Source organism: Zootoca vivipara, chromosome 11 (assembly GCF_963506605.1).
Source record: "Zootoca vivipara chromosome 11, rZooViv1.1, whole genome shotgun sequence".
Lineage (NCBI taxonomy): Eukaryota > Metazoa > Chordata > Lepidosauria > Squamata > Lacertidae > Zootoca > Zootoca vivipara.
In genome coordinates, this window is record NC_083286.1 from 34,807,921 (window position 1) to 34,868,868 (window position 60,948).

At 43.3% G+C, this 60,948-nt stretch overlaps 3 protein-coding genes across 3 annotated transcripts; 2 read left to right on the plus strand and 1 right to left on the minus strand.

Moving 5' to 3' along the window:
* Positions 1–14,166: 14,166 nt before the first annotated feature.
* Positions 14,167–34,992, plus strand: HEXB (hexosaminidase subunit beta). Its single transcript, XM_035099823.2, has 14 exons — positions 14,167–14,499; positions 17,096–17,244; positions 21,805–21,870; positions 22,740–22,786; positions 24,495–24,605; positions 26,603–26,704; positions 27,645–27,774; positions 28,090–28,270; positions 30,493–30,579; positions 31,624–31,696; positions 32,759–32,933; positions 33,497–33,587; positions 34,334–34,438; positions 34,565–34,992. The coding sequence occupies exons 1-14, from the start codon at positions 14,261–14,263 to the stop codon at positions 34,626–34,628; spliced, it is 1,620 nt and encodes a 539-aa protein (XP_034955714.2). The 5' UTR covers positions 14,167–14,260; the 3' UTR covers positions 34,629–34,992.
* A 246-nt stretch (positions 34,993–35,238) lies between these two features.
* On the minus strand, positions 35,239–54,405 carry GFM2 (GTP dependent ribosome recycling factor mitochondrial 2). The gene is made up of 20 exons (XM_035099821.2): positions 54,035–54,405; positions 52,945–53,032; positions 52,378–52,423; positions 51,739–51,836; positions 50,771–50,896; positions 48,796–48,884; positions 47,818–47,906; positions 46,314–46,374; positions 45,971–46,162; positions 45,270–45,350; positions 43,316–43,464; positions 42,460–42,600; positions 42,270–42,369; positions 41,600–41,789; positions 40,603–40,679; positions 39,375–39,513; positions 39,090–39,275; positions 38,066–38,181; positions 36,309–36,491; positions 35,239–35,845 (listed from the first exon to the last, which is right to left on the minus strand). Exons 1-20 carry the CDS (start codon positions 54,095–54,097, stop codon positions 35,720–35,722), a joined length of 2,340 nt encoding a protein of 779 aa, XP_034955712.2. The 5' UTR covers positions 54,098–54,405; the 3' UTR covers positions 35,239–35,719.
* Positions 54,406–54,651: 246 nt separating this feature from the next.
* Positions 54,652–60,634, plus strand: NSA2 (NSA2 ribosome biogenesis factor). Its single transcript, XM_035100189.2, has 6 exons — positions 54,652–54,783; positions 55,916–56,103; positions 56,492–56,642; positions 58,156–58,335; positions 59,084–59,276; positions 60,383–60,634. Exons 1-6 carry the CDS (start codon positions 54,781–54,783, stop codon positions 60,448–60,450), a joined length of 783 nt encoding a protein of 260 aa, XP_034956080.1. The 5' UTR covers positions 54,652–54,780; the 3' UTR covers positions 60,451–60,634.
* Positions 60,635–60,948: the final 314 nt, after the last annotated feature.

A 60,948-nucleotide genomic window follows, 5' to 3' on the forward strand; every position in this document is an offset into this window, starting at 1 on the left:
AACTGTTGTCTGATGGGGACCCTCATTTAATTCACTTGTAATTTTATTGCATGAAAAGTTGCTTTTAGCCTGCTCTACTGGCAACATTTCCAGATGGCCTTGCAAGCAAAATGTATAACTTAAACAGTGGCACACTTCCCTGCAATATCATCATTGCATCGTATGGTCCTGCACAGCATTATATGTTGTGGTGCAGTGCTATATACCACACTGTAGCAGTCACCCTCAAAAATCCTGTGTGCCAACCGAAATTAAGACCGTCACCTAGCATCTTGATATTTAGGTGATTACTAAAGATGTTAGTGTGACCCAGCCATTGTAGAGCTTTTAGCTTTTTGGCTCCTTTACCTGATTTTATTTTGCTGTGCACCGCTTTGGTACTGTTTGTTAACCAGGTTATAGATAAATAAACAGAAGTAAAATAAATGTAGGAGAGCCAGTCAATTGCCAACCCTATTCTAATCACAGCAAATGTAGGAATGTGTCCACAAGTGAGTGGTGGCTGGTGTCCATTGGTGGCTGGTGTAGGGTGGAAGGTAGGGAGACCAACAACAGGTACGTAAGCCTGAGCCAATGGCAGGTGGAGCAGGTGAATCACATGGAAAGAAGATTAAACAGTAAGTGTAACTGAGCTCTGGTGATTCTTTTGCTTCTTAATAATAATAATAATTTTTTTATACCCTGCCCATCTGGCTGGGTTTCCCCACCCACTCTGGGCGGCTCCCAACAGAATATTAAAAACACGATAAAAGTTCCCTAAACAGGGCTGTCTTCATATGTCTTCTAGAAGTCAGATAGTTGCTTATTTCCTTGACATCTGATGGGAGGGCATTCCACAGGGTGGGTGCCACTACCGAGAAGGCCCTCTGCCTGGTTCTCTTCTTCCCTCTCTGGCCAGCACCTCCCCCAGTGCTATTGCCATCACCAAGAAAGCAACCACCGCCATGGGCGTACCCAAGGGGGGGCAGGGGGCAGCTGCCTCCCCCCCCATCAAGTAAAACAATAGAAATCTTTAACTAACTGACCAGTCACAATGGTCCTGCTCCCTTTAACAAAGTCCTGCCCCCCCTAACAAAAATCCTGACCACCACCCCTTCCATTTCCTGCATGGGCAGGAAAACCTGTTGCAAGGTCCAGCCACATCCCTGCTGTCAAAGCATCCTGTTCTCACTGTGATGCCTTTTGAAAGTTCTACCTGGCCTCCACTGCTCCACAGGTATGGTTCAGGATTGAAGAGGTTGAGTTACAAGAGACACCACAAGACACATGAAATCCATTCGCTGATCACATCCTGCCCACCCTGTCTTAGAGGTGGAGTAGAACAAGACATTCCTACAGTGGCACCACATCTGGAATTGTGATGGAAAGTGGACAGGACCACAAATGATATTCAATGGGGGAGCATGCTGGGCAAGGGCCTGGGCCTATATTTAGAGCAGCTTTGCAGCAGGGCTCCCAATCCAGCCAGCATGCTTCCCCGCTGCAAACTACAGCATGCAGAGTGGGTCCCAAGCTCCTAACTTTCTAACCCAGGGGTTCCCAACAAAATTTTCTCGAGGACCCCTCATCGAGCCACTATTGTGACAAGGACCCCCATTAATTCCTAATCCTAAAATTAAAAAGTGAGAGCCAAATTAAGAGTCTTTTTATTTTTATATTTTTATATTTATACGTTTTTTACAGTTACAACAGAGTACTCCATCAGTATACAGTTAGTTTTAATTTTCAGTTCTTAATGAGATGAACCACTTTTTAACCAACGGTCCATTTTTAACTACGCGAACTGTAGCTTCCGCGAAAAACAACACTTTGTTTACAAACACTACTGTTTTGCAAAGAGGCAGCGCGCGCCAGGGAGGAGGGAGGGGAATGGAGAAGACAGGGTACCTGCACAGTAGCGCACAAATGAAGCCGACGCGCGCAAAGCATCTTGGGGAGGTGAGCGTTAGTAGAATGTGCGCGCTGCCTCTTTGCAAAACAGTAGTGTTTGTAAAGCGCCACCTAACAGCATACAGCAGAACTACTGCCTCTATCTAATTCTAGTTTTGCGCTGGACTCTGCTCATGCAGGAAGCGACCAAAACAAAAAATCTGTTATCATACGAAATATATTTAATATATTTTTTATTCTAATAGCATCTTGGGGACCCCTCTGGCATAGCTCGCGGACCCCTGGGGGTCCCCGGACCACCTGTTGGGAACCACTGTTCTAACCTATGCCATCAGGGCAGCCTGCTAGAAGAGGGAGTTACTCACCTGTCATCTCCAGTGCCTCAAGAACATCATTACAGAGAGCGAACGCTATATATGGCAGCCTTCCTCAACTAAGTTTTTGGACTACAACACCCATCAGCCCCAGCCAGTGTGGCCAATGGGCAGGGATAATGGGACTTGTAGTCCAAAAACTCTGGGAGTGTATCGGACAAAAAGGCCTCTAGGATTGCACTTGATCCTTTTAAAGCTGCTAACCTTGGTGTGACCATTAAAACAATTCATCATTCAGGTACAGAACAAGCTCTGAAGAGTGCTAAGCTCTATGTATTTACTCAACTGTTTCCTGGCTTATCTCTAAACCCCCAGCCTTGACAGGGACTCCACAGTATTTGATCTGAGTCATCACTTAAGTCCCTTATAGATTTTTACATGTTTCCTTGTGGGAGGTCAGGGCATTTGGTAGGAAGAAAGGAAGCCACCACAATTGTTGCTGGTTAAGCTGCTCCTTATATAACTTTTTACACATTGAATCCATAGTAACACAACCAACAGCCGATCGGACCCAATCCAGAATTTGCAAGCAAAAGCTCATTTTCTACTTGTGCTGTGAAATAGAATTGTTGTTTTCCTTCCCACCATCCTAGATCCCTGCTATTTGGGGTGGGTGCCCTTTGCAGATCCCTCTTTATTAGATATTTTGCAGCAAATTAAAACAAATAAACAAAAACCCTACACATTTCCCTGTTTGTTTCCATAAAGTCAAGCTTGTTTCCATGGGCGTAGCCATGGGGGGGGGGGCAGAGAGGAGCAGCTGCCCCCATCAATAAAAATGCATAGCAAAATCAGGTTCTGCCCCCCTAACAAAAATCCTGGCTATGCCCATGCTTGTTTCCAACACTGTGACTTCCCAATCCCTGTTAGAAATGCATGTCTCCAGCTTGTGCATCCTCAAATGGCATGACTCTGGAAATTAAATTATATCAGGAGAACTGGTGGGTTTTTCTTGCAGATAGATGGAGGCAATCTGTCACCATTTTCAGCTGCTGTAGGATATTGCACAGATTGAGCCATACACTATGGCTACTTTGTTATGTTCTTGAAATTCAATGCAGATGCAAACCTGTTCCGACTGTGTCGCCAAAGCAGATTTTATGGCTGTTTTGCATTACCACAGCATGGCAAAGCAGATCGCTGGCTGCAACCACATAGTTGGGCATGGCCTGTTCATAGGGAGCATGTGCTTTACATTGCTCCAGGAGATCTCTCTGCATAAGGCAGCAAGAAGTCCCACTTGCAAGGAAAAGAAAGCTTTGCCGTCGTGTTTGTGCACCTGTTCCTTATTTCAAGGAACGGTTCCTTATTTATGAACCTTATTTACTTGTGAGATGGGCCATAACTGCAAAAAGCCATTTTAATTCAGTACATTAACAGGCCAGTATATTTTAATAATGTTCTGACTTGCACAATACATCAATTTCTTACATTCTCACCATGTGCTCCTTATCTTACTTCTTTCTGGGATTGCTCAGTCAGCAAAGCATGAGACTCTCTTAATCTTTGCCCCCACGTTGGACAAAAAGACTCCAGTTTTGCAGGGGTTGGACTAGATGACCCTCATCGTCCCTTCCCACTCTACAATTCTATTCTTCTACTTTTTATTGATTTATTTAAAAAAAATCCGAACCACAATTCAAGGCAACTCCACTAGAAGAAGACAGCTGGTCTATGCCACTGTTCATTTTGGTGGCTATCCATGAAAGTTACGTCCTTCCTCCACTGTCAAAGGCAGTGCTGAATACTGTTTGCTAGGATTCACAGGTGAGGAGACTGTTGTTGCACTCAGCTCCTGCTTGCAGGCTTCTTATATAAGTATTTTATTGGCCATTGCAAAAAACAGAATGCTAGACTAGATGACTTTTGGTCTGATCCTGCTGGGCTATTTGTATGTCATGTGTGCTCATTGTCTTGCACTGTCCTGTACAAAACAAAGCTTCTTGGAGTCAATGTGGTAAGTCCTAGGATGAACTGCTTGGTCCCAAAGTATCTACTCAGAGGAGAAGGTGGCTAACTCTCCCACAGATTGCCAGGCTGTGAGAACCCGGAGCTGTGAAACAAGCCAGGAACTGAAGAACATATCAGAGGTCAGAACCAAAGACCAAGCAATGACACAGCATAGATCAAAACTTTGCTGCTCAGGCAAGGCTCAGTATGAACCAGGAAGACCTTTAGGCCTACTGTCCAGGAGCAGGTCTGGCACAAGGCAGTTGGGCACCTAAGGAAATCCACAAAACGGCACACACACACACACACCGCTAGCCTAGAGAAGAAGGGGTGAGTAAAGATCTATACTGTATCAGGATGAAGGGGGAATAACGATCTGCCTGAGGCAGTCTCCTGACTTTGCCTCATAGGTGGGCCGGCCCTGTCCTGGAGGATCCAATGGCAAACCTGGGTGGGCATGGGCATAGCCAGGTTTTTTGTTAAGGCGAGCAGACCTTTTGTTTCGGGGGGGGGGGCTTTTGTTGGGGGGGCAGAACCTCAGTTAGCTATGTATTTATATCGACACTTATTGTTTTAGGGGGGCAACTGCCCCTCCCTGCACCCGCTTGGCTACACCCATGTGGGCGGATGACTTCACTCCAGGGCCTGAGGGTACTTCACTATGAAACTGTTACCTGTAGTTCAGTTGTTCACCACATGGGGCAGCTATTCCCAGCTTCTGTCTGTATCCTGATAGTTATTAAATTGCTCTGCCATGAGCACTATTTATTTTCATGTAATACAAATATCAGGAAGTAAACATGGTGGGAGATTTGAGTGAGGGTGAGTGTGTGTTAACTCCACCCTTCTCCATTGACATTCTTCTCACAGCTTGTGTGAAGCACTCATGGAAACTCCCAGCACGTTTTGGAACCCTTCCTGGTACCGTATTTGTAATGACTAGAGAGGTCTCTGGCCTCCTTCCAATCAGTTCCCATTGAACTTCCAGTGGAAGGATCTCTACACCTGGCATGACTAGACCTTTCCATCACTCATGCAGCAGCATTACCAGTTGTGTCAGAGGAGGCACGCCTAGAATGTATTTCAAAGGTAGCATGATGCTGTGTGTCTCATTCTAATGCTGAAACACGGGGGTTTCTCAAGAATTATCCATCTCATTTCCTTTATCATGAAACTGAGGCAGCAAATTCAAATAGACAACTAATTGGCTGTCATGCCCTTGGCTTTCTGTTGTCAGTTTGCTCAATTAGATGTGTAATACTGTAGTTTCATGTAATAGTGGCCTTAAAGAGTCTGGTATTCTCAGTTTGAATGGGGCTTCTCCTGGTGGTTCTGACAGGTGACAAGGTTAACTTGTAGCCCAAGGAGCCAGATGGTCCTTAAAATTTGGGATCTTTCCTTCAATCCGGTGAATATAAACATGATCAGAGTTTGGGAATGAAGGGGAGGGAGACACCATTTGTAAAGTGACAGGGACCTAGTTCTCAGGGCAAATGTGGTGTAGTGGTTAGAGTTTCAGGCTAGGACCTTGGAGATCAGGCTTCAAATCCCCACTTGGCCATGGTGGTCATTGGGTAACTTTGGGCTAGTCATCAACTCTCAGCCTAACTCTCCTCACAGGTTTGTTGTGCGGGCCATATGAGATGGGGAGAGCCACGTACACCGCCTTGTGTCTGGGCAGGATCATGTCAGATTGCAGGTGGGGGTCTACTTGACTGAATGCTCCTCCTAGGGCAGGAATGGGGAACATGTGTGACCTCCCGGACGTTAGGCTACAACTCTCGTCATCCCTGACTATTTTGCCATGACAGCCAGAAAGGACTCACCAGGTGACATTGAGCTGCTATGCTAGCTTTCTAGAAGGTACCATAAATGTCTCTTGCTTACCAAATGCGTGAGGGCTGATATGACAGGGAGGTCAGCATGGGGACATATCAGCATGAGCAGTGGATTGGCTCCACCAGTCTGTTTCCACCATGCTGCTCTCCCCAGCGCTCCCCTCCTGCCCAGTAGCAGCAGCTCCACTGTACCCAGCAAGCCACTTCTGAAGCCAACAACATCTGGAGGCACAATGGTTCCTTACCTCTTGGCAAATACAAAAGAGAACAGAGTCCTGGGTTTTTAATACTTATGTTGAAGAGGGCATTTCCGCAAGTGAGGGAATTTCACCAACTGAAATTCTTTATTTGTCACAACTTTTAAAGGTGTGGGGGGGCCTGCCTTTTCTTTCTTTTTTTTGCAACCCTACTTTACAAAAGGCTGCTGGTGTATGTGTACAACAATGCAAAATTCTAGGAACATGTTTCCAAAATAGCCGTAAGGCTGAGGGTGGAGAATGAGAGGCGGCTGAGGACTGATTAATAAATTTTTGTGCACCTAACCAAACCCTGATTGTTTCAGGGTTTGGCAACCCCTCAAAAAGCTCATTCCACAGTTTATCCTACAGTTGTACCTTGGTTCTCAAACTTAATCCGTTCCAGTAGTCTGTTCCAAAACCAAAGCGTTCCAAAACCAAGGCACGCTTTCCCATAGAAAGCAATACAAAATGGATTAATCTGTTCCAGACTTTTAAAAACAACCCCTAAAACAGCAATTTAACATGAATTTTACTATCTAACGAGGCCATTGATCTATAAAACGAAAGCAATTATCAATGTACTGTACTACCAGTATAAAATAAATAAGGCAGTATTGTAGATGATAAAAAAAAATTAACAAATTGTTTTCTTACCTGCACATAGTCAGTTTGGATGGGGGGCTTTTATCCATTTCTGCAGTCACGCAATCTATCAATCAGTAGCTGAACTGGGTTCCACACAGTCACAAAAACAAATTAACCGAAAAAGCCTCAAAAACAAAAAGGCAAAATAAATAGCAAAAACAAAAGCGCCAAACTTAATCCATTCCAGAAGTCGGTTTGACTTCCGAAATGTTCAAAAACCAAGCTGCAGCTTCTGATTGGTGCAGGCACCCCGGAAACAATAGCTGACAGGAGGTTCAGCTTCTGAAAAACATTCAAAAACCGGAACACTTACTTCCGGGTTTTTGGCGTTTGAGAACCAAGGTACGTACCACTGTACCTGAAATGAACTGAAAGCAACGTACAAAACTTATGGGTGTCTATTGCCACCTACTGGTTGAGATTTTACACTGATGACTCTTTGTCTTCTCATTCGGAACCTTCAAAATGATTCACAAAATCATTTTATGTTGGTGTAGTCGTGTGAGCTACAATCAGGCTTCCGTGTTTGACAAGCTTCTCACATGCCATTTATAATGAAGTAGGTGCATTTCTCCAAATAGCACTGAAATGCTATGATGTGTACAGTCTCCAAACCGATCAGAATTCAGGAACTGATCTGTGGTCAAGCTGACAGAACTCTCTCTCTCTCTCTCTCTGTGTGTGTGTGTCCCTGATTGTCAGGATAATTGAGGCATTTATTTATTTTTATGAGTGGGATAGGCATCTGGCCCAGCCTGGATGAAGCCCATAAGCAGAACCTAAGTGCAACAGCACTCTCTGCACTTGTGATTCTCAGCAACTGGTATTCAGAGGCATACTACCGGTACCTCCCGCAATGAAGGTAGAACACAGCTATTGTAATGAGGAGGAGGAGCTTTATTCCAAGCCCACATTCCCAGTATGTTTACACTCCTGTCTCCGCAATGTCTACGCTGGCTTGGTTATGTCTACAGAATGGAAGATGGCAGGATCCCCAAGGATGTGCTCTATGGGGAGCTGGTTTCAGGGCAGGCACCAGGTCTGTTGGCAGACCAACTCTGCATTGCAAAGATGTCTGAAAACGTGACATGAAGGCTGGCAACATCAACCCCACCATGTGGAAATCCCTTGCAAATGACCACAGTGCCTGGAGACAGACAGTCAGATTGTGCATCCATAGCAGTGACTAGAGGGGAAGTGATTGCTGGGAGGAACGCAGAGAGAAGAAATGCCATGGTGCGTCTGTGGCAGCACAACCGGACGCCTTCATCTGCCCCAGCTGCAATGAAACATGTCTCTCACATATCAGTCTCTACAGCACTGGTCGGCAAACTAAGGCCCATGGGCTGGATCAGGCCCAATTGCCTTCTGGATCCGACCCGTGGACGGTATGGGAATTGCCGTGTGGATCGCCAGCGCGCGCGTTCTTTCCCTCTCCCTCACACAGCGGTGGTGGCACCTCCCTCCCTCCTCCTGGCTTCTCCCCACCCTGCCTAGAGGAGGAAGGGGGCTGGGCTTTGTTGGTGCCAGCAGCAGCAGTGCTCGAGCGGCCCCCATTTTAAGCAGCCCCTCTCCGGAGCCCTTTTGTGCACCGCTCATTATCCCTCTGCCGCCGCCAGCCCCTGCTGCTCGCAAGACGCAGGTAAGCAGCCACTGGGGCTCGTCCAGTGTTGTGGAGAAGGGAGGGGAGAGTCGTGGGGGGGTGGCTTATACTCTGGCCCCCCACAATGTCTGATGGACATTGCTGAAAAAGTTTGCTGACCCCTGCTCTACAGGCACAGCTGGCGCTGTAACCTTCCAACAGTTTGGCTTCTCCCACAAAGGCACACTCCACTCCACCATTGTCTCCTGAGACAGACGGATGCCAACAAACAACAATTATCAGTTTTATTTATTTATTTACTACCCGGCCTTCACCCTAAGGCCCCAGGGTGGGTTACAACATTAAAAACAAGTAGTAGCCATTGATAGCTTTATCCACCATGAATTTATCTAATCCTCGTGAAAAGCCAACTAAGCTGGTGGCCATTACTACTTCTTGTGGAAGTGAATCCCACTGTTTATGCATTGGGGACAGGAAAGCTACTCAGGGCATCTTTCCCAAAATAAGATTTAGAAACAATACTCCTCCCATTCCTGTCAACACATTTTAGCTCCAAAAGCACGGGACACAATCTTGGATCAGTAGCTGAATCTAACTCAGGGCTACAGAAGCCAACCTGGAGTGGAGACCAGGAACAGGGAACATGACAGGACATTCATAAACAGCTGTCATTCTCTCTCACTGCTCCCTTCACCTTTGTCCAGTATGACACCATTTGTGTTCTTTTTATGGGTCTTATCCTAGAGCAGGAACCCTCTGGATGTTGCTGGACTTCAACTCCCATCAGCCCCAGAAAGCATGGTCAATGGCAAGGGATGATGGAAGTTGTAGTTCAGCAGCATCTTCTGGCCCAAACGTTCCCCAGTCTTGTCCTGGATGTTCTGCTTGCCAAAAAAGGAATAAAAATTATTGATCAGTTGGCTAATTGCCCCAAATGACCAGCATTTGTGTTACTGTGAGTTCAGTCCATACAATAGTTAGGATGTTAGTTTTTTAAAAAGTTTTTTTATGAAACCATGATCTGAAAGACCTAACTGCCTTTTGTCGGCCCCCTTTTGTAAGAGCACACGGAAACCTTATCTATGTGTTCAGCCCTTATCTATGTGTTCAGATCCCAGGGATGTTTCAGCAACGAAGATCTTACGAAGTGAAGGCTTAGGTGGAACTGGGGTGTGTGGTTACATGTGTGGGTGACAATTGTGACTTACATAATTGCATAGTTAGGGTTGCCTACTGCAAAGATTATAATTAGTTCAATCAGTATTTATTGAAGTCAGATTCATCTGATGTCTTCTAAAGAACTATGTGTTTACCCATCTGATTCATGCCATGTTTGACTCCCTGTGTAGGCATGGAATTTTGTTGTATTAATTTGAGTATTCATGGCCTGTATCATTATTCTTGACCTACCTGGTGCATACCTTCTGCCTGAGATGTAGTAGCCATTCAAGGGATTAAGCTTCCATTTCTCATGCTTCTTTGTATTCAACATCATAGCAAAAGCAGCCCACCTTTGCAATGTTTAGCTTCGTTTCATGCGAATCCTCACCAGATAGTTTTGTATCCAAGTTGCTACCTTCTTTCTCATCAACCCGCTTTTGGATACAGGGTTGGATACAGATTTAGCTATAGATCGGTTGCCTCTTGAGGTGTAAGAACTCAGGGCTATCATCTCATTTAAGGGAAAATGTTTGAGGTAATAGCAAATGGGGAAACTAGAAGAGCTGTTTTAGTGGATATGGGAACTCTGTTTCTTCAGACAGTTTTGGTAGGTGAATGGTGGGTTTGTTTTAAGTTATTTACTGGGTGGCAAGGTTTGGCCCACCTATGAGGCAAGGTAACATGACCGATTCAGGCAGCAGGATCCACAGGTGCAGCAGATCCTGATACAGATCTTTATATCCATCTCTGGTGCACGTGCTTGTCCCTTCTTCCCTGGAAGGCATAGGGATGCTATTTTGTGGTTCGCCTCAGGTGACAAAATGTCTTGGGCCAGCCCTGCTGGGTGGGCATTGTGCTCTGCACTTCAGTCTCTGCTATATCGGATGATATGGTTCCAGGCTGTGCAATGCCTGTGCTACCAAACATTGAAATCTGGTAATTATCATGCCAGGCAAACGTCTGCTCTCTTGGAGGGTTAGAAATCTGGACAAAGCTTTTAATCCCATGAAAATAACCAGGGAGAGCTGCCTTGTGGCCAAAATTAATAGGATAATCTAGCTTTAGATCAAGTCCCAAGATTCTTATTTCAAGTTGCAGAGGTAAACTTGAAACCTGACTGCAGTGTTGAGCTCCCAAATCCAGAAATGAGCAAAAACAAGCCATGCACTTACTGTCTTAATAATGATATTATTCTTAAGCAAACGTTTCTAAATTTGGGGTATGTGTGCCACAATGGGCAATCTAGGAACAAACACAACACCTTTTGCCATTAGGCCTTCAAATTTGTCTGTGCAACCATAATTGATAGAAATGACTACAATAATTCCCCAGTCCAATTGTCTTGGACATGTCTGTTGGCAGTTTTTACTTTCCCTCTTCAAGTCCTCAAAAATGAAGGAGTTCTCTGGATTGAACATGACAACGAAACAATCTCAGTCAAACAAACAACACACCCTCCTTCTTACATTTATTTATTTGTAAATACAGTACTGAAAACATATTACAAACATGGTGTGGCCCATAAACCTAGAATGAGTCACAGAAGGAATGGGGCCTGGGAGTTTTTCTTCCTAAAACAGGAAGAGCCTCTGGGCAAATACTAACTAGGGTGCTTTCTCAAAACAATGTGCTAATAAATTAATTCCAACCTCACAACACAATGGTGAGGGATGCTGACAGAACATCTCTTCCCTGACAGCTTCCAGAGTCTTGAATTTGACATGGAACCACAGGAGAGGGGGGGAGTTTTCCACCTTATTTCTTGATTGCGGCATTAGAATCATAGAATCATAGAGTTGGAAGAGACCACAAGGGCCATCCAGTCCAACCCCCTGCCAAGCAGGAAACACCATCAAAGCATTCTTGACATATGCCTCTCAAGCCTCTGCTTAAGGACCTCCAAAGAAGGAGACTCCACCACACTCCTTGGTAGCAAATTCCACTGCCGAACAGCTCTTACTGTCAGGAAGTTCTTCCTAATGTTTAGGTGGAATCTTCTTTCTTGTAGTTTGAATCCATTGCTCCGTGTCCGCTTCTCTGGAGCAGCAGAAAACAATCTTTCTCCCTCCACAGCTCCAACCTTTCTCCCTCCACATTATCCCTTCACAGCTACATGACAGGCAGTTGTAGCTTTTGCTAGTATGGAAACACAATGTTAGGAAGGCTGCTGATCATAATGGCTAGAAAGGGGGCAAAGGTGAAAAATCTAATATTTACTGAGACCATGATTTTTACTGCTCCAGCAGAATTGTGACTCAGTGCTCACAAATACATTTCCTTGCTTTCGTTTGATCTCCTCACTTTTCATGTAACCTTCCATATTACTTATGTTCAGTGCCATAAATGTTCACAGTCAATTCAACCCATTTCAGATGATCTGAAAGAGCAGAGAAGCCACATGCAGAAGCAGGGCCTGATTTAGGTTTGATGAGGCCCTAAGCAACTGAAGGTAATGGGGTCCTTTATGTGTCCAGCTGTCCTTTGTCAACAACGAATTGTCAGTGTTTTTTGTGCTGAATATAAGCTATATGGTAATTTATGGACCTAATAGGTATCTAAAGCCATTTGCACATAACAAATAGGAGCCTACACAGTACAAAACACTGTTGCTGTATGTAGGTTTTATTTTATTTGTTTTTTATCTTATATTTTGGAAATGTACATCCAGGGGTTTTTCCCTTTAAATTTTTTTTGGGGCCCCCAAGAGAGTGGCGCCCTAAACTATAGCTTGTTTAGCTTATACATAAATCTGGCACTGTGCAGAAGGAACCCTCTTCCATGTGTTGGATCATTCTTCTGTGCATTTTCCAAAGAAATGTGTAGTAGATTTATTTGTACACAAAGGCCACAATCAGCTGACCGAGATCAGCCACAGCAGTTGTCCACAGTTCTTACCTCCTTCGGAGTTGACAACACAATTTCAGGTTTATCAGAGAAGTGTTTAGGAAACCTACCTTACATGTAACGGGCATGGCTATGCATTGCAAACTTTTACAATGTCTGTTATGACTAGCAGTGTGCCAAAGTTTGAGAAGTTTAAATGGCTTGTTTGGAGTCATTAGACAGACACATTTTAATGTACGGTATGATCCACCTGTTAAAAGGAACAGAGTGTACTTTGTGAAATCAACAATAAAGGAAGAATGGCAGCCCTACTAGAGAAAAAGTCACTATTATATATAACACATCTTGTTGTAATATTGTTGGGTGACATTGTTGCAATATCCTTAAGATCTGACAGCACATTAAATATAGAGAGGTATTTATCCTTGAAAGTTACCTAACAAACCCTGAGACAGAAACCACTCCAATGCTTTGCTTTAGTAACTAATATTTATAGTAAAATAAAAAAATTCCTTCAGTAGCACCTTAAAGACCAACTAAGTTTTTATTTTGGTATGAGCTTTCGTGTGCATGCACACTTCTTCAGATACACTGGAAACGGAAGTGTCAGACCCTTATATATATACAGAGGGTGGTGGGGGTGGGTGGGTAGGAATGGGTGATGGGCTGATGGGAGTGGTAAACCTGTGGATGGCTGTTAATGTCTGATGGCTGCAATTAGTCCGGGGGGGGGGAAACAAGGGCTGAGGCGCTAAAGAAAGCTTGATCATGCATAATGAGATAAGAATCCGATGTCTCTATTCATCACAGGTGGCTCCATGGTTTTAAGCTTGGTAATTAGTTCCAATTCAGCAACTTCTCTTTCCAGTCTGTTCCTGAAATTTCTCTGTAATAAAACAGCTGCTTTGAGATCTTGTATAGAATGTCCTGGGAGATTGAAGTGTTCTCCTACTTTATAGTGAACATGGACAATAATCACAACATACATTCCAATGGAATGAAAGAAAATGTGGGCGCTTCTGTTACTATTCTTGGAAACTAGTTTGTTTGTTTGTTTTTTAAAAAAAGTTAACGGCGTACGATAAATGGATTTAATCGTCTTTTTTTTAAAAAAAAACAAAAACCCTGAAGGTGTTTTTAGGCGCTTCCTCTGCCGTTCAAGACAAGGACTGGCCCTTAATCCATTTTAGTGCTGTAACCAGCCCTGGAGGACCTTAGGGTGAAGAGCGGCTAAATAATAATAGTAATAATGATATTATCTGGAGGGGGGTTTGCCTCCGGGTTCAAAGCGCCTTTGGGTTATCTCCAAAAGCCTCGTCCCCACGCCTCAGTGCTGCTAAGGCCAACGGGGGAGCGGCGCGGGTGGGAGAGAACAGAGCTGCCATTGTTTTGTAATCCGCCCTTCTCGAGCGTTCGCCTTTACTTAGCCTGGGAACTAGGCTGGCTGGGAGGCGGCCCGGGGGGGGGAAGCCCCTTTCCCTGACCCCAGGAGGAGTCGCCCGGGCTCTGAGTTCTAACTCTGCCTGCTTCTTCCTCTCGAGCAGCAACTTTTGGGGGCGGGGCGGGGCGGGGGACTTCCTCCTCGGAGCGCGTAAGTAGGATGAGTAAGGCTTCGGCGCTGGGCGTTGCCGGGGAGAGCCAGGCCCCCTGTCCGTCAGGTGACTGCGGCGGCTGGGAGACCTCGCCGCACCTCGGCTGCCGGCAGCCACAGGAGCCATGGAGCTGCTGGCGGTGCTGCTGTGGGTCTCCGCGGCGCTGGCTGCCTCCTCGTCCGCGCACAAGCCGCAGGGGCCGCCGAGCGCGGCTTCCTCCTCGGTCTCCCTGTGGCCGCTGCCCCGCTCGCTCCGCGTCTCCGCAGCCCGGCTGCAGCTGGCGCCCAAGCGGTTCCAGATCGTCCACGGCCCGGGCTCCTCGGCGGGGCCGAGCTGCTCCTTGCTGCAAGATGCGTTCCGGAGGTGAGCTGCGAGAGCTTTCGGTTCCAACTCGGGCAAGGCTGCCTCTTCGTACCCCCAGCAGCCCAAGCCGCCCTGCTATACCGCAGCTCTTGCAAAGTGCCCGCTCGAGTTGTTGTTCTCTTGCCTTTCTCCCGGGAAGGGCTGTTGTTGTTGTTCTCCCGCGGCATGTAAAATCTGAGAGCATATACATCTTCCCTCCTCCTACCACAAAAAGAAAAACCATGGGAATTGTAGCTTGCATAGAGCTGCAGATCTGAGCACTCTCTAACCAACCCCTTGTGTCTCTTTTATGAGGTGTGTGGTGTGCTTTAAATGTGTAGCTTTTAAATTATTGTTATTGAATTTATATACAGTACCACCCTATACCTGGAGGTCTCGGGGCGGTTCACAGAACAGAATCAAAATGTAAAACCACAAAATATATAATCAAAATAAAAACAACAACCCAATAACCCCTGCCCCCCCAAACCCTAACATTTTAAAAGTGCATAAGATATCAATCAAATCAACCAAAGCTTAAAAAGGAACGTTTTCGCCTGGCGACTGAAGGTGTATAATGAAGGCACCTGGCGAATTTCCCCGGGGGAGAGCATTCCACAGACAGGGAGCCACTGCAGAGGAGGCCTGTTCTCCTGTTACCACCCTCTGGACCTCTCGAGGAGGAGGCACACAAAGGAGGGCCTCAGAAGTTGATCTCAGGCAGGGTCAGGGTAGGTTCATGTGGAAAGAGGCGGACCAGGATCGGTGTAATATGCTCAAACCCTCTTGCTCCAGTGAGCAACGGGGCCACTGAATTCTGCACTAGCTGAAGTTTCAGGACCGTCTTCAAAGGCAGCCCTGCGTATAATACATTGCAGCAATGTAACCTTGAGGTTACCAGAGCACAGACAACAGTAGTTAGGCTATCCCTGTCCAGATAGGGGTGTAGCTGGGCCACCAACCGAAGCTGATGTAAGGCTCTCTGGGTCTTACCTTCCGTGGTGAGATGTGTCCGTACATCTCTTTTATTACTAACATTCAGAAGCAATTTGAAAATGCTGCTGTTCACCAAGGCAATTTTAAAATTATTAGATGTAAGGAAATGTGACGCTTTCAAATTATTTTTAAATGTTTTACTGCTGTTATTTATATATAAATTTATTCAAATTGTGTTGTTATGCTGCTTGGATGTTTGCAGTCCTAAGATCTTTTGGGAGGAAGGCCAGGATAGAAATCTAATAGATAATAAAAGAATGACACAAAAAACCCTGACATAAGAAAAAAAATCGGCTACCATTAAGTTGAGAACCGCCCTTTAAATGAAAACAGATGCAAGAGGGAGTGGAGCTCCTGTACCTTTGAGTGTTGTGTATGTAGGCAAGGGAAATCTGACTGAAACAGATCTCTCTCACCTGTAATACTTTGCCATGACAATTTGCACCTGCTCCAAATTCCCTTGCCTGGAGAATTTATAAAGGGGCAGGATTCATGCCTGTCTTCCATCTATTCACTGAGTCCTAAGCTCTTTGGGGAGGAAGGGCAGGATAGAAATCAAATAGATAATAAAAGAATGACACAAAAAACCTTGACATAAGGGGGGGAATCAGCTATCCTTAAGTTGAGAGAGAACCACCCTTTAAATGAAAACAGATGCAAGAGGGAGTGGAGCTATTCCTATCTGATATGAATAGTTGGAGGATCTTTTCTCAACAGTAGAGTTGCACAGAATATTTTTTTACTTTCTAGCATCAAAAATGAAAAAAGAGCTTATACAGATTTGGTGTCAGGGGTATCCATTGTTCTTCAGTGAGCCACCAGGTTCTCTTTTGTTAACCTTACTTGCTCTCTTCCCTTTTGAATCTTTTCACCCAGCTTCATGCTGGGTCCAGCCTTGCGTATGGGGTGACAGCACTGAGCCCAGGCAGAAGAATGATTTGACTCTGTTTAAGAAGGCTACTTCTAATGTTCCAATAACCTTGGTGAAACTCCCGATAAAATTTCAGGATTGTCCAGAAGGCAGCTTGAAAATCTACTTGTCTAAACCATCCTGGAGAGGGGTTATTCTTTCAAAATATGTGAGACCACCTTGCATATTTTCATCTGCTACATACTGCTATACTGACTGACACATGAGTTTGCAAAACATGCCCACCCCTCAAATCACACACTCTTATCAACTTGAAGTCAAGATGGGGTTTAAAAACTGCACTCATCCTACTTGTGCTTTCTGCAAGCCTGTGTAAAGAAGCATTTCTACCGGTGTGAACCAGGGATTGCTAATCTTGTACCTTCCAGATGTTGCTGGACTCCCAAACCCCATCAGCGCCAGGCAACATGGCCAGTGATCAGGGATGATGGGAGTTGCTATCCAGCAACATTTGGAGGATGACAGGTTAGCCAACCCTGATAGGAGCTCAGTCTGTAAGAAATGTAGTCAGACTGGAATACATGGGTGTATCCAAGGGGGGACAGGGAGGGACAACTGCCCCCCATCAATAAAAATACATAGCAAACTTAAGTCCCCCCCCCAAACAAAAGACCTGCCTCTTCTAACAAAAATCTTGTTGGAATATATAGATTTATGCTGTGCATAACATCTTTCTGGGTTCACTTCCAGGTACTATGAATACATATTTGGGTATTCCAAATGGCAGAATGATGAGACGAACCCTCTTTTGGAAAAGGAGCTATCTTCGCTTCAGGTCATTATTACTTCAGAAGATTCTGAATGTGATAAATTTCCCAGCATCACATCTGATGAATATTGTAAGTATCTGATGGTGTGAATGTGTGTAGCGCCTTCTTCCGTTCTAGCTGTGGATTAATTACAGCCTTCTATCGATCAGGGTGGGGAAACTGGGGCCTTCCAGATATTACTGGGCCCCCTGCTCCAATTCCCATTACCCTTCTTGACCATGCTAACTGGGACTGATGGGGTTGAAGTCCAATAACATCTGAGAGACTATAGGTTTCCCACACTAGATCATCTTATTTCTTATACTGGTTTGGCTTATAGACACTGGTTTTTTCCCCTAGCACACACAGCTGGCTATAATAATGAACTTTTATCCTGTGAGTAATTGAAGAAAATAGATTGACTCAGTTAAAAATAAGTCTTGAATATGTCTCACTGGTATTAATATCTGTACTGTATTCATAATTTTCATGCATTTTTCCCCAGCAACCAAGATTGGTTGGGTTCTAAATTATGGGTGTGGATACTTGCATTCTGGAAAATCAGGGACAAATGCCTGACACTTGCTGCTGCTTTATGGAGTAATTCAATATATACCCAGCCACATCGCTGCTTCTTCCTCATCAATTGAAACTGAGTACACCTGTGTAACTGGAAGTTTAGAACAGGGGTCCCCAAACTACGGCCCCCGGGCCGGATGCGGCCCAATCGGCCTTCCAATCCGGCCCGTGACGACCCCCGCCGCCCGCTGCCGCCGCCCGCTCTCACGGCGCGCGGCGCAGCGACGATCTAAAAAATCGGCAAAAAATCGCCGAAAATCCTTTGTGCGCATGCGTATGGGCCTCTCCCGACCCGGAAGAGGTCATTTCTGGTGCACTTCCGGGTCGGGGGAGGCCCATACGCATGCGCATAAGCGATTTTCGGCGATTTTTCCCCCGCCCGTGTGCGTGTGCGCATGCACACGGGCGCGCACTCCCCTGCCCTCCGGCCCGTTGCGCGCGCACTCCCCTGCCCTCCGGCCCGCCGCACGGTAAGTCTGGGGACCCCTGGTTTAGAAGAACACAAGTGGAGCCTCCAGATAATATTTTAGCATGGAACACTCCTAATCAGTATTCCAGCCCTGAGCCATTCCTTCTTTTTAAAATCTTTCTTTTGCCCTGAACAATTTGCATTCCATAGTCAATGAACACACTCCATCCTCATTAGGCTGGATCCCTGCTGAGGGTTTGAGCTAAACATCTTTTGTAATTCTGCAAACCTTCGGGTTCATCCAGACCTGATGAGGCTTCCTTCTCTTGAATGGTTTGTGTTGTTTTGATTGCATAAGAATACACAATTGAGTAAGTTTTGGAGATAGAGGCAATTATATGCATTGGGCTGTCTTGGGGTGGGTTTGTTTGTTTGTTTTGTAAAAAGCATATCATTTGTTTTTATGTTCATTGCTTTATGGAAACTGTTGCATGTTTTATTTCATAAGCTCCCTGGAGAACATGATCCAAATAGTGGGCTAATTTTTTTTAAAAAAATTGCTTTGTGTTATAGTGATGGTTGCTATGAGATAATGAGACAGTCTTGATTTCCAGATTTTGGATAAATAGTGACGATTCTACTGATTTAAATATAGGAGGAGTGTCTTGCAAGTTCTGAAGGTGCTTGTTTACATTTTCCTAGTTTTCCTGTGTTCACAGAAATGGGGCATATTTTGAGGACGACTGTACTGGGCAGATGGGAACAGGGAGAAACTGTTTGTAAATATTACAGAATATTTGTAGGTATGCTGTGCCTACTGGATATATATGATGATGACCCTGATCCAAAGAAAGTTTGTCACAGAAATGCCATTGAAATCAACAGGGTGTCAGAATTACTGGCTTTCTGTTGCCTGGAGCTGCTGAGAGCAGAAATACATGAAGCCAGGGGCAGCTTTCTTAGAAGGCTCTACTTCTCATTTCAGTTCTCCTTTTCCTTGGCTTAGTCATCTAATGTTGTTTGTGGTTACTATCAGTCTCGGGGGAGGGCATTGGAAGGGGAACCTCATGTCCTCACCCAGGGTTTTGAAGCAGACAGAGGTAGCGCAAGAAAGTTGTGCTGCTTTTCCCTGCTCCAGAGCCTAGTAGGATACAAGACATTCCCCCTCCCCAGTCATTTTTTGGAGACTTGGGCTGCTTCTCCCTGCCCCGTGTGTGCATTCAGCTTTACGCCCATGGCAGTTTAAAAAATATAGAAAAATAATAATAATAATAATTAATTATTTGTACCCCGCCCATCTGGCTGAGTCTCCCCAGCCACTCTGGGCGGCTCCCAGTCGAATATTAAAACAAGACAGCATTAAATATTAAAAACTTCCCTAAACAGGGCTGCCTTCAGATGTCTTTTAAAAATAGGATAGCTGCTTATTTCCTTGACATCTGATGGAAGGGCGTTCCACAGGGCGGGTGCCACTACCGAGAAGGCCCTCTGTCTGATTTCCTGTAACCTCACTTCTCGCAATGAGGGAACTGCCAGAAGGCCCTCGGCGCTGGATCTCAGTGTCCAGGCTGAATGATGGGGGGTGGAGACGCTCCTTCAGGTATACAGGACCATTTTCCACCTGGGGGAAAGACTTTGGCAATCCCACCCACCATTGCACCCAGTGTGTTTGGACTATATGCAATTTGGCTTTAGGCACGATCCCCAATACATCGCTCCCATGTAAATTGAGGGATTACAGGGTGGCATGAAGGACCGGGGCAGCAGCAGCAGGGATTGTCTTCTCCTGATGTGCTGAGCTTTGGAGCAGGAAGGGTGGAATTGAACCAAACAGTTGTGCGTGCAAGGATTAGCACGAGTGCAATAGGACTTTCTTGCCTCCTCTCCCCAAATCTGCTCCAGAACAGATTAAGGGGGGACGTTGGTGGAGGAGAGGTGGAAAACGTTCCGTTGCGCAAAGAGAAATCCTTGCACCGATGGAACCAGTTACTTAGCTCTCAGTTACACTGAGAGCCAGTGTGGTGTAGTGGTTAAGAGCGGTAGACTTGTAATCTGGTGAACCGGGTTCGATTCCCTGCTCCTCCACATGCAGCTGCTGGGTGACCTTGGGCTAGTCACACATCTCTGAAGTCTTTCAGCCCCACTCACCTCACAGAGTGTTTGTTGTGGGGGAGGAAGGGAAAGGAGATTGTTAGCTACTTTGAGACTCCTTCAAATCCAAACTCTTCTTCTTAGGAGCCAGTGTCGTGTCATGGTTAGGGGGTCAGACTAGGACCTGGGAGACAAGGGTTCAAATCCCCACGCAGGCATGAAGTTCACTGAGTGGATTTGGGCCAGTCATTGTTGTGTTTTTATATTCTGTCCGAAGCCACCCAGAGTGGCTGGGGCAACCTAGTCAGATGGGCAGGGTAACAACAACCATTTCTGCACCTACTTTTGCCTCTGGCCCTACCCACCTCTGGCATGCTGCCCCCAGAAGAGAATGTAGCCCTCAAGCTGAATAAGGTTCCCAACTTGTTTTAAAAGATCGCTGGCTGTGCAGATGAAATGGTGTTTGGCTTATTTTAATTGAGAAGCATGCTTTGTCAAGACACTTAGGCAGCCAAGAGTGATGGTGCATGCTTCTCTCTGACACGGGAAAGAAGTGACTTCTAAAATAACGGCACACTTCCTCTTGCATTTTTGTTCAGCAGTGTGGCTGTTTTTAAGGAACTGCTCAGAGTAGGCCTGCACAACTTCATAGCCCTTTTTGTAGCCCTATCAGGGCTTTTGCTGCTGTTACTGCAGAAACAGAGGAGTTGTTAGTGGCATTCAGGTGGCTGAAGTATGTGGCTCGGGATGCTGTGTTGGGGCCACAAGTGACGCAGACCTGACTTGGAGAAATCCTTATTCCTACAAGTCTTTTTATAGTTACATGAAGACCAGAGGTGAACTGGAATTTATTTTCACCTTTCCTTAATTGCCAATGGTCAGCTTTACTTTAAAAAACGCACCTGGGACTTAAAACGACTAGCTTATTATCAGTGTTGCAATCCACCCCCATAGGTTTGGATCCTAAGATGAGCTAACCTAGGGAGTTCCTGCCACACTGGCCACCCAAAAGCTTCTCTAGAAGACTTGGGGGCCCTCTTGAACGATGGGTGGGTAGAGGAAAGTTGCCTGAGATTGGGTTTAGATCAGGCATCCCCAAACTTCAGCCCTCCAAATGTTTTGGACTACAATTCCCATCATCCCTGGCCACTGGTCCTGTTAGCTAGGGATCATGGGAGTTGTAGGCCAAAACATCTGGAGGGCCGCAGTTTGGGGATGCCTGGCTTAGATCCTGGTGCAAATTCACTTGCAGAAGTTAATGAAAGAAAAATTTCCCATGCCCTCTTTTCCCTGCAACTTCCCACATGCCATCCCACATTCTCTGGAGGGGAGGGGCCCCTCTTGAATAACAAGATGGTTGCTGAAGAGGAAGCAGAGGATGGCAGACTTTCCTTACGTGAATGTATTTTTAGTTCCAAGCCAGAGACTGCTTAAGTCCCCCTGACTTCATTTGTATACAAGCAGCCTTTGTGCAGGACTGCTCCCAAATTCTTATAATTGGTTGTCTTTATAAGTAAACCAATATTTTCATTACTAAAACTCATAATTAATTGTCATTTTCTCTCTTAAAGATCAGCTCCAGGTATCAGGACCTACAGCTGTGCTGAAGGCAGACAAAGTTTGGGGAGCATTGAGAGGTGAGTAATGAAAGGTCTTCTCCTTCCATCAGGCCCTCTCAACAGAGGGGGCTCCCTTCATGTTTCCATCACCTTCAGAGGTGATGGTGTTGGCCCAGGAAAGGGCATTCTCCTTGGCGCCCCCCTAAGCTGAAGAATTCTCCTTGGCACCCCCCTAAGCTGAAGCGGGAATGACATGACCTGTTTTGCAGTGGTGTCTGTTGTAATCTGGGGGAACACAATCTCTGTCTTGGTTGGAATAGGAGCCCCAAATTTTCTTGTGTAAATCAACCACAAGTGGTTTGTGTGTTAGAGATATTTAATCAGTGGTGGCCATCATCTCATCTTTATGACTCAAAACAAAACAAAAAAAGGGTGGAGCTTCTCCAAGCGTTTAAAAAGTGGTGAAAAAGGAAGCAAGTTGGGAGACTTAAACTTTTGGACTTTGTCCTGTGTAGAGACAAGTGCATATTCCTTGCAGGGAGGTAAGAGCCATGCTGGATCAGACCAAAGGCCTTTCTACTTCAGCATTCTGTTCACACAGTGTACAACCAGAAACCTCTGGGAAGGCCACAGGCAGGACCTGAATGCCTGAACAACACTCTTCCCCACTCTTGATTCCCAGCAACTGCTGTTCATACTATTCCTGATACAGGAGGCAATGGAGATAAACATTCTGTCCCAGAATAAGAAAAGCAAACAGAATGTTTATCTTCTCCCACTGGCCAACCCTTGGAAGGCCCAGCCTAGAAGCTAAGTTAGAAAAAAGTGCTAGTCATTTGTGCTCTCTGCTTCTTGGCACTTCCTTGGAACATCCAAAGTAGCTGTTGGATGACATCCGTTTTACTTTGCCAATTATGGATTACAGTTCAATCTCTTTTGACTTCCAGGTTTAGAAACATTCAGTCAGTTAGTAAATGAAGACGACTATGGAAGTGTGAGTATTTCTCTTCATGGTACAGTGGGCTAATTTGGAGTTTTCCCCAAGTTTGGACTTCAGCAACTGCTTATTAAATTTTTCACTAAGAAAATTCTACCTGTGCTGCTGATACAGATAACCGTATAATACATGGGCGACACACAATAATCTCCAAGTCAATTATACATTATTCATCATACATTATTCATCAAGCTTCTGAGAAAAAATATAAAGCCTTATGCAAAAGCCACAGAGACTTACAAACTAACAAATTTGAAAACAAACTGTTGATATCTAATTCCAATGAGCTTTTCAAATGTTTGACTGTTTTCCAGATGTTTAGCTCAGTCTTTTGATTTCCTTTAGATAAGTTCATAAAGATATCAACAAAGGTAAGTTCGATGTTATTCTCAATACCGTGAGGTGATGACGACGTTGTAAACAGATGTTAAAGAAGGTGTAAATGAAGAGACAGGGTGCTGGCGTTTTCCACCTGTTTCGCCCTGGCAGTCCTGTTTAGGATACCGCTGTTTGCCCCCAATGGGGCCCTTTGACTGGGGTTTGCAGATAACTCACTCCCATGATATTTTCTGGGCTTCTTTGGTGTTTCTTGAAGCAAATTTAGTTCTTCAGCTTAACCCAAGAAATAGTATTCTTCATGAAATTGAATATCAATATATGTATCTAAACTTTGAGAACCACTGAAGAAGCCCAGAAATTTAACAACGTCATCAGCACCTCACGGTACAGTGGTACATCGACTTACGAATAACTCTACTTACGAATGTTTCTACTTACGAACGGAGCTCCGTCCGCCATCTTGGATGCGGTTTAGATAGGATTTTTTCCACTTACGAATTTTTAGATAGGGTTGCTTCCACTTACGATTTTTTTCTCCCAATGCAGTCCTATGGGATCCGACTTACAAATTTTTCCTCGACTTACGAATGTGCGTTCGGAACGCATTAAATTCGTAAGTAGGGGTACCACTGTATTGAGAATAACATTGAACTTACCTTTGTTGGTCTCTTTATGAACTTATCTAAAGGAAATCAAAAGACTGAGCTAAACATCTGGAAAACAGTCAAACATTTGAAAAGCTCATTGGAATTGGATATCAACAGTTTGTTTTCAGATTTGTTTTCAGATACCAACAGTTTGTTTTCAGATTTGTTAGTTTGTAAGTCTCTCTGGCTTTTGCATAAGGCTTTATATTTTTCTCAGAAGCTTGATGAATAATGTATGATTAATAATGTATAATCGACTTGGAGATTATTGTGTGTTGCATGTATTATTAAATTTTTCAGGCTGCTCTGCGTCAAAGGTTGCCTCAGAGACTGTTTAACTCACTTGCCTGTTTTGACCAATAGCTGACTGCATGGCTACATTTGCATGTCAGAGAACTGGGATTCCAATGTCATATTCTGGGTATTAGCCCATTTTCATTTCGAATTCTAATTGCATCTCTTATTCCTTACATTTTTCTTAATGTATTGCACTTTAATTATATGGAATACAATAAAATACAATAAAAAGCAATAAGAATACTATTAAAAACCATACGGCATCTAGCACAGTGAATTACAGTTGCTGCCACAGGCAGAAAAATCAATAGTTTTCAAGTGGTCCTTGCTGAAAAAAAGTTTGGGAGCTGCTGCTACAGTATCATATCACAAAAATTAATTTGGGAACCTGTTGAACCTCTTCCTCTCTTATATTTTAATAGCTATTTGTCAATGAATCTGACATTACTGACTTCCCAAGATTTGCTCATCGAGGGATCTTGATTGATAGCTCAAGGCATTTTCTGCCTTTGAAAACTATCCTAATGACTTTGGTAAGTTGGCAATCAGCATGTTCTTGTTAGCATTTGTCGCCCGGGGCAGTTGTGAGACTGCCTCAGAGCTAGGACAAAGCCTCGTGCACACATGCCCGGCTACTATTGAGTCCGGGGGTGCAAATATCTGCGGTTGCCCTCAGCTTGACAAACAACACACACAGGTAAGCCATTGGATAAGGCTAAACTATTTTATTGTGGCAAAATGCAGAGTCTTTCTCTGTTTGCCCAGCTCAGACATTCAGAGCTGTTTAGCATGGCTGCCTCTCTAGCATAGCAGGCAGTGAAGAGAGAACAAAAGAAACAACAGTTCCACTCTACTGTCTACGTCACATCCGCTCTGTGGGAACAAAACACATACAGTCATATGATAAACAATAGTCCTATGACTGCAGGACAGGGAATGAATCTCAACAGTTCCCCCCCCCCCCCCGCCTGTCTTCCGCTACTGTGGCAAGTTTAAATGAAACCACCTGTTTCCTTACCAAGAAAAGGATTAAAGTTCACATCACTTGGAATACATGATACTAATAGCCTTGTACTTGGTGTTGCTCAGGAATTCTGGGAAGCAAAAACATCAACCAAGTTTCGTAATTGGTGGCAAGAATCAGCCAGGTGGGAGAATGGCTGTGTTCCTTGTTGCTGACTCTGAAGTAGTACTACTTTCAGTCCATTGTTTGAATTGAATCCACCCATGGAAGTTCACACGCCCCTTCTCTCCTTGACAGCCGTTGAGTCTATCCCTAACCACCCCCCCAAAGACTGAATGGGGTGGGAAATGGTGCAGGAGACTGAGGAAATCACGGAAAATCAAGGCACAGGCACCTTCTGAGCGGGGCTTCCTTTCAGTTCAGCATATTTGTCTTTTCTGGGTCAAGGATAGCTATTTCAACCACCTGGGTTTTACTCAGTGCTCGGAAACGGGAAGTGCTTACTCTAAATGTCTGGGTGGCTAGTTAATGGCTGTGCACTCCCACCTCAGCCTGCCACAGTATCTGGAAAGGACCTTGAATGGTTGCTTTAGCAACTATATTAAAGGTAAAGGTACCCCTGACAATTAGGTCCAGTTGCGGACAACTCTGGGGTTGCGGTGCTCATCTCGCTCTATAGGCCGAGGGAACCGGCGTTTGTCTACAGACAGCTTCCGGGTCATGTGGCCAGCATGACTAAGCTGCTTCTGGCGAACCAGAGCAGCGCACGGAAACACCGTATACCTTCCCGCCAGAGTGGTACCTATTTATCTACTTGTACTTGATGTGCTTTCAAACTGCTAGCTTGGCAAGAGCTGGGACTGAACAACGGGAGCTCACCCCATCATGGGGATTCAAACCACCAACCTTCTGATCAGCAAGCCCTAGGCTCTGTGGTTTAGACCACAGCGCCACCCGTGTCGGCAGCAACTATATTACTGCCAGGCAATTACAATCTTCTTCTTTACTAGCTGCTTAGTAATGGAACCATGGATGGTGAGGAACAAAGAGCATTGCAGTGACACTTCCTTAACAGCAGATTTAATGTACCTTTATTTAGGATTGGGGGTAAAGGCTTCACTTCATTATGGTGTTTCAGAATAATGTAGGTGTTGGAGAAAAAATAGTAAGGTCACTGTGCTCTGATTTATGTAGGGTTGCCATATTTCAAAAAGTAAAAAATCAGGACGCCCCAAAAGTTGTTGAGCTTTTTAGGAAAAAACGAAAGCTTTTGAGCTTTTTTAAGACACCAAAGCAGTTGACTTTTTATTTTATGAAAATGCCAAAAAAAAGAAGCCACGATTTCTTGGTTTACTTCCTGAAGATCCAGGATAAACAGCCGACAGGACGTCCTTTGAAATCCCAGTATTGTTCGGAAGTATGGCAGCCCTAATTTATGGCACTGAAGAACACAATTACTGGGGGCGGGGAGACTTTGCTAAGTGCTGTGTAAAAATCCCTCTTTAAAAACTACTAGCCTCTCCACTCAGGTTACCTAACTGAAACACCATCTTTTTTCCCTCTTAGGATGCCATGGCATTCAACAAGTTCAATGTCCTGCATTGGCACATTGTAGATGACCCTTCCTTTCCTTATCAAAGTATCACTTTTCCTGAACTGAGTCGCCAGGTAAGTAAATAGTCCCGTAGTAGAACATTCTGAAAATTTAGTGCCCCATAAAATTATTTTTTTTAAAAAAAATAAAGTGCCTTTTCCAAGCATGAGTCTATTATGTTGTATTAGTTGCTGTTTAAAAGCCACAATACAAGGAAGAGGAACCTATGGCTCCCTGGATATCTTTGGGCTCCAAACCCAATCAGTCCTTCCCAGCATTATCAGTGCTCAGGGATGAAAGGAGTTGTACTCTCAACAGCTTCTGGAGGGCCACGGGCTCCCACTCAGTGGAAAAATGAGAAAGTTCTCAGCACAGAAGGTTCACCTTTCTGAGAGGCAACCATGTTAAGTCTGTTGGAGTCAGATCACTGCCTCTGGCTCCCTAGCAGCTCAGCACTTTGCAGCCTGCCTCCAAGAACACCACTGTAATGGGCTGCTGATTTTTAAGATTCATTTCCTTTGGGAAATAGTCACCTAGCTGCTTTCCTCATGATTGGTACCTCCTCCTAGATATTAAGGACATAAGTGGAGCCCTTTAACATCAGATTGAAGGCCCACCTAATCCAGCATCCTATTTCCCACCAGGGGCCAACAGTTCAGGTTAAATAACCCAAATAGTCTTGGTGATTCCCGTTCTTGCTTTGTTTTCTCAGTCTGCTTTATATAATATACTGGCATGGGCTACTGTTTTGAACCAGTTGTCACCCAGGCCTTTGTACAACATTATCCAGCCTTGGAACAATACCACACCGAGGCCAATAGCAGCTACAACTTTATTTCAGACTGCATCGGCAAAGGTGCAGGCTTATCCCCCAGATGGGGACACTGAATCTGCTGAAAAGCTAGACTACATTGCCAGTAGTCCTTGGGTGCTATAACACGACACGGTCAAGTTTAATTGGCATATTCTTGGCATCACATTGTAAAAGAACTACATGTGTGGACATTTTCACAGGGGGCCTATTCATACAATCATGTTTACACTCCCACTGACGTCCGTCTGGTGATAGAGTATGCTCGGTTACGGGGGATTAGAATTATCCCGGAATTTGACAGCCCAGGACATACCCAATCTTGGGGGAAAGGTAAGATGCATATTATTCTGAAATGCTATTGATTTTGTAAACATGTTGGAACTGGCTTTAGTTGGGTGCATTTATTTATTTATTTATTTAACCTGCTTTGTTCTTATTTTCAAGATGCTTCTATTGTTGCTATCTTATTCATTTTTAAAAGCTTGAAAAACATTGTTTTCTTGACCATATTGGGGGAGGGGAATCCCATGTATTTAAGTTCTTGGAATTGTTTTTAAAACGTGCATAATAATGCAACTTTATATGGTGCAACAACAACAAATGCACCTTTTGAAGCTAATCTTGTTTTGATGTATTTTATTTTAGGACAAAAAGGCCTCCTCACACCATGCTACAATGGAGCACTTCCGAGTGGGGCTTATGGGCCTGTAAACCCCATTTTGAATACGACATATGATTTCATGGCTAAATTATTCAAAGAAATTGGCAGTGTATTTCCGGATGATTATATCCACTTGGGAGGAGATGAAGTGGACTTCAGTTGTTGGTACGGTATAACATGAAGAGTCTACATTGCTTATTCACCTGAAATCTGTTGAGTTGGAAACTGTGACAGGAAAGGTAATAGGATAGGCAAGGATCCTTCAAGCCCTTCAAGTGTGGCTCTCCCACCCCGCTCCAGACTGTAGCCCTTTGCACTAGGTTGGGGTCCATGTTCTTCCAAGCTCGTGGCTTGTTAGACAAAGTGGAGGGTTGTACAATTGTGTTGTACAATACACGGGAGGGGTGCAACTGATGGTATATAGTGGGACTTGCCAGTGGCTCACTTTGGATGAACTGAATCCTGGTCTGGGTGTGGCTAGCAGATTGGGGAAAGACTTCGCACAAGCCAGCCCTACATGGCTTCTGGCTACCTTAGAACTTCTGTGTATACTGTTGAAAGCAGAAGAATTGCAATACTGGAGCAGACTACTGATCCATCTAGCACAGGGGGGATGATATTCATTTTTACCCCAAGAACAAATTCATCATTGACCAGCCCTCCAGGGGCTGCTTGTCATTGGTGGGCGTGACCAAAATTGCAGACTAGCTGAAGGGGAGGAGGTTATTGCCCCCTCCCCTGCTCATCTAATGGTTGATTTGATTATTGGAGAGAGGATCATCCTTTAAACTGTTGGGCTGGGACTGGGAGGGGAGAGGTTTAAGCCTCTCCACCCAACCCAAGGCCTTGTCTGCTTTAACCTTTCATTTTGCTGCTGCTGTCTTGGGTGGCCAGAAAAATAAATTGCCTAGGCAGCCAGGTGAAGCCCCTGGCAGGAGCTGAACTACTGCTCATCTAGCTCAAGATCCTTTCCAGATCCAATAGTTTGGATCACTTCACTAAGTAGGGCATGTTTGCAGTGACTTGCTAGCATTTGATAGATGCTGGGAAGAACAGCTTCAGTGTTTGGTTAAGGCACAGCAGGCATGTAGAAGCAAAACACAGCCAGGTGTCCCGAGAGACGCTGCTCCCCCCCCCAACTCTTCTCCCTCTTTTGGAGCCTACCTGGTACTGCAACCACAAATAGTCTGCCATACATGTCAGGTAGACAGTGTCTTAGCTTGTTGGGTCACAAATCTGGTCATTACCATGGCTTACCACTGATCAGCCTGCCTCCGTGTATTTATTATCCTATGCAAGTTACAAAATCTCATCATAAGCTAACTTTATCTGAATTACTTAGTTTTTGTTCCTCTTGCTCATCTATTGTGGAGATGCAGGGTCACTGCCAATACCTCAAGGGCCGCCTCTCCCCATATGAACTGACCCAGACCCTGTGCTCATCTTCTGAGTCCCTTTTTCGTGTGCCCCCTCCATGGGAGGTCCAGGGGGTGGCAACATGAGAACAGGCATTTTTTGCAATGGCTCCGTTTGTGGAATGCTCTCCCCAAGGAGGCTTTCCTGGTGCCATTCTTATATATATTTAGGTGCCAGGCAAAATCTGTGCTCTATTACCAGGCCTTTGGCCTTTAACTATCTGTGGGTTTTTAGAAGCGGGCAGGAGGTTTTTAATGCATTCCTTTTTTAATGTATATGTGGGGGTTTTTCATCTGCCTGGTTGGTTATAAGTTGCTTTGGGTTGCCCTGGGTAAGATAAAGCAACTAACAAATTTAATGAATAGTAATCATTTAGTTGGGGACGCGGGTGGCGCTGTGGGTTAAACCACAGAGCCTAGGGCTTGCTGATCAGAAGGTCGGTTCAAATCCCCGTGACGGGGTGAGCTCCCATTGCTCGATCCCAGCTCCTGCCCACCTAGCAATTTGAAAGCACGTCAAAGTGCAAGTAGATAAATAGGTACCACTACAGCGGGAAGGTAAACGGCGTTTCCGTGTGCTGCTCTGGTTCGCCAGAAGCGGCTTTGTCATGCTGGCCACATGACCCAGAACCTGTACACCGGCTCCCTCGGCCAATAATGCGAGATGAGCGCCGCAACCCCAGAGTCGGGCATGACTGGACCTAATGGTCAGGGGTCCCTTTACCTTTAATCATTTAGTTATTGTTTAATTTTCCTTCAGTAAAGCCATTGCCTGTGGCCATCCTCCTGCCAGATATTTCCTATTCATAAGGGGGTGAGATTTCTGAATGAATGCAAATTGGAGGGTTCTGGTGGTCAGTGGGGAACATGTTATTTCCTAGCAAGTCTTGGTGCAAAATCCCTTTGGTTCTTCTGTAGTATGCTGCTGATCTTGGCAAGAAGCATAATTGTGTTTTCTCTCTTCCCTTACAGGAGGTCCAATCCTGATATACAAGAATTCATGAAGAAGCAAGGAATTTGGTTTACCTATGATAAACTGGAATCCCACTTTGTTGCAAAGTGAGTTTCTCTTTCAGGCAAGAGACTGCTTATTGGCTGTTTCCACACAATGCTAAACCATGGTTTAGTAAGCCCAAGTGAAGCTTCCCTGCTGTGCGGTCAGGACAAAGACATTTGCCGAGTTTATTTTCAGTTTCAAATAATCTTGGTTTCCAATTATGTGTGAACCAGAACTTCTGGTTTAAAACAAATAATGGTGGGTTAGCCTGGCTTGTTTAGACACTAAGTAGTTTGTTTTAAACCAGGATTCCTGATTTGTATGTATCTTCAACCTGTAGGTTCACTAAGTCATCCTCCCAGCTGTGTGGGAGGGTGTGTGCGCCTGAGGAGCTTCAGCTGGTCACACAGAGACACATCCATGTAGCACTAAACCATGGTTTAGCATTACACAGCTATTGCATTCTTGCTGTTTTTCCCTACTCCTTTATCCATGCAAAAACCACCATTGTTATTGTCAGCAACGCATTCTTGTAGTCAAAGACGTGATTCAACACTTTATCAGCATAACGCTCACACCTCCTCACTTCCACACTGGAGCTCATTCTGTTCACATTAAGCACAAACAAAACCTAAAGGCCACAATCCAACACAGAATTAGGTACACTCCTTGACTTAACTGTTGGCTTGCAACCAATTTCTGCAGCAAGATAAAGTTGGACAAATCAATTCCTATATTGGCCCAAAGTGTTTCTTTTATTTTTAAAAAAATAATTATTTTTTGTGCTTTATTTTTAATACAATTTTTGATGTTTGGCAAGCAGCAGTGTAGTGGCTAGAAACAGAGATGTTAAGAAATAACCACCAGAAAAGGCAGTGCAGGAAGGAGTGTGTGAGAAGGGGGGGGTCATTTTCTCAGAGGCTCCTTTCTTGAACCCTGGAGACTTTGGCAGATACTCCTTGCATGTTTTAAAGTATATCACAGCCACAATTAGTGCTAATAACTTGCTGTTCTTAATCATTTGGAGCCAAACATGGCTGAAAGGGGTATAAATGAAACAAGTAAATAGCACGTACATAACATCTTTAAAATATTATTACTTCTAGAATATTGGACATGGTGTCTTCTCTGAACAAGAAATCCATAGTGTGGCAGGAAGTCTTTGATCATGGAGCAAAGGTAAGGACTGAGAGATGATCTGTGCTGTTCTGCGAAAACTTGATTTTCATGTGCTAGAGTAACCCAGAAGACACCTGCAGCACTATCTGAAATGTTTAAGCCTTTCAGAATTGTGTGATCTGATCTAAGGATCAGTTTCATCAAGGCAATATAAGAAGCAAATACATTATAAGTCAAATGTAGTAGAAATTTGACTTTCCTGTATATTTCAAAAGTACGTATAATATGATGCTGGAAAGGTGACATACTATAGGCGGCTGTATCATAGCTTATGCCTTTCTAAAATTGCATCAGTCTTGTAGATCTTAATACAGCAAAGCAACCCTTAAAAAGGCAGACTGTCTCTAAGCCTGCTCTGTTTTTATGTTAAGCTCCATTACTGTATTTTTAGGCAGTACCAGTTTAGTTTCTTTCACCATTTCAAGTGCTCCAATAAACTTTGTGGGGGTCTCTGTAAAAAATGGAATAAATCTTAGCACAACTAAATTCTCTTGGCAAACCAGTCACTCAAGTGGAACCTGCAACACTAAATTGCTGTGGATTCTAATCTCCTACATGAGTGTTTCTGTTTAGCCTACCAGCATGCCAGCCTTCTTTTCCACAGTACTTTAAGTTGGTGGTGGGGATGAGGGGTTGAGCAAAGCAGCAGTCAAAGTGGTTTGATCACCTGCTTCCATTCCTGCCTTGACCTCCTCCAGGCTTGACAGCCCTGTCTCAGCCATCTGTATACTCCTGTTTCGATACATAACCATCGGCCTTAGTGGTCAAAAGGCTGCTTGTTCTGTGAGTAGGTAGCTTTAGAGACTGGCCACTTCCCCTCCAGTCCACATATTAGGATTTCTAAGGTTTCTTTGTACTTCTGAAAACTTGTCACAGGGGTAATTGCAAAGATGCTGTAATTACAATGGAACAAGTTGATGTCACACCAATATGTGGACAAATCACAATGGGACTCGATAGGGACCCTGGTATGCTACGATCTGCATATGCTTTGGAAGAGATGCCTGTAGCTGGACAGATTGTTCTCATGCTGTCTGAACCCCATGTTTTTGATGTCTTCAGCTACAGTCAGACACAATAGTTGAAGTGTGGATTAATACCTTGTATAAAGAAGAGTTAAGAAGAGTAACCAAAGCAGGGCACAGCGCCATCCTGGCAGCACCATGGTACCTAGACCTCATTAGTTACGGCCAGGACTGGAAGAAATACTACCGCGTGGAGCCACTAGACTTCCCTGGTTTGTAGTTTCCTTTTTCTTTGAGTATTATCCAGGCATTGGTTCCAGTGGGAAAGTTGCATGGCCTTGTTGCTGTGTCTCCCAGTTTTAATGAATGATAAAATTATATTCCTGCACACTCCTCCATACTCTCCTTTCACCCACGTTTGTTGGTGGAGATGGCATTCTAGACTGTTAATAAGGGGCGACAAATTCTTGATGTGTATTTTTTAAATGAACAATTTCCTTTTTTTTGCTTTCAGTTCTGGTTGCAGGGAAATGAACTTTGTATTTATAAGCTCACTATCTTTTATTTAACTCTACTTCGGTGACAAAGAATATTACTATGTTTGGTCATATGGGCTTTTTATGTTAAGTATTTAATATAATAGTGTATAGGCTGCAACTCAAATCATCTGGGTTTATTTTAATAGTCATGACATTAAGATTTGGTATGACTTAATTAACACCTAATGACTATTTCCACAATACCCAACTTGCAAGTGTAAAATACTGTACCTGTATCAGACTGACCCTGCTTTTAAAGTAAGACACAAGCCAATACTTCTTTTCCTTAAACACAGGGTGGCAATCCCAGAAAGAGTTGGTGCTTGGTGGAGAAGCCTGTCTTTGGGGAGAATATGTGGATGCAACTAATCTCACACCAAGACTCTGGTATAGTTAATCACTCTTATTTTTTCAACAGAAATGCTACCCATCTTGATCTAACCTTACTGACATCCGACAAAATTATGCTTGCATCATGATTTTTAAACTTCACTTTCTCAAGTTGTCTTCCTCCCTTCCTCTTACAGTAATTCTGCCTATATATCCTTGAAAGGAGCATTAGTGATTGGCACTTACCCATGGTTGCTGCATGGCACTCAGGTGTACAAGGGCCAGCTGAAAAAGATGGCAAGGCTCTTGCTTTTTACGAAATGGTCGTAGAAAAGTGAGGTTTCTGTGGAGTGATGCCCCACTCTCTCACCTGCCTGCATTGAGTTCCTGATCAACCAGCAGAATTGCAAAATTTAAGGCTGCAGTACATAATTTAGTGCAGCCTTCTCCAACCTAGTGTTCTCCAGATGTTTTAGACTACATATCCCATCAGCCCCAGCAAACACGGTCAGTAGGCAGGGATGATTAAAGTTGTAGTTTAAAAGTCCTGGAGGCCACCAGCTTGCGGACGGCTGAGCTAGCGTGCCGCTTTTAATATTATATCTCACTGCTTTGCTGTCATTTTGCACAGAACAATGCTGTAACTTGGTGTGCTTGATAATGTGGGGGAAGGGGGGTTGTTTTAAGAAATGGAGTACTGGCATATGTTTGTGTTGCAAATACTTGTAAATCAAACTATTTTGAAGGGACAGTAACGACTTAATAAAATCCAATTTAAATATTGTCTTCTATTCATATTCCAGGCCTCGGGCAAGTGCTGTTGGAGAGAGACTCTGGAGCAGTAAAAATGTAACTGATATTGAAGATGCTTATAACAGGCTTACTGAACATCGTTGTCGCATGCTCAGGTAAGAAATACAATCTAGTACAGCAGGTACAATCCCATCAATAATCTCTGTAGATTTCTTGCATCAAATCTTGTAAGTTTATTCATCTCAAAAGGTGAAAGCAAATCACACTTCTCACCCCCACAGGCGTGGAATAGCAGCGGCACCTTTGTTTGTTGGATACTGCAGGCACGAAGCAAGAGACCCCTAACAACTGTAGGACAACGTTGCCAGAGGTGCCTTTCGGGGAGAAAAACCTGCATATTCCTAGTTGAATACTGCACTGAAATACTGAAGTTAATTTCTTATAGATGTGGGGAAAATAAATGATGTTGAACTTTTTAAGAGAAAGTAGCTCATTTGAAAAAGGAACCTGACAGATTCCTTTGTGTGTGTGTGTGTTTGTTGCAGATGGATGGGTTGATCTACATGACTGAAAAAGCTTGGGCCAAAGAAATGGGTGGAGAATTTATTGAGGCAAGGACTCTGGCACTATAATTCAAGGGTTAGAATGCATATAATGAGGAACTTGTTCCTCTGAGTAGGGAACATAGCATACCATATTTTTTGCTCCATAAGACACACTTTCTTTCTCCCAGAAAGGAAGGGGGAAATGTCTCTGCATCTTATGGAGTAAAGGGTACCGGCTGCCCGCAGCTCTCGCTGAAGCAAAGCAAGAGCCGCACGCAGTGGGTACAGAACCTAAGCGGCTCTGTGTCTGCCTGCTTTACAGCTGTAAAGCGGGCGGACCCAGAGCCACTTATCCACTGTGCTCCGGGGAGGGGGCAGCGCGGTTGCCCCTGCTTTCTCCAACACCAGTGAAAGCGGAAGCCTGACAGCATCACTACAGGGCTTCCCCTTTCCCCCTCCCCCTTTTGCCGGTGTCGGCAGGGTGGGGGAGGCAGAAGCCCAGTAGCATCCGCTGCCGCCTCCCAGCCTTTTAGAGGAGGAAAACCAGGGTGGGAAATTTTTCTGGTTTTCCTCCTCTAAAAACGAGGCACGCTCTATGGAGTGAAAAATACGGTATACATTTGTCATTTTAAATTATTCGGAATGAGACACACATATGCACAGCGTTCTACATAATCACTGAAGGTAGACAACAGCAGTAATGCAGTAGCCTGGAAGAGGTAGTTGCTTCTGTTTTACTACTCTGCTCAAATTTTGTAACTAGCAAGTATTTTACAATATACTCCCACTGTGTGCATGCTATAAACTGAAGCCACATGCTTTGACAGTAGGAAACCTACAAAAGTCCACTGCTGCCTTGTCAGAGGCAATTCCTTGTTCCTCCATGTGATACTACTGCAAACCACTCTTCTTAAGCAGAGCAGCTTGCTCCGGGACGCTCATCACTTGGTAGCTTGCCAGTTCTAATGTAAATGTTGCAGAGCCAGATGTCAAAGAGCGCAAAGCTGTTGAATAACCCTACAACAAAAACCAATAGATAATAATTACTTTTATGGCAGCTGATCCATACTAGGTTACATAACTACCACCTTAATTTTTTTAAAAAAAAATCATTCCGCTGGAAGCATTAAGTAGTTTAATTCCTAAAAAAAGTAGCCACTGCTCTGGTTTAACTCCAGTTAAAGCTCTCTGCTAAAGCAAGACTAGGAATGTCTGCCTCTTAGTACGGTTGCCAATCAAACTGGACAGCATGAACTAGCAAGATGGATAACCATCGGTCTACCACAGAATAAGACAACTTTATATGAAAATCTCAGCACCATCAAAAATTATAGTTCCTACTTTTCATGAAAACCAACAGTTAACTTTCACACGTGTAGTGTAGGCATGCCTTGCTTTGTTCAACAGAGCTGCAAAACACCCTGGTAACACAGAACAAAATAAATATGCAACATCCGTTTTGAGCACCTTATGCACATACCATCATTTCAGCCAATGGAACACATGCAATTACAACTTGGTTGTCTTGGCGACCCTGAATTTCCTGAATGCTGCCTCTTCTCTGTGCAAGGTCACCCAGTACGGCACCAAGGTGATCTCTGCCCACTGTTATTTCCAGGTTCATGAGAGGCTCTAGCACTTGTTTATCAGCTTTCCTCAGAGCCTAACAAGCAGAATAAGAACATTCTTAAAGGCAAGTGCTTATTCATTACAGTCATCCATATACATGACACTAACATATCACAATATTAATTTGTAATCGCACCTTTGCTGGTTGTGCATGAGAATATCAACAGAAGTAAAGCAAATAAATAACGAAATTGAATATACAATAGGCCTGGAACTTACACGCAATTTACTTATGCCATCGCAGCCTTGTGCTTGTCATCAAAAAACAGAAGGGAGAAACCATTGGAAGGGGCTGTGTGAGATCTCACGAGAGCCTCCAGAAGCTGCTAAGCAAGGCTTTAAAAACTCTTCTGTGGCAGGCAAGGCCTTGCTCAGCAGGCTCTGGGAAGGATGCAATAATCAAGGAGGCGCAAGGCCTGCTCCAGACAGGTAGGGGTGCTTGAGCAGTCGTTTCCAAGGGGTCTTCCTGACTTTACATGATTTTGCCTTTTCACATGGACCCCTGGAATGTAGCCCCCGTGTAAACTCTGGGCCTCCTGTGCATTTGAAAATGGGCATATTACGGTCCTGAAGATGCCACAAACAGACTATACCAGTGGTTCCCAATTAGCTAAGTACTGCAGACCCGTTTTTCAAAAGCCAAGCCATGGACCCCCTACTTTGGAAAGTTTTGATATCTCTATGCATGGGCGTACCCAGGATCAAAGCTAGGGGATGGGCAAGGGGAGGGGCAAAGACACGGAAGGGGAGGGGCCACAAAGTGGGCGGGGAAAGTGCAGTCAGAGGCGCCGGGCTGATGGGCAGAGGCGGAGCACAGCCCGACAGAGCGCACCGTGGCGCGACCTCCCTCCAGCTGGGAGATTGAGAGAGAGATTGAGAGAGAGAGAGAAAGAGAGATCTGGAACCGCGCAGACGGCCCTCTCTCCTTGCGACCCTGTTCTCAGCAACTGCCGACCCCTGCACGGTTTTGCATGCGGGCAGATGACGGAGCCAAGCTCCTCCCGCTGCCTTGCGATGGCCCAATCGAAAAGACCCTGGCCAAAGGTGGGCGCCTTTGTCACAGAGAGGAAAGCTGGGGAGGCGCCGGCAATAGTGCAGCCGCCGCTGCGCCAGGAAAGGGGGCAGCAAGGCAGGAGTTCGCCAGGGCAGGAAGGCCCCCCTGCCGCGCTCCCTGGTTCCCCGCCATGCATGGCTTTGCCTGAGGGCATGACGGGGAGCTGGAGGGAGAGCGTGGCGCGACGGGCGGGAACGGCGAACTCGCGCTCCGCCGGGCTGTGCTCCGCCTCTGCCCACCAGCCCTGCTTCTAGGGAGGGGCAGCCTGCGGCCCCCACTTGCCCCGCGGTGGGTACGCCCTTGTGGGGGGGGGCAGCTGGCTTCTAGAGTAGGGCAGCTGCCCTAACTTGCCCCGTGGTGGGTACGCCCTTGTCTCTATGGTAGTTTTTGTTATGTGAATGGTGCCACGGTCTGCCTGGGGTCCGCAGACCACCAATTGGGAACTACCGGACAATACCATTAAGGGAGACTCTGCTTATAACCCCTCTGTAATTCTGTTACTTTGAATGAACACTGCTGCAAATGACCTCAGAAAGACAGTTGGACTTCTATACCTTTTGCATGCAACGAGAAACACAAGCAGAAACCATTGTCAGAGATGTATCGGAGTTTACAGTCACTGCATGTACTGTCACTACTACATCTTGAACTGGAAACCCCAGCAGTGGTCCTACAACATGAAAATACAAAGAATGCATTAACACCAAATGAACACTTCTTGGGAAGCTAGGAAAAGGGCATTTCTTAACGTTTGCATAACATTTAGTTGACACTGATAGTAGCCAGGAACACAGAAATCAGCATTTCTCCGAGTTAAACCATTGGCCATCAAGCTCAATACTGTCTACACTGACTTGCAGGGAATCTGCTGTTTTGGTCGTCTTACTAGCCTTGAAAAAGTAAAAGCACCCCAGTCATCACTAATGATAATCTACCTATAATTAGGTGAGGAAAACACTGGCAAACAGCACCCGACACACAAGCTTTGTTCTTTTTCTTTAAAAAAAAGAAACTGAGTAACCAAACAAAATAGGGGAATATATATTTACGTTAATTTACAGTTTCTAATTTTTCTACTAACGCATGGAATGGGAAAATAATAGGTATGAAGAATTCAATATTTAGGCAGGCTGAGCTGACTTGTTACACCACCAAGAGAACAACTCTGATCAGAAACCAGAACTGACTGTCATGATTCAGCCATCAACTAACTGGATTGAGCTACCTCAGGCAACTAAATAAACATACTTAAAATCTCTTTCACAGAATTATCAGGGTTGCAGATCTCAGATTCCAGGCCACGCTGCCATATGTGTTTTGTGTGTTTGTTTAAAAAAAAAACTTAAAGGATTTTCATCTACAAATTTCCGAACACTTATTTTTTGCAGTATTTTCTTCATAACAACTCATAATCAAACCCAGAACAAGGGGGTCGGGACAGGAAAGTGGGGTGCAGATGGAGAGGAAGATTCTGATCATTATGTTGGATCCATTTCACGAAATGTTCTCGGCTTGGGCTAGGCACTCAGAAAACAATTCTAATAAATTCAAAATAAGGACTGAAGTGGCTCTTTTAACCTTGAAGGTACGATGTATGGATTCCATTTGCTATAGCTTCTCGAAGGTCTGGCTGGAGTGAGTCACAGACGTTCTCCGCATACTCAATGACTGGGGCTGTTGCTGACGTTTCTCCCGCCCATGGTCTCACTCCCAATTCTACAGTCACCTGGTGCCGTTTCTCTCCTACAGTTCTGTCCAGTGTATCTGTGACAAAATAATGAAAATCCCACAGATCACACTGAACTTCTTGGCAACAAAATTTTAAGTCGTTCACTTGCAGGTCCAAGATGGTAGTTGCTTTACCTATAGCCTTAGCAGAGTTTTGGATTGTTTCTCGGTAAGCTATCTGAAGAGGTCCCAGATAAGTCTCGAGTTTATGTTCACGTTTGATTCGGTCATGAATGATCTCAATGTGCAGCTCTCCCATGCCACAAAGGATAGTCTGGCAAAAAATGTGAAAGTATTCTTAACAGTTTCATCAAAGTCATGGAGTACAGAGGTGAGCTACTTTCTCTTTTTTTCAAAAAGGGTAATTCAGATGATATTTTAAAAAACCTAGATCAAGGGGAACAGCAACACAGCAGGAAACAGATTGTATTTTTCAGTGACTTCGGCCTATGTTGGTTCATTTAACTCAACTGAGAATAGTGGGAAAACTGCAAAATAGATTAGCTTAAACTATATTGTTAACAGATCTCAAAAGTATATAAAAAGTATATGGCAAACCCAAAAATTCAATTTGCAAGCCATAAATGAACTATGGGTTGGAGAATTAAAGGCATGGAGAATTAGCAGCATGTGAAAAAGTGACATAAAGGGGATATACGAGTTTATAAAATTTTCTGGATTTAGAAACAGAATAAATAAGGACAGCTTCATAATCTAAAACAGAATGCAGGTCATTATTAAAGTTACCAGTTTGAGATACATGTTTTTTATGCCACAAAACAAGGCAAAAGAACCCTCAGAATATCCTTTACACTGGTAGCATTCATGTGGCTTCGTTTATATTTTTCTCAATATTTAAAGAAATATTATCACACGTTATAAACTTATGGCCTCTTTACATATCAAAACAACTTCCCAATGAAGTAAGCCAGTGCTGAGTCAAGCTGTGTGCAGTTTACAGGTAAAAGGTCACAGCTTTTAATGCAGCTATAAAAAATAAAGTTGTAAAATTTGTATCACTAATACTTGCTTGTTAAATCTCTGTTTTTCTATCACATCTTAGTAATAGATGTTTCTAAGGTCATGTTACAAACCCAAATTGGTTTTAAACCAGTTTAATCACAATGGCTTCCACAGAAGCAGCAGTACTGCATATTTATGAGAGGGGAAAATACTGTTACAGAAAACAAATTCCCAACGTTTCTCATTGGAAAGCCATGGCATTTAGGATATATCTACATTACAGACCTGAATTGGCCTAAGCACAATAGTTGTTGCACCCACAGACATTAAAAACACAGTCAAGGAAGCATCGACATTATAATATTGGGAGAAGTTTAGTAATTGGCACTAAAGGCCTTACCTGCCCGGTGTCTGAATCTATCTTGACTTTCAAACTTGGATCCTCACGTTGCAAGCAAGCCAAGGCATTATCTAGATCTAAAATAAAAGTATTGGCTATATATTAAGTATGAAGAGCACAATTGGGGTTTAAGTAGAGACTGCTGAGGATTTAAATAATCTGTGGAAATTAAAGGTAGGAGAGGGAAGAGGCAGCTGTATTGCTGTGTCCCTGCTCCCCTTCCATCAAAGAAAGGTTGGCATAAATAGCAATATACAGGAATAGCAAAGCCTTCCAAATACAGCTAAAGTATCTTTAGCTGTAATCAACCTATTAATGTTTTTGTACTGCTATACTAAAAGATTCTAGCTTCCAACAAAAGATAGATCAAAACTCCACCGATGTGATGAAAGGAAAATAATTCAAATGCTTATGGTCCCAATGATAATTTCTCTCTTTCACCTCCCCCTTGAACACTATGTTGCATCATAAGCTGCTTTGGAAACCCCTGAATTCATTTCAAGAAATCTTTTGTCACACAGGGAGCTGCCAATCATATCCATGCTTAGGAGTACAGAAATTGTTCCTAGAGCAGAGCTTTCCAAACTGTGTGTTGCGACACATTATTGTACCGGTTGCAGTGTGTGTTGCATGAACACTCCCAGGGCTTGAAAGGGGTTCATTTAACCTCCAGTTTGCTAATAAAACTGTGTCGCAAAATGATGCATGTCTAAAATGTGTGTCACCAGCATGAAAAGTTAGGAAAGCTCCGTCCTAGACTCTGAATTAGGCAATACAGAACTAAGCCGTTCAAGATACAAGGTACAACTGTACTTTAAACAACTTTTTATAAACCGGCAAATCATATTCATCCCCTCCCCCATCCTGGATCTAAATGAGAACACTGGGCCTTTTTAATATGTCTTCTTAAACACATTGTGCATATTGAGAAACCACAGAACGTTCTATTTATTCAGGACTATGTATGAATTAAGCACTTTCAGTAATTGCATCATACCTGGTTGCCTGGCCATGGAAGGCGGCTCTATGGTACAAAAGAAGACTGGCTCTGGAATCTCAATGCCGGCCAAGATAAGATTCTCTACTTCGGTGCTTTGACCGTGCTTTGACCCCACATTTCTTCCAGCTTGTTGAGCGGCAGCCATCGCTGAAGCCTTTGACGAAACAATAGTGTCGCCAGTGGCACTCTGGTGGATGCCAAAAAGCACATGGCATGTCGTTTGTCAACATTAATTGATTTTCATCATTAAAAAGCACAGAAAATTAGCCAATTGCCGAAGGCAGTCTTTTCCCAGGCAAAAGACAAGCCAATTTGGGATGGCAGCAATTAGAGCAACTTTTTGGTTTTGCTTCAACTCACCACCTCTAATTGTTTTTCTTTGCCAGTAGAGAGAACCATATTGAAAAAACTGGGACAAAAGCTTCTTTGATGACACATTGTTCCTTACTACAACTACAAAGTGAACACTTTGCTAGTCAGCTTATAGCTGTAGAGAGATTCCCTAACAGAACTAACAAAAAACTTATGTCATTAAAAAATAAAGAAGTTACTAGAGAATTGGTTTCACTTTTCCCCAGTGATATTGGCAATCAGCATAATGGTAGTAATTCTCCACATTAATGTTGATGCAATTTTTCAAAAATGTTTGGGATTCATATTTCTTCACCTGTTTCAATCCAACTGTGAGGGCAATATTGCCAGCCGTTAGCGAAGAGATTTCTATTTGCTGATCAGCGAAAGGCAGAAGCAGGCGACTCATTCTCTCCCTGCAAGGGATAGCTCAGATTAAATGCTACTCCTATTGAGGAATCCGAACAGTTACACTCACAATCCTTTGCTCACCCTTTTTTACTTACGTGCAGCTTTTGGTAATATTATAGACAGCTGACTGAGGCTTCATTGTGCCAGAGTAAATACGGAAGAAAACCAATGGCCCACGTTGTTTGTCATGAATAACTTTAAATGCTAGAGCGCACAGGTCACCTTTATACCACTGCCTGCAAAAAGGAGTGGAGGAAAAATATAACATTAATCGATATTTTGAATGATAAAAAATAGGGTATTTTCTCTAGCTAAACCACAAAGCCTAGGGCTTGCCAATCAGAAGGTCGGCGGTTTGAACCCCCACGACGGGGTGAGCTCCCGTTGCTCGGTCCCTGCTCCTGCCAACCTAGCAGTTTGAAAGCACGTCCAAGTGCAAGTAGATAAAAAGGTACCACTCCGGCGGGAAGGTAAACAGCATTTCCGTGCGCTGCTCTGGTTCACCAGAAGTGGCTTAGTCATGCTGGCCACATGACCCAGAAGCTGTACGCCAGCTCCCTCGGCCAATAAAGCGAGATGAGCGCCGCAACCCCAGAGTCGTCCGCGACTGGACCTAATGGCCAGAGGTCCCTTTACCTTTACCTGTATGAATAATCTGTTTATTGGTACTAGTTTAGCTGAGCTAAAATAAAACTGCTTAATAGAAAAATGAGGGGCATCATGTACCCTCCATGCTTTTAGGAATCTGCACAGGAATTACTAAGTCTTGGGCTATGAATGCACATTGCAGCACACCAGCTGTGCATGCTTCTTAGATCCTAGAGCCTCTCTCTCCTCCCCAAGAACCCAGCCTATTTTTAATCTCCCATAAGATGTTAATAAATGGTTTCTTTTTCATGGCTTTTCTAACAAATGCTTAAACTTATTAAAACGCATCATCTTCTTACTCACACGAAGTCATAGCTGCGTTCATCCGGTGCAGGCAAATACTTGGTGACACCATCCAATAATGGCTGAACACCTTTGTTTTTCAGTGCACTTCCACAGAATACAGGTACAGCTTTCTGTGCTAGGGTTACTCTTCGTACAGCAGAATGCAACTGCAGAGGCACAAAGATTCATAATTTTAACAATGATCTACTTAAGAGTCAAAGGAAGAGTATATATCTCAAGCATTAACTGAGTTGTACCTTTGGATGGTATTTTGTTTTGGTCATAAGGTGTTTATCATATACGTTATTCCAGGTCCTAATGAAAAATACTTAAGTTATGGGCTTCTGCTTGATATGCATTATGTGATATTTATCAAAGACCTCAGAAAATTTCTTTTAGGGCATATTCTTTTCTGAAGCCACCCTAAAAAACAAAGCAACTGATGAGTGCTATGGAACAGGCTTTCTGGCCATATTCTTCAGTCTTCACCTTGCAAGCATTGCAAACACCTTCCTGAATATAACCTTGACCCTCAGGGTTTATAATATTGCTGCCCACAAAAAAAACACAACCCTATCCTTTCTATGACTTTTTAGCTACCATTTAGTGTTATGGCTTATGGCTCTTGTTTCAACCTAAGGATTGTTTCCCATTATAAACAGAACGTATTAGTAGGGTATCATTTTAAAACATTTTACGATCAGGTCTTCCCATAAAACCATGCAGTTTCTAGAAAGAATTGCCTTCCTTATAAAAAAAAGAGAAAATGCTTTAATACCAGTAATGCAGCTTAACATTATGCACCCCAGTGCTGCCGCTTTTAAGCATTCGGGCTAGGAGAGTGCTACACAAGGTATGCCCAAAGACTTAAAAACTACCGTATATGCAGGCGTATAAGGCGACTGGGCGTATAAGATGACCCCCTAATTTTCAAGTTAAAATATAGAGTTTGGGATATACTCGCCATATAAGACCACCCCTCTTCTAGCCCTTTTTTAGCGGGGCAGGGAGGGGAGACTGTCTTCTCCAGCACTCAAGTCTGCAGCAGGGGAAATGGTGGGGTGTTGTTGTTGTTTTTAGTTATTGAGAGGGGAAAAGAAGCCATAGAGAGGAGAGAGGAGATCCCTTCGCTATGCGCTGACAAAGAGAGAAATACACAAAACTGTATCTCTGCGCTGATCCGGGTCGCGAAGCCATGAGGGAGCTGTTTGCCCCGGCGGGGAGCAGCCCTCTCCCAAGCGCGCTTCTTCGCGTTCATACAGTCACTGCATACAGCGGGGATGCGGCCGCGGCCGTTTTTGAGCTCCCCCCACCGTATGCGGCGACCGCAGATTCTTGTACCCAGCATATAAGACGGCCCCCCAACCTTTGAAAATATTTTCCTGGGTTCAAAAGCCGTCTTATACGCCGGAATATACGGTATTTTTATTTGTACAGTGGACCCTACCCACATCCACTGTGTCCCAAGCTGCTTGTGAAACTTTTCTCACCTTCAAAAGTCATGGGACTGTATGGATGGGGTGCAGGCAACTGTTTGCAGCCTGCCAGTTCAAAGTTCACCTGGACTCAATGAACTAGTTGTGTGGCTCTGCATGTTGACTTGTATCAATATTTTGTCTGGACTAAAATACTGACATGGAGCAGAAGATCAACTCCAGTCAACTGCAGGGGGGCAGTACCCTTTTATTAACTATTTCTAAATATACTGTCAATACGTGTCATACACCTACTGATTTACAACAGCTTTACTCTCGTCTTCCTTCCTTCCCTGCCTGCTGCCATCTCATCACTCCCTTTACCAAATCACATTCCTGCAGGTTTGCCACAGTATCCTAGCATTCTCTACCAAGCGTTAATAATTTGGTTGCATCACACATGCAGGAAAAAGGCACCCTACCCTGTTATGTACAAATACAACAAAACTGTAATAATATGCAGTTCATATAATAAACAACCCCCCAGAGCCATGTACCTTATCAGCTGGCAATTCATCAAAATTCTCACTGAAATCCCCAAGGACCAGCTCAGCAAATTCATCATCCAGGTCTGCAACCTTATGAAGAGAAAAAATATATACACTACTTCCATTACACAGTATTCAAGTTAGTCCCCCAAATGTCTGTTTGACTATCTGCAAACCACCAATTGTAAAAGAATATATAGAATCTAAAAATACAGAATTTTAGAGTATTCAGCAAAGTGAAAATATAAACTTTCCTAATTATGCTTTGATATTTTTAGCCTCTTTATCTCCAACCCAACAAGGGTTGGGCAAAGCGGGGAAGAAACTCTCTTGGGCAGTTCAGGTTTTCCTTGGAGAATGACAAAGCTTCAGATACCACAACATCACTTAATACTAACTAAACAGGGAACATTTTTTTATATTGAACCAAAATTCAAAAATGGGTAGGAGTGTACAAATCTGCAAAAATTAAAATGCAGAATGTGTAAATGGAAATATAGAACTCTTATCTCTCCCGGTAGTCAAATGTACAAAATATGATAATTAAAGTATCTAGTGTATCATTATTTAAAACATCCCAATATACAATTTTATCAGAATCTCAATTTGTATGGCCAACAGTATCAGTCACTTGAGTTTTGGTTTTCAGATATATTTGCATAAATCAAAGGTTTCAACTGTTTCATATCATATTTACTTTAGAACTTTACTTGTTCTATTAAGGCATTTCTTGCATCCCTGGCATCCCTCAGCAAGTCAGGATCATCAGTTTCTTCCAAGGGTTTCTGTTCAAAATTCTTTCCATCATCCAACTCAGTTGCGGCTTTTGCTTTCCAAATAATTTGGTTCACGGTCACGACGTCAACTATTCCCCTAAAGTTCTTTCCTTCTCCAATTGGCAACTGGACGCAGTGGGAAGGAGAGAACAATATAAATAAATAAACGCAATTAGACAGTAAAAAATAGTAGTATGAAGGAAACACAAAAGTTAAAATGCATCATGATTTGTAACTAATGCTAATTGTTTAAAAGTAAAAGTTTGTTTTACATTACCTGTAAAAGCAGAGGCTTAGCCTTCAACTTCTGCCTGATACTCTCAACTGCATAGGTGAAACTAAAGACAAATTATTACTCTTAGAGAGAAAACTATGTCCTTATCTTTATCCAATATGTCACTCCTCCCTACCAAAAACCCCCACCTGAGACATAGATAGGGAACTAAATAAAACAAAGTGTTTTAGCTAAAAACATGCCAAAAAACTAAACATCTGAGAAAGGATCCAAATGTGGAAATCTCAAGTTCAATAGCAACCCTCCCAACTCATTGAACAGTCTGGGGTTTTTTTTAGCCACACACAAAAGAATCCATCTTTAAATAATATGCACTTGTGAGCCTAATGGTTCATTAAGTTAGAGTGCAAGAAACCACATGCTGATAACCAAACCCCTGGGCTCATACCAGCAGCAAGGCCCATCAAACCCAACACATCCACCACAACATGTAGCTGTACTAACAAAGAAGTAGAAACTAGGCCTGAGCATCAGCAGCCACAGCTACTGGTTGAGCATCAGCTTGCTATACTGGCTAATAGTAGCAAGCTGCTGCCCAACCCCCGTTTAGTAATAGAGGCGATAACCTGGAGTCAGCAGGTAAAGTCATGGTGCAGAAATTGTGCCCATGTACACAGTCACATGTACCACTCTGGCACGAGAGGCTGCTAGACACACAGGAAAACCAAGGCAATAAATGAATAGACTAACACTTTCACCATAAGGGGTCCTGTTTGCAAGGCAGGGTGCCATAAACATTTGAGACACTGCATCTCAAGCAGCTCAATCTTTTAAAGAAATTTCTAGGTTGCCTGTTAAGGTCAAACTTTCACAAACCAGCTTCTAATGTATAAAACACAATACCAAAACCGAATCTGACAACAATAAGACCAAATGCAATTAACAACCAGCATAAGCACCTTATTAAATAGTTAATTTCCTGGCAATACAAAGCCTATTTAAAAACAGCTACGCCCATCCCAGTCCAAGAGAAAGCAACTCAAAACAAACTGGGCCTTAGAGCCTTTCTGAAGACCTGAATTGATGGGACCATATGTACGTTAGTTGGGATTTTCCACAAACATGATAGGACTAGGGTGTCAGTTAAGCAGATTAAGTACATATTTTGCAATCATTTAACTTCCTTATCTGAATATTTTAAAACTGTATTGCAAATATCCAGACTTTTTTTTTAACTCACACCATTCTTTTTTCAAGCCTGCCTTTTCATACATACCTATATCTAAGTTATTTGTAGAATCAAAGGTGAATCAAACAAATATTGTAAAGTTACCCTGCCTGGTGACCAGGAAGCATCCCAAGCAACCAGGCAAGTGACCATTTGTGTAAATTTCACATAAAAGGAATTAAAGCAACCGCTGCACAGCTAACGCTCATGTGTTAAGTCACACGAATCTTGAATAATCAGAAACCACCCTAAAATATAATACAATCTATCAGCCTTTCCTTGCTTCACCGACCTGGAAAGAAAGAGACATCTTAGTACCTTGCTCCATTTTTGTCCATCTTGTTTAAGAAGCAAATCCGTGGTATGTGGTGCTTGTCTGCTTGTCTCCACACTGTCAAAGACTGAGCCTAAGGCAAAGATGGAAAAGTGTCAATCCTTTCATCGAAATGAGTGCCTGCTGTCACCTACAATTGTGTAAACACTTATTTAACACTTGCAATGTATGAGGCATCAAAATGGGCATGGCTCCTACTCAGAAAGTTTGTAGTAAGGCAGATGAGATAAGATGTGCATAAGTCAAGAGTGTGAGTGACAAATGAGATGGATAAGGAATGGAGGGGGGGGAGAGAGTTAGAAGCTGACAGGCACCTTCAAAGAACTGGAGTCTTAAAAAAAAAAAAACCCGTAGTCAATCTGCAATATATGTCACTGAAATCAGTGTGTCATTAAAATCTCTGGGTATGGTACTTGTTGGGCAAACAACAAGGGGTATGCCCACCTTGCATACTTCAAGAAGCATCTCACTGGCTGCTACTGGAGAAAGAATGCTAGTCCAACACAACATTTCTTATGCTATCATGCAGATGATGCCATTTTGGATCCTCAGATTAGATCCTCAGGATAAACGTTCATAGCTGTTCATTTTGCAGAAATGGGGGCAGCTTTGACAGATCACTGACCACCCCAAAAAGCTCTCGTCTTACCTTTTCCTCCAACTGATGATGTATAGCAGACATACGCTCTCCTTATACTGTAATGTGAGGTAAGCATTTGCTGGTGGAAGTGAGCATCTAGGCCAGGCATCCCCAAACGCCAGATGTTTTGGACTACAATTCCCATCTTCCCCGGCCACTGGTCCTGCTAGCTAGGGATCATGGGAGTTGTAGGCCAAAACATCTGGAGGGCCGCAGTTTGGGGACGCCTGATCTAGGCCTTAAGTTCTCATCAGTTAAAATCATGGCTATGGAAACAGGACTAAAGTGAGGTAAGGTCACAGCATGCTGTGGTCATTCTTACTTCCACACCAGCCGAGGCATCAAATACAGCCACTGCTCCATCCAGCACTCTCAGGGAACGTTCCACCTCCACTGTAAAGTCCACATGACCTAACATACAATTTACACAGAGAAGTAACAGAGGTCCTAAGAATAGTAATGCTTTAACAATATTAGAAAGGCAGCATGTCTTCACCTAATAAGTTTTTACTGGTTTGTCATGAATAGGCACCCAGTCTAAAACAACAATAGACACTCTTGGATTAAACTTATGATCTGCACCCATTCCAGTCCCGAGAAAGGAACAGCAGGTACATGATCCTGTTGATTCTCCAAGGTCTCTCAGCAGCTTTTGACACAAGTGACCACTTAGATCATCTTTGTGAAATGGGAGGACACCGTTGTACAGTGGCTTTGCTCCTACTTACAGGGTCAGTTCCAGAGACACCTCAGCCCTCTGTTAGCTGATCTGCAGAGTGCCAAAGGGGATGATTTTGTCCCAAGTGATATTTAATATTTATATGGAGTTTTTGAGGGTTGCCGTTAGGTGATCTGAGGGAAAGTGCCACCAGCATGCTGAAAATATCAGATCTATTTCTCTGTAACATCTGAATCAGGAGAGGCTATGCGTGCCCTAAACCAGTCTTCGGGTGAAGTCACGGGATGGAAAATAACTAATAAAACTGAGATCCTATGGTGGGTAGTTCCAAGTTCCTAGAATTGAGTTGTGTAACAGTTCTGGGTAGGTTTGCACTTCATCTGAAAGAGCAGAAGTGCAGCTTAGGGGTGATCCTAAATAAATCACTGTCACTAGCCTGGTGAATTCCTGCACAGAGATAGCATAGCCATTATGGTCCATGCACTGGTTGTTGTGGCTAAAGTCTTTGAGGGCACAAATTGGGAAATACTGGTTCATTCTGGAAAGTTCTTTTCTGCTGAGGCAGCTGGAGATATTATGATTTATGTTCTGTTATCTCAAGGTTACGCTGAACCAGACAGATAAATCTGTGAGCTCAGTGGGCTGGTTTTTCATTCTTACTTTTGTTTTCTAACCCTTCTGAAGAGGGTTGGGTTTTTTTGTAACAAAGTTGGAAAACCTTTAGTAAAATTTCTTCTTTTGCTAATGAACTTTGCCTCTGCGTGATTTATCAAGAACCAGACACATTCATTCCAAACAAGCTTCTGCAGCACTGATATCCACCAGGACATGGAGTACCTTGGAATTTAAGGCCAAATTGTGTCACTGGCAACCTCACAATTACACTACTGTAACACACTGTATGTGGAACTACCCTTGTGTCTGGTGCAGAAGCTGCAGCTGATGCAAAATGCAGCTACTAGGGTGCTTAGTGGGTTGAAAAATCTGCACTGGCTGCCTATTAGCTGCCAAGCTAAGTTCAAAGTTTTGTTGCTGACATTTAAAGTTCTAAACAACTTGGCACAATGATATTTAGCAGACTACCTCCCATGGTACAGACCAAACTGATATTTAAGATCCTCTAAGAAAACCCTACATGTCATTCCACATCAAGTGGATTGTTACTTCGTGATAGCACCCACTCTCTGAAAAGAGCCACAGACAGTAATGCTTTTAAATGTCTGTAAAAAATACTTCTGTCTACCCAAGTTTTCCTGGACTCTGATCCTGAAATAGACAAAATTATAAACACAACATGAATCAAATAGATGATCCAAGAACAAGCATATGGCCTTTCTGGATTTAGCCAGTTACATTATGAAACCAACTTGTTTAATGATGCAAGGGTTTTTATGGTAAGGAATTTCTCCAGCAGATAAATAATTTTTGCATTCTTGCATAGCTCCTATTCTTTTTAATTGACATGACACAGGGGAAATCCCCAGGAGAATTACACTCACTATATAAGTACATTAATTGAAAAGTGGAAGTTTTCAAGACTTCATCAAAATTTTCAAAGCTACATGTTTACTTGGTCACAATTGCCTTGGCTTTATCTTGCTCACTTAAAATAACATACCTGGTGTGTCTATCAGATTTATTCTGTAGCCCTTCCAATCAAAAGTTACAGCAGCAGATTGAATGGTAATGCCACGTTCTCGCTCCTGTGCCATGAAATCTGTGACTGTGTCCCCATCATCAACATCTGATTAATAAAAATAATGTAGCTTTTTCAGTTTGGCCACTGTAAAATGATATTAGCTCTTGATTCATTTTATCAGAATGCAATATATCACAGGGGAAATGCTATAAAACAAAATGCCTAAGGCCAAGTTCTCCTATCTAATGTCAAAGACCGGGAAAGGTGGTTAGGATGCCAAGTACGTGGCCTTGTATAAGGGCAGCAGTATTCCTGCACCAACGGAAACAGAGGTCCTGTCCATTGAATGGATAGGTGAACCATGCAAGGTGCTGGACAAACATCAGGTGGGAGAGGTAGAATGCATTGCAAGAAAGTCATGGCAGGGGCAATGTAAGTAAATAGCTCATCCTTAATGCCACGGTCAAAACCTCACTTTGTATGTGTGCAAGTCTGCATTTTAAAAATGCAAATGATAACTTAAGTCGAACCTTAGTATCAGTGCAGAGCCCTGTACAACAAGCAGAACAGATCCTCCTACACACACAGGACATAGAACAACAACAAAAAAACACCCTGCAGACATAGTCCCATAACCTCCATGGACATGCCCAGAAACTCTTCCTGTGCCAAACACAGGACAGGGCAGTGAACAGACCTCATAGGGAAAGCACAAAGATATTACTCAGGAACCCTGGAAAGGGACCCCAGAAAGGGAAAAATAAAATGACAACTAGGCAAGTGGAAGGATAGGAGACTGCCCAGTCTGCACCAGCACAAGAAAGGTGACAGCCAACTTAACCTGGGGCAGAAGCTTGAGTGATGCAATACTTTATATGTGTGTTCTCCCTCTATAAGAATGATAACACCAATTTTTTTAAAAACCGTAGCAGATTTTGTTAACTAACCTCCAAGGTTTCTTGTGTACCCAGAATAATACAGCATCCTTTCGGTGGTGGTTGTTTTTCCTGCATCTATGTGAGCCATGATACCAATGTTGCGGATTCTGTTTAAGAAAAGCAAAGAATTCCCATTTAGCACCCAAGTATTTAAGACAATTATAACTTTACAAATACATAAAAAATAACTTTGCTCATCTGTACATGTACAGTCTTTAAACCCTAGGGGCTGCATTCCAGTGGTGAGTAGGATCAGAGGCACAAACAGGCAGAGCAATAGATTTGACTTTTACTTTTGTACCACAGCCATGCAGAAGTCGAGAGGTCTCTACAAACCCATTTCTTCATCTGGGCAAGTAAGAGGCATTATAGTTCAATTACATTCCAGCCAGACAAAACACAAAGAGAGCATGGAGCACGGCTGGATAGGGGCTTGGCCTACAGAGAGTTGCAAGGGGCAAATAGAGACCTGGAGGGCCACATCCAGCTGCTTGGCCTGGTTCGCAGCCCTTTTTTAGTACAATATTTCTTATGGTTTTACTGAATGAATTCTTTTCTGTTGAATTTTAATGTAGCCTACCCTAATACCAATGTGTGAAGGGCAAAAAATAAATAGGAAAATAGAATATATGAAATTTTATTACTTACTTAGAGGCAGGTGGAGTGATAATAGAGCGCAAAGATTTTACTTCACCTATTAAAAGAGAAGTGGCCAGAGCATTTATAATGTTTCCAATGAGTAGAAGTTATGTTTCACAGCACAAGCATCAGTACCAATCAGAATTCCTCCTGCACATGCATCTACTACTGAACATGAGGTTCTCTCTCTCTCTCTCTCTCTCTCTCTCTCTCTCTCTCTCTCACACACACACACACACACACACACACACACACACTTTTTTCTCTGGCTGACATGATTATCAGCACTGTCAATTCTGAAGGGTGTCTCCTCACCCCCAAGAGAAAACCTGGATAACTTTGTAGCCAATACCGAGTTAGACAGATGGTCTGACTTGGTATAAAGCAGTCCCTATGTTCCCATTATCTGCTATAAAAATAATTCCACATACAGAACCTTTACATACAGCAAAAATAATACTGACATGTAACAGTTATGCACAGAAGCATATTTTCATAAGTACATCTCATTCCTTTTTATCACACTATAGTAGATCTGTAAAAAAAAATTAAGCTGGGAGTGGGGGAAGGAATTACCTGCTGTGTAACTGTAACTTCTCTGAAGAGTCAAAGTACCTTTGAAGCATTTTACAGCTATAATTCTTGATTTTCTGCAATACATACACTTCAAAAGGGAAAACCACAATTAGAGAAAGCCAGCACACCTCACCAAAATAATTTTATCTACACAATACATGTTACTGTCAGAAGACTGGTGCTGATTTTCCCAGATAGAACTAGCTAGCTAATTTTAGATATCTTAAGCATGTCACAGATACAGCCTAGGTCAACCAAACATATGTTAACATCCAGCAAAAAAAAACTTGTAAGCTTGTTTAATTACATACTCTCCCTGAAAAAGCAGGTTCATAGATCCACATGGCATTAGAGGCCCAGGTGTCCTCAGTAGCTATAATGGAGTTTTAACAGCTTCAGCTGATAACACAGTTACAGCTGTTTGTGGGCTAGGACAGCCATTACCCATGCACTGGTAACCTCCAGTTTGGATTACTGAATTGTGCTGCATGTGAAGCTGCCCTTGAGGTTGGCCAGAAGCCCATATTATAAGTCTACTATGGAAGGAATTGCACTGGCTGCCAATTAGCAACCAAACTAAGATCAATGTGTTGTTTTTGGTATACAAAACCCTATGTAGTTTGGGGCCAGGATATCTTATGGTGACCTCAGCCCTTATATATGCAATTAACCATTGCCCTCTGCAGTATAGGAACTCCTGTGGATACCATCTCATCAGAAGGTCTGTTCAATACAGAAACTGGGCCTGTTGTGTGGTGGCACCCTTTGTAACTTCCTTCCATTACACATCAGACAGGCACTATTTATGTATTCTCTTTCTGGCACCTACTGAAGACCTTCGTTTTCCAATAAGCTTTTTAAGTGAAATATCTTTATTCAATTTGAAATTGAAATATTGCATATGCTTTTTACAAATGGAATTTTTAATTGCTTTTATTGTTCATGTCACCTTGAGATATTTTCTGGGAGGTGCTTAATAAATAGAAATAAATGCAAAAACAGTTCACATATTATTATCTGTGTAACACTGGCTAAAAACATACTTTCTAGATTTCTTTTTAAAAATCGATTGGAGGGGGGGCTTACTTACCACACTGTGTAAACATACCACTTTGAGGGGACCCAGTAACAATTTCCTTGTATCTCGCAGCATATCTATCTAGTAACGGGTAACGGCGCAGAGTTGAGGCAAGCGCTTAAAAAAGCCTATTGAAATCGATGGCCAGGTTCTCTTCAACACAAACAGGCACCGAATTAAACCGGCTTTTGTTTCTTTCTTTTTGGTAAGTAAACAGTCCAAACATTCCTTTTAAGAAGCGGCTGTTCGGCAGACAACACGCCGCCTCCGTCAGGTTACTATTGCGTGAAATTCTGCCTCACCGCCGTTCATCACTTCGCTCTTGAGAATAAAGCAGAAATGGGCTCATTGCACATTCCTAGAAACTTCCGGTTTGTCTCAGCGTGCCACACGCGCTACTTCCGCCGGATGCTCATTTTTCTAGTCCGCCCTCCTTACTATTTCGTTCCGGAAGGCTTTGGTTTTGTTCTTTTTTTAAAAAAAAAAGTCTTCGGATTTCGTAAATCAGCCGCTGTCCATTTTCCCGGACTCCAAACTGAGCAGAGCAGCGGGTGTCGAGAAGCAGCGCGCGACCAGCACCAGGGGACGCCCGATTCCTGGGTCTCCGTCAGAAGCGGAACGCCAGGAAGCGGAACGGGTTGCGAGCCGGGCCCGCTTCGCGGTAGAACCCTTCTTTTCCTTTCGGGTCCGGCAGCCGGGAAGGAGTGTCGCAGAGAGTCCCGCGCCTAGGCTAGTCCGTTCCGAGGCACCGGGGCGCCATGGTGAGTAGCAGGAGTGGGGGGCTCGGCGGGCTCGGCTCCGAAGGGCTTCTTTGAGGGAGGGCAGGGGCGAGAGACCTCTTCCTTTAGATTTATCAGTCTCTGCCTTACATAAAGACGTGCGACACCGGTATAAAGCTATTTATTTGCTTATTCAACGAAAGCGAGACCAATTCACTGAGGATAAGGCTAGCCATGCTTGCTTATGTTTCGCTCTCCGCTGTTGGAGGACAGCCTGCCTCTGAATACCCGCTTGTGGGGCTCCTTTTAGGCATCTTGTTGGCCTTGCTGAACTAGATGGGCCTTTGGTATGATACAATTGGGTCCTTACGCCATTATTTAACTTTAAAACGCATCAAAATACAAACAGCTTATGCTCATTATTATAACGTAGACAAGGCACATCTCTCATTACGCTATAGCTAAGACTGCAGTTTAAATACCTGCTTCCCTGGAGAAAGAACCAAGAGCAGAGGGTTGACTTAGTTACATTAGTACATTGCTAATTTTAGGATTTTTGTGTGTCAAGTACTTTTGTAGTAGTCATTTGTTTGTTTGGGTTTTCTGTACACCACTTAAGAGATATTTTTTAATATACTAAGCAGCATAGTAGTGGTATAAATAAATATATAATCCTATCGAGCTCAATGGGATGGACAGCCAAGTAAAAATAGGGAGGATTTCTTACACCATCATCAACTGACAAAGTAGTTAAACCGGTTTGATTTTTATCTATTATTGTCTACTACATCAGTTTAAAAAATCTGAAGGGCAGTCTTTGACCCTTGAACCCTGCGTACTTACAGGTATGATAATTTCAGGTCTTAATAAAAACATAATAAGCTAAAATAACATTGCATAGTGGTACAATTACATTGAAATAGTTGGAACTTATTAGCATGAATAAGGGATTTTTCTTACTGAAACGTTTCTGAAGTGAGTAGTAATAGTAAAAACAACTTTAAACTTTCACCAAGTATTTCTTGGTTATATGGTTTTATATATATATATGTGTGTGTGTGTGTGTGTATTTTTATATCTATGGTTTTATATATATATATAATGAAGCTCTTAAAAATGTGTACTGTTGACATTGAAACAACTTCTGAACATTTTATTTCCTTGCACTTTGCAGCCACAAAACGAGTACATAGAGTTACATCGGAAGCGATATGGTTATCGTTTGGATTACCATGAGAGGAAGAGGAAGAAAGAGGGCCGTGAGGCTCATGAACGCTCAAAAAAAGCTAAAAAAATGATTGGACTGAAAGCTAAGCTTTATCATAAACAGCGCCATGCAGAGAAGATACAGATGAAAAAGACGTGAGTGGGCTTCTTTGTTCAGCTAAACTTCTTTGGTATAGTGAGAAATTGTTATAGTTCAGAACTAGCTCCACTGGAAGACAAACTATTGATTACTCTTTGAAACTTACTGTTTGCCTATTACTGGGCTTTTATAAACCTATGCCAAAATGTATGCTTTCTTCTTTTTAAGCACTGTGTAACTATCTCAGACAACCGTTAGTCTTCGGTTGACATTAATTTTGCATAGCTTGTTCTGCTGATTTAGTCATGTTCTCTGTTAGGAAAACATTGTGACTAGTACAAAGCATGTGTTGATGTAACTATTTTCAATTGACTTTGATCCCCACCTGAAATTTTGCTTTTCAATTTTTGAAAAAAATAATTTGTGCACATTCTATTTATCTAGTATTAAGATGCATGAAAAAAGAAATACCAAGCAGAAAAATGATGACAAGACCCCAGAAGGAGCTGTGCCAGCATATCTGCTGGACAGAGAGGGTCAGTCCCGAGCTAAAGTTCTCTCCAACATGATTAAGCAGAAGCGAAAAGAGAAAGCTGTAAGTATTGTAGAAGTTCAGGTTACCACTATTTGCCAAGTTGTAAAAATACTGTTTTTCAAGGTGGTGGCTCCGGTATCTGTTCAGGGTATGAAGTACACACATACTCTTCTCCATTTTTAGTTTTAACCAGGCAAACTCTCGTTTATCCAGTGAGGAATTATTGGACTTGCCAAGACAAATTTATTACTTGTGCTAATATACTGTGTGCAGTGTACTTGCAGTTTAGCAACTCTCTGCTGCGTATCATACTCCAAAAGATTATTTAACTCCTACTCATGAACGTGGGTTATTTTTTTAAAAAAAGGTTGCATGTGGTTGTATCAAGACCTAGTTGGTCTAAGTCAGGCATCCCCAAACTTCAGCCCTCCAGATGTTTTGGACTACAATTCCCATCTTCCCTGACCATTGGTCCTGTTAGCTAGGGATCATGGGAGTTGTAGGCCAAAACATCTGGAGGGCCGCAGTTTGGGGATGCCTGGTCGTAAGTTTCTGGGTAAAATTCAGTGTTGTGGAAACTCGTTCAGTGGGACTTCTCCTCCCCATGGTAGGGTCATGCACACTGCCTAGCCATCCAGAACAGATGAGGGGCGAGGGGCAGTGCATTGCCGAAGGGGAAATGAAGTCCCTTTCTGTTCACATACCGGCAGCATTGGATTCAACCCTCTAAAACCAAATTAAGGTAGCTATGGACTTGCACCTTGTCAGAGATGACCCCCCAAATAAGTTCCAACACACAGCAGCAGTATAATTCCTTTCTCTGCAAACTAGACATTTCATGGAGATCTGGAGTAGGTAGAAGCTAAAGCATTGCACAACATTTAAAAAATCAGCTCCTGTGCAGGTGAGGGTGAAGAGGGTAGCAGCACTCTGTTGCACTGAACTTTGGAGAAGGCAAAAGCACTGTGATACGTGCTGTGCTTCTCCCAGCTCCAAAACCCAGGTCACTCTGAGCAGAGCCTCATGCCATAATAAGCTTTGAAGTACATAGAAGCAATAGATCTCTTCCACCTGTTTCAGAGCCTATGAGAACTTCTGTCCTCCTAGTCCTCTGGAAAGAGCAAAGGACTAAGTGGTAATAACAATCAATGATTGGCTAGTAAATCAAGCAAAAATGTGCATACACCTGCACAACTACCCTGTTTCTCCAAAAATAAGACGTAGCCATAAAATAAGCCGTAGCAGGATTTTTAAGCATTCAAGGAATATAAGCCATACCCCGAAAATAAGACATAGTGATAGGCGCAGCCGCAATGCCGGCCACGGCAGGAGGAGGAGGAAAAAGTAAGACATGCCCTGAAAATAAGCCATAGTGGGGGTTTTTTGAGGAAAAATATAAGACGGTGTCTTATTTTCGGAGAAACACAGTAATAGTATTTTTTTCATGTTATCAGATGGCAGTCAGTTTTTTAAATTTATGGTAGTTGGTCTTGACTAGTTAGACAGCATGTTGTACATTCTAGTTGTTCTCCGTCTTTAGCACTCTTAACCATTTTTTGCTGTTTCATTGCAGGGGAAATGGGAGGTTCCTGTACCCAAGGTTCGTGCTCAGGGAGAAACAGAAGTGCTCAAGGTGATCCGTACAGGAAAGAGAAAGAAGAAGGCTTGGAAGAGAATGGTTACTAAAGTGTGTTTTGTTGGGGATGGCTTTACCCGAAAGCCGCCTAAATACGAACGTTTCATTCGGCCAATGGTAAATGATTTGATTGTTTGATTATTCTTTACATAAGTTGTTGCTTACTTCACAGTTATCATCCTTGAGTGGAGAAAACATTAGCAGTTTCAACAATGTTGTAATAGAAATGTTTTCTTTGAAATGATAGTCTTTTATCTACACTTCAGAACTAGGTAGCCAGTAAAACCTTTTGTTATTTGCAAGCATTGGATAGCACAGTAATTTACAGTAATATACACACTAAAAAGGGACGCGGGTGGCGCTGTGGGTTAAACCACAGAACCTAGGGCTTGCTGATCAGGTGGTCGGTGGTTCGAATCCCCACGACGGGGTGAGCTTCCGTTGCTCAGTCCCTGCTCCTGCCAACCTGGCAGTTCAAAAGCACGAAGTGCAAGTAGATAAATAGGTACCGGTCCAGTGGAAAGGTAAACGGCGTTTCCGTGTGCTGCTCTGGTTTACCAGAAGCGGCTTAGTCATGCTGGCCACATGACCCGGAAGCTGTATGCCGGCTCCCTCGGCCAGTAAAGCGAAATGAGCCAGAGTCATCCACGACTCCAGAGTCCCCAGTGTCATCTGCGACTGGACCTAATGGTCAGGGGTCCCTTTATCTTTACTTACACACTAAAAAGTTAGCATTTAATACCAAACATCCAACAGAGACGCCTCTAATTTTCTGCACTGTTAATTTGATTCTTGAAGCACCATCATGGCTAGTTATGTTTTCATCTCTATTTAGTGTTTACAGCAATCTTTTGTTACCTAACAGGGTTTACGATTCAAGAAGGCCCATGTAACACATCCTGAACTTAAAGCCACTTTTTGTCTACCTATTCTTGGTGTAAAAAAGAATCCCTCTTCTCCTCTGTATACATCTTTGGGGGTAATTACAAAAGGTACTGTCATCGAGGTGAATGTGAGTGAGCTTGGTCTCGTGACACAAGGAGGCAAGGTCGTCTGGGGTAAGTATTGAAATATCAGTTACCAATCTTAATGTTAAACTTAGGTGTAGGGGTTTTTTTTGCATCAGTAGGGAGGGGGGAATTTCCTCTCAATGCAAACACTACCTTCAGATGAGTGATTTTCCTAAGGACTGCAACAGGAGAACAAAATTAAATTCTGCTTTCTTGCCTAACTGCCCGACACTAGCATGAAGGATACAAAATATTTTACCCCCCATTCCCTTATAGATGCCCCTGTACAGTTCTCTCAATAAAGTTAGAATATATTTTTACATGTCTTGTGGTATAGTTAATTTGGCCTGAAACTACATTGTGAATGAACTAGTCTTATTTCTAGTCAAACTAAGACTAGCATCATATTACACTAAACTGCATTGCCCATAGCTAATTGAACAGTTTGTAGGCCCCAACTCTTACATCAAGACCTGACTTAATTGGCCATTCAGTATGAAGCCTTATTATCTTTGAGCTCGGTGGAAAGGTGTACTCACAGGTGGCTATGTCTGCTGGACAACAGCCACAGAATCAGGCTAACTAGATAATGTGTTAGTTCAGTGATAACAGAGCTCTCCCCCTTTAGGATGTGAAAGTTCCCTTTTCTTCCAACTTATTCTTCTCAAAACAGCTTCTTTTCCTAGGTCCTCTGTTTAAATTTATCCTTTTTTTGGGGGGGGGGTTAAGTGCTGCCTCCTTGCCTTTAAGGTTTTGATTTGTGTATTTGATAAACATATCCACATATGTGGAGACGGGATTCCTTTGCATTATTTTGTGAGAGGGTGGTTTAGTGTTGTAGACCGCTAACACTTCTGCACAACTTGACATTGCACCTTTTGCATCTCTCAGATGAGGCGTATTCCCATGAGAGGGAGTGAACAGTGGAAACTTCTCAAATCCACTGTAGACCCAGGACCAAGGTTGACTAGCCAATAGGCCATGCCTCTGTCCTAGCCATGGGTGGAGGGAGAACTCTGCCAGATGCTACCTTCACCTACCATATTACAGTTGGTGTGTGGAAAATAAATGCATGAGCATGTGTCATTTCTATGAACATAAGTGCAGCTTAGTATCACTTTAGTAGGTGCTAATATAGTTCTTTCCCATTTCAGGAAAATATGCACAAGTAACCAACAATCCAGAAAATGATGGGTGCATTAACGCAGTTCTGCTTGTCTAAGTGGCATCTTACAGTCTTGGATACACAGTTACTTTTCCAAGGAGAACCATGACTTTCTCAAAACATTTCCAGATAAAGAACTTGTTGCGTCAAAGCATCAGTATGTGAAGTCAGGAAATGGATTCTAAGAACTGTTTTTCACTGAACCTTACAATCAATAAAAGGAAACCATTGTGGGCCCAAACTAGTTAATCCCAATCATTACAGGTGTTTGGCTTGTTGGAAGTGGCTTATTCTGAATTTAGCAGTTAGATAAATTCTAGACTACTCTTGGTTAAAATAAAGTGAGGGAGGGGTTACATTACTGTCAGTGTTTGTGAATGCATGAAGATGGATTGCAGGCATTGGCCATGTCAGTGCATGTCCCTGTTGTCCTGGCGATATATGTTTGGCATCGTACACATGCAGGGCTCCTTCAGCCAAAGAAAGAATTTTTATTGTCCTAAGATTTACCCTCAACAGAGGAACCGTACACACATCTCCCCTTGATGCTGGTAA

Bases quoted from the DNA above. Each gene is read 5' to 3' on its own strand.
- HEXB (XM_035099823.2), top strand. From the start codon at position 14,261: ATGGAGCTGCTGGCGGTGCTGCTGTGGGTCTCCGCGGCGCTGGCTGCC. The intron at 21,871-22,739 runs GTGAGTAATGAA...TTTGACTTCCAG, and splicing joins AGTTTGGGGAGCATTGAGAG to GTTTAGAAACATTCAGTCAG. The intron at 24,606-26,602 runs GTAAGTTGGCAA...TTTCCCTCTTAG, and splicing joins AAACTATCCTAATGACTTTG to GATGCCATGGCATTCAACAA.
- GFM2 (XM_035099821.2), bottom strand. From the start codon at position 54,097: ATGCTGCGAGATACAAGGAAATTGTTACTGGGTCCCCTCAAAGTGGTA. The intron at 45,351-45,970 runs GTAAAGTTCTAA...TCTCTTCATAAG, and splicing joins GAAATGCCTTAATAGAACAA to GTTGCAGACCTGGATGATGA. The intron at 38,182-39,089 runs GTTAAAAGAGCC...TTCATGTTGTAG, and splicing joins CCATACATCGTACCTTCAAG to GACCACTGCTGGGGTTTCCA.
- NSA2 (XM_035100189.2), top strand. The intron at 58,336-59,083 runs GTAAATGATTTG...GTTACCTAACAG, and splicing joins AACGTTTCATTCGGCCAATG to GGTTTACGATTCAAGAAGGC. The intron at 59,277-60,382 runs GTAAGTATTGAA...TTCCCATTTCAG, and splicing joins AGGAGGCAAGGTCGTCTGGG to GAAAATATGCACAAGTAACC.